The sequence below is a fragment of the Engystomops pustulosus genome, chromosome 6 (genome assembly GCF_040894005.1).
Source record: "Engystomops pustulosus chromosome 6, aEngPut4.maternal, whole genome shotgun sequence".
NCBI lineage: Eukaryota > Metazoa > Chordata > Amphibia > Anura > Leptodactylidae > Engystomops > Engystomops pustulosus.
In genome coordinates this window covers 70434097-70506185 of record NC_092416.1, presented here as the reverse complement: position 1 = coordinate 70506185, position 72089 = coordinate 70434097, and the positions used below count along the sequence as shown (strand labels likewise).

The following is a 72089-nucleotide window of genomic DNA, read 5'->3' as shown; positions in this document are numbered from 1 at the left end:
GTAATTAGGTTAATATAGTGTAGACACTCACTTGAAGTTCAGACCTCGGGCAGAGACCCATACTCACAAGACCGCTGGTAGTATGAGCCACATGATGTGACGTTTTGGGGGGGAACGCCCCCTTCCTCAGACATGCCTGGCACACACCTACATGGGCTGTTATATCCCTCCTCCAGGAAGCCTATAGTAAGTACTACAAGTACAAGGTTAGCATTATTGCTTAAATGGCATCTAAACATAAGTTATGCCTATTTATTCTAAAACCAACTTATGAACAGTCATTGAGGGAAACATGTTTGCTTCATAATGCATCAAATCAAATGGTAGGTTTCCTTTAAGACCATGTGATATTTCAGTTTTTCTTGTTTAATAAATTAGCAAAAGTTTCAGGGTTTTTTTTAATAAAGATGGGGTGCAGAGTGTAAATTAATGAGCAAAAAAAAAAGAACTAAAGAAATTAAGAGTGAATAATCAAAGGGTCTGTACACATACCCAGTGTACACTTGGGAGAGAAAACAAGCTTTGAGTTTAAGGGGAAATGATGGGGGGAATACAGCATTGATGGGCATATACTGTAGACGGTACTTTCTGCTGTGAGATAGGAGAGGTTGAGGCTGAAGGAGGGCTTTACCTGTATCTGACTGAGCCGTCTACTGTCAGATGGGATGCAGAGTCACTGAGCTGCCTGGCTTGCAGGAACTTGTAACAGATTATTGTGCATGACGGAAGAGAGGATGGTGACCTTCTAAATCTTACTCTGATGGATTTTAGTGACACATAATCAGGAGAGTTCTACTTTGTCTGATACAGAGGGTAGGAGATTTGTAATACATCCATAATGGTAAAATAATTTTGGGCAGAAAGCAAAAAGTTGGCAGAGGTGTATATAGACTTTCACACCACATTAACATTGGAATGATAAATAATAGAAAATTGTTGATAATAAAAAAAATTTTGCTTTTTGCAACTTTCTATTTCTGTGTTTTCATATTTCATTGATTCCTGGGTTCTGGCTGGTGTATTTATTAAAGGGAACCTGGAACCTCCTTTTACCCCAGTAAAAAAGCAGCTCCCTCTATTCACCGTCAGACTCTGATGCGGGAGAGAGAGCTTCATTTTAGACACCTATTGTATCAGACTTCTATGCTTGGAAACTACACCAAGAGCTCCCAATGATTGACAGCTCCTTTTCAGGACCTTTCCTTGGGGAAAGCTGGGTGTGAATTTGAGCTTGTTTTGTGTGCAGCTGTGGCTTGAGTGATGGACGGCTGAACCAGTCAGTGCTGGAGGCACTGTCCATTACATTCCTATACATTCTGCCCAGTTACTTCAGAGGGTGCTGGTTGTTCAGTCTTCTCTTACTATCTAATGCTATCAGTGTTTGCTAGTCTGTGTATTTAACTTCTGCTATAAAGCCAAAAAAGAGAAATGGGAAATCTCTATTTGGTAGGCTATTTTTCAAACTTTACAAGAGGGGGCTAATTTGCCCTAAGGCACCATAACCAAGGAGTAAAAATTAACTTTTATTAGTATCAAATTAATGATGAACAAAAATTGTGATTTAAAAACACAGGGTTGCATCCATACCACGTGTATAAATAACTAAGTATTGTTTTTCCGGATTAACCAGACTAGGTATTGTGGATATCACATATATATTAGTGGGGCAGACTGTAGTTGTGGGTGGTATATTTAGTATATCAGGTGAGACTCCAAATATGGGATATATATATTATTTTGGCTAGGCAGGTGGATCCAGAAAGGCGCAGTTCGCTCCTCCTGGTCAGCTCAGATAGGATTATTTCCCTTATTGCCCAAAAGGGTTGTTGAGGAGATATTTCTATTGCACTGTATCCTTGTGAGGGTCCAAATGGTATGACCGAGCGTGAATATTTCAACTGTGGAATACTAGAAGTGATGGGAAATTAATCCACGGTTAGCCTATCAATAAGAGGGGCTACTCGGACGGCGCCTATGAGATGGTACCATATAATTTTTTTTTTTTTTTACCATCCTGCATGCTGATTGTCAGGTGTCCCAGTCGTCTCATACACCTGAGAAGAGCATTCACACCACACACTACTAACGCTAGTTCCTCACTGCCTCCTGTATAATTTCTGTGTTCAGATTCACACTGATATGGTGCACCCTGCTGGATTAAAACTTGCTACTAAAGCCCCCACAACATGTTTCTCCGAGTACACGGCTTCATCAGGGGTAACGGGCTTAGCTCGCGGGCGGCGTGCATCATGTATATTTATATGCTAACCCAGAATGCCATAGGGTAATAGGTGTGCCCAATCAGATGCCCAATCAGAGGCGTGTCTGTCACGTCACTGCTGTGACCGCCCCTAGGTAAATGTGATCAGTGTCCGGTCATGTGCCCATCCCGGGGTGTTCCATCATGTGTTGTGTCCAAACACGTCATAGGCCTTGCCCACATCACGTCATCCGACTGGTGAAGCGAATGGGCGGCGAAGAGCCGCCCACAGTGAGAGCCCGACAAGTTATCACCTGCTCGTCACGTGATATCATCACGTGACCCCGTGCTTCACTGGGAGGCATCACCATGGATACCAACCACAAGCAGGGACACTGGACCGTCAATATTCAATTGTAGGCTGTCGGATGGGTATGATAAGAGAGGATATATAGATCCTATTAAGGAATATAAGTCGGGCTCATGTAAGTATATTACCGGAGAAGCTTAAACACCCAGGTAAATTTTAAAAAATTTGGTTAATCAAAATCCGAGACAGATAAATGTCTAGGGTGTTTATTGATATTGAGGAATATGCACGCATGTGTCCGATGATATAGTTCATCCAATGTAAAGTATAGGAAATAGAAGAATGAACACCAGTGTAGCAGTGAGAGATTCCTTATTAATAAATATGCATCCATGAGTAATGGAACTATAGTTAAAGAAGGGGTTATAGACAAATAATTGAACAGATGTTTGAAAGAAATGAACAATAAAATAAGAAAATAGAGGCTCACACAGGACTCAATCGAGACACCGGAGCAAATGCTCAAGCGACGGACATATACAGAGAATATGCAATACTAGGATATTTATAAAAAAGGGGTGAAAGTAAAACCCTCATTAAGCCCTATGGGCCCTATGAGGCTTTTGAGGCGGTGGTTCCAACTTGCCTCAATCTGTAGAAGTCTCGTTTTCTGATCACCCAGTCTTGGGCCGCGTTTAATGCAATCTACCCCCCAAAACTTCAAAACTGTGGGGTCTCCTCCATGATAACTCCAGATGTGTTGCGAGATTGGCGTATCCTTTTTGGTGTTAATGGAGCTGATGTGTCCCGAAATCCTCCTTCGTAGCTCCTGAATAATCTTTCCCACATATAATTTTGGACAGGGCAGGATGCTACATAGACAATGTCCACACTTTTGCAATTGTAAAAATCCTTTATAACAAAGAATTCCTGATTGTGGTAATTCTTGGTATGAGGCAAGTAGCGACAAAAGGTGCAGGACCCACAAGGAAAAGAGCCAATAGTATTGACGCATGGCCGATTCCTAGGTTCTTTCAAGGGAGCAAAATGACTATGTACCAAGTAGTCTCGTAGGTTTCTTCCCCTTCGGTACATTATCGAAGGGTAGTCCGGTAGAGGTTCAGATAAATCCGGATCCGCCTTCAGGATAGGCCAGTATACATCTTATCGGGCCTGCTTGTGTTCCGTATTCACGGGAATTAGTCAGCAGAGATCTATCCATATGTCTAGCCCTCGAATAGGCCCTATACAGATGTTTTTTCGGGTATTGACGCTCACTAAACTGCTTCAATAAGTGGTCACATTCAGTCTTGAAACTCTGTTCATCCGAACAGTTTCTCTGTTATTGCCCCACGGAGATATTGCGCCATGGGTATCCCTCTCTTCAGGGCAGGGGGATGCCAACTGTCCCAATGGAGGAGACTATTCGTTGAAGTTGGCTTGCAATAAATGTCAGTATGCAATTTGTTATCCTCCCCAATTTTTATAGTGAGGTCCAGAAAATTAAAGGATTCCTCATGAATTTCATGGGTGAACTTCATCACAATCTCATTGGTATTCAGAGCCTCTACAAAGTCGAAAAAGAGAGGGACATCCCCTTCCCACAGTATCAGTATATCATCGATATATCTACCCCAATATAAAATTTGGTTGGTATATCTCATGAAATTGTATAAGAACACAATGGTGTCCTCCCACCACCCAAGAAAGAGGTTTGCATATGAGGGCGCACATGCCGCCCCCATAGTGGTCCCTCTAACTTGGCGGTAGTAAACTCCCTCAAATCGGAAGTAATTCCTTGTCAGGACAAATGATAATAAATCAATCATAAAGTCATTGTGTGCTCGATACGGTATTCCCCTAGTACTGATGAAGTGTCGTATGGCAGTCAATCCCAGCAAGTGGGCAATGTTGCTGTAGAGGGATTCTACGTCAAGTCTCGCTATTTTAGTTTGATTAGTAACAACCAAGTCAGAGAGTTTGGAAATCGCATCCTTTGTATCCCGGATGTACGACGGGAGACTCTGTACAAATGGTTGTAAAGGGGTGTCTAGATAAATGCTGCATGATTGTGTCAAATTGTTACAGCCGGATACTATTGGTCTCTCTGGTATCGGATGCTTCTGTTTATGCACCTTTGGTAGTGCATAGAATGTCACTATGGTTGGATTGGAGCATGACAGAAACCTTTTTTCCTCCACACTAATGAGATTGACACAGAGAGCCTCTTCCAGTATTACTTCCAGTTCTTGGACATACTCTCTTGTGGGATTGTTGGGCAACACTTCATAGGTATTTTTATCACTCAATAATCTCAGAATCATGACCCTATACTCGGATGTGTTCATAATGACAATGTTACCCCCTTTATCCGAGGGTTTTTTAATAATTTCGTTGTTATTCTGCAAAGTCTCAAGAGCACCCCTCTCTGCCCGAGTGAGGTTTGAGTGGATGTTTTTCGTGTCCAGTTTAAGGGATTCTATGTCCTGAGTGACAAGTTGGACAAAGGTGTCCAGATTGGGATATTTGGAAAAAGGGGGTGTCATTTTGGAACGTGGTCTGAGGTCAGTTAGTAGGGGTTTCATGGGTTCTGGGCCCACTAAATTTTCATTTTCTAAATTAATTAAGGCTTCAAGGGCTAAAGTCTCCCTCTGTGCTGCCTTCTTCCTCGCAGTGTCTTCCTCTTTATGTAATTTATGAAGTGCCAGTTTCCAGGCAAAAAGAATAACATCCTTAATCCAGGTGAATTTATCACATTTTGGTGTGGGAGTGAAAGAAAGGCCCTTATGTAAAAGGCTCAAAGAATGTGTGTCCAATGGTACGGATGAAAGATTAATCACCCTATTATCCATGTGGTTATGTGATGTGTTGGGAATAGGGTTGGTGATGGTGGGAATCACTTCCTGTTGAATCCCAAATTCTCCCTGTCCCTTAATTGGACCCCAGGAGGTTGTAGGAGAGTGCCTAAAAAAGGTGCTTGTAATCAAACAAGAGGGGGTGCTGGAGAAAAGTGAGACAAGATACTTGTCTGCACAGGGGGCAGAGTGTTCTGAGTGTTGCCCATATTCGTTTTCTGCACTATATTTCTTCTGCTATAACCATTCTATTGCTATATATTTCTGTACCCTTGCCACCATCTTGGATTTGACCCATTCTTTCCGACTCCACTTGTGTGTATGTATCTGTTGTTTGTACATCCCTGTCCCAGGCTTGTTTTGTTTCTGGCGTGAAACTTCTGTGTATTAGGGTACATTCACACAGCGGTATGCCCGCCGTGCGGGCATAGCGCCGTGTGCTGGAGAGGAGGAGGAGGTGACCCCTCCTCCCTCCATAGAGAATAGCGGCGCACGGCCGCACACACGCCAAAAGATAGAGCATGCTCTATCTTTTTGCGGTGTGCGGGCCGGATCGGTGCCACACATGTGTGACACCGCATCTGCGCCGCGCCGCTATTGCCGTCTATGGGGACGTACATGCGGCCGCAAATTTGCGGCCGCATGTACGTCCCCGCAGACGGCCATGTGAATGTGCCCTTAGTGTGGATACTAGTCTATCTCTAAATTCCTGTTACCTGTCCAACATCCAGCAGCTGCCAAATGAAGGAAGTCTTCGCTGTCACCTTGTAGGGTCTCTCAGGGTCGCTAGTTAGGTTTCTGATAGCGGGTTCGTCCTTGTCAGGGCATTTTTAACTGCTATAGTCAGGGCCATAGCCTGGAGGGATGTTGAAGGGTTAGTTCCACCACTTGCTGGACATGATCGTTAACCTATATCTTGGATTATATAGTAGCTAGATCCATGCTTCTGATATCAGATTAAAGAACAAAACTTTATCTTTGAACGCGCATCAGGCTAGTGCTTTTCTAAGTTAAATAACTGTAGATATGGACAGGTATATTCCTATTTGGGAATTCAAGCTACAGAAAAAGACACCTTGTGTCTCTAGTTATGTAGCTCACTTAACCACAAGAAGAACAAATGAGCATCATCCGTTCCTTCAACCACACTCAAGAAGGAGTTTGGAAGTTGGTAGACTTACTATTTTGTTAGTCTAATTTTGTGCCAAAAATGCATCAAAAGAGGGTTGAGATTGGGGACATGTGCCCACATTGCTAAAAAAAAAAAAAAAACACTCCCAAAAACCTGGCGCAAAACCAATAATAAATGCTCCCTGTGATGTATTGCTCCAATCATACCCGAGTAACAGGATTGGCCTATACATAAGTGATGAAACCGAATTCTTGACATTTCTTGAGCATAACTTCCATCATTAGGATACACAACCATACAGTGACCTATAGAAGCAATGATGCAGCCTGAGATATTCATCTAAAAAACACCTGAATAAGAAATGACCGCTGTATGTCATATTTCAATATCAAGGCGTCTGCAAGGTCAGCGGGTGCTGTGCATGGCGTTATCAAGATATTTCAAAGGAGCAGCATCAAACACCATCTCCTTGCTTAGGATTGGTTTGCATTTCAAAGAATTTGCAGTTACACACGTCATGTGCCACATACAATAAAAGAATCAAGAGCGTACTGATTATATACCTACTAGAACGTCACATATACATACGTCTATATATGTATATATATATCTAAGTCATAAATGGTTCTTGATTTGTATCTTGAAGACGATATAACACTAGATGTGTAAATGGTGAAAATTAAGCTATAATTTCGATTACATAGAGAGTATGTTTTGCCTTAATTGACAGAACACTTTGACACTTTGAACAGGAGGACAAGTCTGATGCTAAGAGTAGGAACATCACTTTAATCCAGAAAGTTTCTTATATTATGTAAAAAAAAACTAAAACTAATGGAAAAGTAATATAAAGTAATAAATAGCCACATATTGTAGGCAAGAGAACTGGCATGAATACTTAGTAATATTCTGGATTAATCCTGCTCTACATGGGGTGCTGGATAGAATTTAGTAATGACCTCCATTGTTACCCATTAAGTTGCCACAAAGACCCCAAGAGCAAATATTTATGTTCTAGAACGTCCTTGAATACGTTCCATAGTGCTAATATTCTATTAAGGAACCAGGAGGCTCAGGATGGACAAAAGCTAAAGGTTCTTTGAGAAATAAAAAAAATTCCAAATTTTTTCTCTCAAAAATAAATATATTAATATAACAATCCGGCTTGTCCTGCCATAGCAGATCTACTACAAGAACATTGAGTCCAGGCAGAGTCACATATGAATGGAGTGAGGTCACTTTGTTTTCTCTACGGGGTGTAACTGCTAATTGCTTGTTCTAGAGAAGACAAACCTGTAGACGTCAATGAGGATTGCATCTAGTGAATGGACTGTCTATGGGAAGCTGTGAGGAGTCATCAATTATTTCCTCTTCATAGAATACAAATCTCCTAATTTAGTTTGGTTTTTGGATTAGCACCTGGATATGGTGTCACAGGATGGAGACTGGGGGTGTAGAAGTAGGGGGGGGGACATTCCACTAACAGAACCCTTTATGGGAATCTTCATGGACAGCCCTGCACTTGCCCTGTACACACTGCTGTCTGGAACATGCTGGCTAGATAAGACTGCAGATAACAGGTCACAGGGTAGGGGGTATAAATGGGAGAGGGGTTTGGTACATGCTCCAGATCACTGGGGAGAATACAGAAAGGGAGTCACCTACAGCTACAAGGACATCATCAACTCTACAGAGAAGCCACCAGTTTATTCTATTACCTGCTCACAATGGAGATGAAGCTTTATGCCTTCTGCACCCTGCTCTGTGCCATCCTGCAGCTCTTCTCCTGCACAGCTCACCCTATAGCTGATCCAGACACGGAGAGGGAACTGGATTCTTTCAAGGTAAGCATGTAATTGTAGTTATACTAATACTGCTTGGACTTGTAGTCCTACAGCTTACTTGGTTATAGAACTGGGAGAAGGCAATTGCATTAAGGGCAGTATGGATCATGTGGGGATCTGAGGACCACTGCTTTTCTCTACTAAAGTGCATAACAAGCTGCATTTTTATGTTCTACAAGTTATATGTCAGTGTTCTTTATAGATTTATGTAGTGCATATAACGGTTTAGACTTAGCCTTATTCTCAAGCTTTGCTAAAAGTAGACCTTGCTGAGTGTTGTAGTTCTAAAACAGCTGCTTACTATGAGATGATCAGAACAGATGGATAGAGTGTAGCATCATCTTAAGAGGGAGACGTGGAATATTGTAGTCCAGAAACATAAAAAGTTAAGAATTTTATGACAGCTAAAAATGCTGATATCTATAGTGCCATAATATCTACAGTAGTAATAAATGTAAATGTAGTAAATACATTTCGGATTATGATGTAGGAGTTTAACTTGTATAAAGGGGGTAAGGAACTTCCCAAAACAATGATATATTACACATTATACACACAGGATGTCCTGGAGAGATTAGAAGAAAAACTATCAGCCATTGAAGATTTACAACAATCTAACCCCAGTGATATGGAGAGCAGATCAGATGAACGTGAACAGGCAACCACCCCAGAAGAGGCTGGAGCCCAAATACCTGAGTCCAGAGGGGTGCGAAGCAAGTCCATCTCCATCAACGACTCCTTCCTCAAAGGGTTGAGATCACTACAAAGCCCTAAAATGATGAGGGGTTCAGGCTGCTTTGGGAGAAGGATTGATAGAATTGATTCATTTAGTGGACTGGGCTGCAATGGTAAGAGGAACTTTATTACATTAATCTGTAGAACTACAAGTTTCAGCGCTAGAATGCTGAGTCTTCAATATATAAAAACTGTATATATCTGTGTAATGCCTAGACTCACCATGCAAAGTATTCTATAACTACAACTCCCAACATGACCTAACAGGGTGTGATAGGATAGGTAGGGTCATATCAGCTGAATGCACATTACATCCATGTCACAATTATGAATGGTCTATCTATGTACATACTTTAGGTTTACACTTTATCTACATTTCATTGTTACCAGGAGTGATGGCATATAGCAAACACAGCACTGCTACATCTGAATATTTTATGATAATTTGGACTGTGTATATCCAGATATTTACTTCTAGCCATACCCATATAAATGAGTACCCAGGTGTTGCCTACATTTACCAGGGTCATTGCTATGTTAATATTTATTTGTATTTCCGCTGCAAATAAGATTTTATTGTAATAGTGTGTATTACAATAAAATCTGATTTGCATCTGAAATACAAGTGGTACACAGCCTTTAATTTTCACATGGTTATTACTCAGACAAATATTAACAAGAGATTCTCTATTTGTATTACACAGTGAGTTTAATAGCCCCCACACATAATGGTTATTAATGGGTAAATGGTGGGTATGTTGTTCTATGCACAACAGTGATGATACCTTAGTGCAGGGGTGTTTAGAGGAGTGCTGTTTTTCTCATCTGATGATTTAAAAATTAAAACATTGTTTGCCTTTTTTGCCACAGGTTCAAGAAGATTTTGAGATGATGGGATGATGTTCTCCTGCTTGAGGCCTCCCCCAAGATGACTCACCAAAACATTACTTTTCTATTTATTACAATCCTGTTCCATATTTATTTATTTATAAGTATTTATTTCCTGTTTTATAATTGTAATTTCTAACACTCCATAAATCATAATAAATATATGACACACTTTCCATCTGTCTCCAGTGTCTGTGGGTTATGTAAAAGTACTTTTATTGTATATCTATGAAAAGTTTTCATGCGCCATCTGCCTTGAGTTATGATATTACTTACTTTTGGCAAGGGGGTAGACATTACACATGAAGGGGAAAAGGTATATCCCATTGATGAGACCAGTGTCATGAATAATGCACCACAGTTGGAAGTATCTTTTGGACAACTTACTTGTCCAATTCATCGCCTCATGGAGGAACCTTTCAGCTCTTTATGTAGTATTGTCTACAGGTCTGTAACATGGAGGCTCAGACATCACATGGATTATCAATACCAATTGAAATAAATTTACTGTTAATTCCTCTACAAATTGAACAATGTCATTTATCACTTACAACCAAGAAAAAGATTACATTTGGTCTAATGAACGGTAATTCATGATACCCATATTAGGCAAGAACATTATCATCAATACTGACAGTGACATAAGGGGGTAAATCAAGTGGTCACATCAAAAAATGGCCATAAAAATGAGGGAATGATCAAGTTCTGATACTTGGATCAGAGTAACTATACTTCATGTGACATTGAAGAAATTATAAATATATAAATATTAATAATAATTCCTTCATTTATGTAGCGCGCACAGTGCATTTATAGATGTGAGTAGCCGCCTAATGTTGATAAACACTGTTATGTCCTTCTTCCACCATACTGAATATGACATGAATTTATCAGTTCACTTTAGAGCAATGATTTCTCTTAATATCCAGTGCCTCACGAAGAGTCATGTTCCAACATTTTCGAGTTTCTTATACTGTGCGCCTCTCAACCGAAGCAATGTTATTTGGTACCATATGGCAATATAATTTGATCACTCTCTATAGACCCAAATACCACTGTTATATGGCCAATTATCCCATGATATTAATTTGCAACTATAGGATACATTCTTTTTTGCACTGTGGTACTGCAATGTAGGACCTTATGAAATAATTATTAGTCATGTTTGACAGTGTTCATCTTTTTAATACTGGTGGTCCTATATCTTTTACAGTCATTTTATAGGGATCTTTAATTGATTAATTTATCCCAACTGAAACCAGTATATTATAATACATGATACATGATATAATACATCATACTACTTGATATAATTCATGGTACTACATGAATATCACTGCATTCATGATAGCAGTGCTTTAAAAGTATCAACTTACAAATGGCCACTTCTAAAAATGAACCCGCTTTTTTCTTGTTTACAGTAGTTGTGGCAGGGATATGCTGCAAAAAAGTTAGGAACTTGAGATCCAGCTTTTTTACATTGAAGAGTAAACCTCTGGTTAAAGGGATTGTCCAGTTTCAGCAATTAAATGTTAGTGTTAGTATCATAAAAAGAAATAATAAAAATTTCCACTATACTTTCTGTATCAATTTCTTGTGGTTTTCTAGATCTCCAATTTTGGTTATTCTATAGAAAAATTCTATGTTTATTTCAAGTGGACAGTAATGTGACCATGATCATGTGATGTCACACAGGTGCAGGGCTCAACAAAACACTCAGCTTTTATTATTCCCTTTGATACTAATGAGCCTGTGTGACATCACATAAACGTAGACAGGTTTCTATCCCTTGGAAGCAGTTATTGAAGTTTCTTATTCAATTACAGGAAGCAGAGATCTAGAAAACTGTGACAAATTAATAAAGAAGATGAATTAGAAAATTTAATATTTTTTGTTATACAAGCAATAATATTTATTTGCAAAAACTAGAAGATCCCTTTGAACAACAGAGGATCCCTACGATTACGCGTCTCATCCCAGTATTCTCAGTAGAAAATGGTTCACAATGTAAATACTCTCAGACTTTGCTCAAATCAGTAGTACAAGGGAATACAATAAACTTTTAAATATATATTTTCAAAAGAAAGTACTTTTTACTTCCTTCCTAATCTGCTTTTCACTAGGAAAGCTCTACTGAAATATGTCTTGCTGTAGAAGGGACCAAAGCTCAATGAGGTGTCAGATTTATAGGAAATCTGCCACCAGAATTAAGTGATGTAAAGTAAAATCACTAACAAGTTCCTGTGGGGACCCTCTGTCTGAATCTAAAAACTAACTTGTAAAAATATGCTAATGAGTCTGAGATTTTGATGGTAGATTTCCTTTAACACCTCATACGCCACATTTATCAAGTTGTCTAAGCCACTGTGATGACTCTGACATACAAAGCCACAGACTACAGAGATGACTGGGTCCTTTAGCTGTCTATGAATCAAGACCAATTTGCAAGGACAATTTTTCCTATTAGATTATAAACTGCTGAATGACTCTTCACTACTACACAATGTTAGCTACATGGAATATATAGATGTTAATTATGGTAAAGATGTTGCCCCTTCCCTCATTAATGTCACTTCGTTAGTTTTCACTCCAGGTACTGCTGGTTTGACCTTTGTTTAGCTAGTATATAGCAAATGAAGTTGACATTTCGCAGTTCTCAAGAGGACATAAGGCCTTTTTAGAAAGTTCAATTTTATTTAGTACTATTTTTGGTCCTGACAGCGCTGATAAACCAGGGTTAAGTTTACTATAATGCCAGTTGAGCAATGAACCTCATATGGTAGAGTGCGATAAATTAGAGGGGTTGTTGCTTGATGTATTTCCTGCTAATTAATGACTCCTGCACTTTTAGCTACTGTACCTTGTGCTACTGCCTTAAAGGACATCTATCACCAGGATCGTAAACCAAACACACTGATACTGGTAAGTGCCCCCTCTGCCAGCATCTGCTCTTTTGTTAGCTTCTTAAGCCCAGTTTTTTAAAGGCTTTTAAATAATGCAAATGAGTCTGAGGGGCTTTGGGCTCCATGGGTTTTAATGGAGCCTGGAGCCCCTGACACTCATTTGCATAATTTAGTTTTTTTTCTTAAAAACAAGGGCATAGGAAGCTTAAAGAAGAGCAGATCCTGCCAGAGGGGGCACACACCAGTATGTCAGTGTGCTTGGTTTACAATCCTTCATCCTGCTGGCATATTTGCTTTAAAGGAAACCTACCATTTGATTTGATGCATTATAAACCAAACATACCTTGAGAATGCTGTAGCTAGACTGATGCAGAAACATATCTTGTTTAATCCCTGAACTAAGTGATTTTGCTGAAAAAACACTTATACAATTATGGTTATGAGGCTCTTTCGCTCCTGTTCCTTTTTCCGGCGCTTCTCCTCTTACACTAATCATGCATTGCTCCACCCTTGTCCAGCCCAAATCAATAGCTGCACTATCCCCCAGCTGCTGTGTATGAGTGATCCAGCTCAGGTTGATTAGTCATGTCTAGACAGTTCAGGAAGCTCAGTTTAATGTGTTTATGTACCGCTCCTGCTATGTGTGGTCCAGAGCCTACTAATAATGGCTGCCCTAACTCTCCCTCAGACCACAGTAAGTGTATATGTGGGAGTGAGGTATTGAGGAGGTGTCTGAGGAATACAGTTCTCAGTGATTCACTTATTACCGACACTTTTATATTTATTAGTTGTAACAGACTATTTCATATATGTCTGCTCAAATAGTTTTATAGTTGTTTGTATGCATGTATTATATTTATATATACCTTGTTTTTTTCATTCTTTTATTAATCTATTGTAACACATTTTATGTATATGTCCTTTTTAGCATGTTATTCTCTTTTGGACTTTATAAAGGGAGCAGTTCGCCCCCATTGTCTTTTTTTTCTCCCTGCCTATGAATTAAACCTTGGCTGAAACTGAGCAGCTGGTATTTATGTTTGTATTCCCAATTCTACAATCCGGCCCTTGTCAGATCCGGGAACTAGGTGATGCTGCAGCTCCCCAAAGAGATCACTGAATGACAATCGGTTTTTTGAGATGTTCTGATTTGTATGACTACCAACAACAAAGATTTACGTGCTTTGTAACCTTATGCGCTGTGTGTATCTTTCTATTTTGTCATATGCAGTTCTCAGGTCACACACGGAGGCTCCTGCTGGGGGTCACAGTAGGATAGGAGCTGCTTGGGGCTACAGTACAATGGGGTGCTAGGCAGGTCACAATAAGAGGAGGAGATGCTGGGTGGGATACAATATGAGCAGGTGCTGTGGGATACAATATCAAGGGGTCAAACATAAAGGGAGTCATAATGTGAGGGGATGCTTTGGAACACAATTTGAGGGGAAGGAGGGGGCCACAATGTGACAAGGAGCTAGAGGGGCACAATGTGATGGGGAGATCATAGAGCAAAAGAAATTTTTATGATACACTAAGCACACCACATCAAGTTGGGCGGCAAGAGGAATGGGGGTAGCTGCTGGAAAGTGAGGGCCCCCTTACATCTATTGTGTCTTTTAGGCAAAAAGCTTTGCCTAAAGAGAGTTTTTTGCCATTCTGTCAACATTCCAAAAATGTAAGTGTGGCACGGGACCTGGTTTACTAGCTTTTATGCCAGTTTTCTAACACGAATGCTGCAATTGACTCAAATTGCCTAATTTATGACAAGGTCTGCTCCAATATAAGGCATAGACTGTATTGGGGTAGGAGAAGTGACAAAGGGCAGTCTTCATATATTCCCCCAGTGAGTATATAACAACTGTACATAAAACTTTACAGCATAGGATGGGGCATTTCAAAACAATAGACACTGCAACAAGCCCATTGTAAGTCTATAGGGTCTATAGGTATTTCTTATGTAAACAAAGCCATAGAACTACAGTATCATACATACCCTTCCAATATCCACATACACCTAACATAAACACATATATAGATACACACATGCACAAAAGCAAATACACATCAAGCACTTACAGTTTACACATCCATGCACACATATAAATACACACATATAGTCATGGCCATAAGTTATGACAATGACACAAATATTATATTTTCACATAATCTGTTGCTTTTATTGACAGTTAGAATGAGTTAATGCAGCAAGTCGATATTTGCAGTGTTAACCCTTCTTCTTCAGGACCTCTGCAATTCTCCCTGGCAGCTCTCAATCAACTTCTGGACCCAATCCTGACTGATAGCAGTCCATTCTTGCACAGTCAATGCTTGCATTTTGTCACAATTTGTTGGTTTTTGTTTGTCCACCCGTCTCTTGATGATTGACCCCAAGTTCTCAATGGGATTAAGATCTGGGGAGTTTCCAGGCCATGGACCCAACATCTCTATGTTTTGTTCCCTGAGCCATTTAGTTATCCCCTTTGCTTTATGGCAAGGTGCTCCATCATGCTGGAAAAGGCATTGTTGATCACCAAACTGCTCTTGCACGGTTGGGAGAAGTTGCTCTTGGAGGATATTCTGGTACCATTCTTTATTCATGGATGTGTTTTTAGGCAAGACTGTGAGAGAGCCAATTCCCTTGGCTGAGATGCAACCCCACACATGAATGGTTGCAGGATGCTTTACAGTTGGCATGAGACAAGACTGGTGGTATCGCTCACCTTGTCTTCTCCAAACAAGCTGTTTTCCAGATGTTCCAAACAATCGGAAAGGGGATTCATAAAAGAAAATGACTTTACCCCAGTCCTCAGCAGTCCACTCCCTGTACCTTTTGCAGAATATCAATCTGTCCCTGATGTTTTTTTCTTGAGAGAAGTGGCAAAATCACTAAGCTTTTGGTCTATGTTCATTTGTCACATGGAATGGATCAAAACTGCAGCTGTACCACAACTGCACCAAAGCAAAGAGAAAATTAACATTTCACATTATTTCAGAAATCATTAGACCCTGGTTGTATAATATTACGGGAAGACATTGCACATTAATTATAATTTACCAAACCCTCTGTACCACCTTTCTATTATTAACTCCCCATTCTTTCTACATCATGCAATACACAAAACCAGGGGTTCACTGGGATTTAGGAGACAAAGAAAGATGAACAACCTCTTTCCAAAAGTCTTTGAACCTGGGAAGCATAAATTATATCACATTTTTCTTCCCTGCATTTTGGACAGTTAGATGAGTATCCTGGAAAATATTTTTACATGTACTTGTCAAAAGGTATAAATAGCTTGATGCAAAATTTACCCCAAAACTCTCTTCATTTTTCAGACATCACTATAGAATTAATTTCATTTTTTGCTATTCTTAATAATTCAAAAATATCTATTGATCTCCTATCCAAAACCTGTGAGATTATTAATACTAAACAGATTACAATGTAGGGTTAGTGTGATTTGGATGTTTTAACTGGCAGGCAGTCATTGAGGAACTGCACCTTCATAATAAATAATGAATCATTTTTTGGTATTAAGTTTATGTTTTGATAGAATTTACTTAACCCTTGTCTCCATGACCGAGCCGCGCTGTTTATGGACATCTGCTACCTTCACTGCCAATAAACATGTGATGCGCAGATGTCCTGGTACAAAAATAGTGCTATAAGTTTGGTAGAAGCTAGGTCACATTGTCCTCATTCCATAGGCATATGCAAATCCAGATTATTGGTCAAAAGGTTGGATTCTCTGATTTTCCATGAGACACATAGAAAGAATTCAGGTACAGAGAGGTGAGAAGCCTCTTATGGCAGGAATGTCAGGCTTCCAGCAGCCATGGGGTCAAGTGGGCAAGTTGGCTCATCGGAGGGCTCGCTGCAATGGCAAGGGAAGGATAACTTTAAAAGGGAATCTTCTACTGGCCTGAAAACAGCCTCTTTATCTTTCGGAAGTGATAGAATGTTGATGAGTTCATGCCTGGGACAAACTCGTGTCAGCCTGGCACATATATAACCAGGCAGTGTTGTGGTTGTTGGACAGACAGGGTGCTTGACAAACACATATACTGACATACAGGAAGAAGGGACTGCCTATATCACCGGAGAACTAAGCCAACAGTCATGGGAACCTCAATGGTTGGGTGCTTTACTTGCCTTCTGCTTCTTCTGGCATTGACCAAGGTTCATGGAGTCCCAGTGTACAGCTCTGTGATATCATCAGACCTGTCTGATCTAAAGGTAAGATACAAAAATGTAGAAAATTATACTGTAGTCTATGTATAGAGACATAACAATTTCTAAATGGTCAATTTTCATTTCCTACTAACTAATAGTAATACCATGTTATATTCCTGGTGTAAGAAGACGCATACATACTATATTCCCATAGTATGTATTTCTAGATAGAGATGTAGATGTGCTGATTTTCCCTTTTAGCTGAACTCATTGTCCCAATTATTGTAAATGGAGATCATGGGCAAACTCCAAACTGGATGCTTCTGTCCATATTCTTAGCGTAGCAGTTACACAAGATAATACACAAGATATTGGGCCAATAGCGTAAAATATTTAGTCCTTCAACCTTCAAGATTTACTCTCCACTGGATATCAAAGTAATACCTTAAAGGGGTATTCCCAAATTAATGTTATTGTTTGTATTATGATAAATAATACAATTTTCCTATATACTTTCTGTATCAATTCCACACAGTTGTCAAGATCTCTGCTTACTCCCCTTCTATAGAAAGCTTTTATGTTACTTTCAGTGGACAGAAATCTGACCATGGTCACACAGGTGCACGGCTTGTTAGTATCACAGAGAGTAATCAGAGCTGTGTGATATAACGAGCCCTGCACCTGTGTGACCATGGTCACATTTCTGTCCACTGGAAAGAAGCTTCCTATAGAAGGACAGCAAGGAGAGATCCTGAACACCTTAAAGATTTGATACAGAAAGTATATTGGAAATTTGTATAACTTTTCATTCAAACAATATCAATTACTTGTTGATATGGCAACATCCAGTTAAGTTTAACCCAAGATCACTCACCACCCTAGTACAAAGGGGAGATGGAGCTTGATGTTCTGCACTGGACCTTAGTTGTATGCAATTTATCTATTCATTTCAATTGAATGTGCAGTATGGGGAAAAAGTGTATAACGTTATGTGAGTGCATAAAGCTGCCACAAAGACTAAGCTCACACATGTGTATTATACAATTCACCCATTTTACTGTATGAAGAGATTTATAATGACTTAAAAATGAGCATATAATCAGTGATTTCTGTGAATCTGAGGGAAAGGAGGTGTCCGAATTAATCAGTTTAATGATCCACTACTCATCATTATATTGTATGAAAATACAACAATGCACATACTATAATGTGAAAGCACATTATGGGTCACTTATATCTTATATTAGAGAATGCATTAATACCAGAGGCATCTATATACCCGATATTGCCCGCAAAGAGTATTAATGTCCTCAAGAATGCATACCCAGTAATTACAGTAATAACAGTTCCCTCCATAGTGCTTCATAGAAACAGCATCTTCATATAAAGCCACACATTTTAATAATGATCCCCCAGTGTGCCCCCATTATTCATAATAGGGCTCCCAATAATAAAACAATGCCTTTAGCAAACCCCATTAACAATTTTGTCAATAATATTAATGCCCCCAATAATAATAGTGCCTATTAAAATAATTATAATGACCATATTGTCACTAATAGTGATAATAATAATTCTCCCATTAATAATTAGTTCCCTTAATGATAATAATGCCCCCCGTATGCCACCATTAATAATAGTGATAATAATAATTCTGCCCTTAATAATAGTAATAATACCATCAGTATGCCCCCATTGATAATAGTGCCCTTAATAATAATAATAATGCCACCAGTATTCCCCCATTAATAATAGTACCCCTAATAATATTAATAATACCACCAGTATTCCTCCGTTTAATAATAATGTCCTTATTATTATTATTATTAAGGGTACTATTATTAATGGGGGAATACTGGTGGTATTATTATTATTATTATTATTATTAAGGGCACTTTTATTAATGGGGGAATAATGGTGGTATTATTATTATAATTAAGGGCACTATTATTAATGGGGGTATACTGGTGGTATTATTATTATTATTATTATTATTATTATTAATAATAATAATACCACCAGTATACCCCCATTAATAATAGTGCCCTTAATTATAATAATAATACCACCATTATTCCCCCATTAATAAAAGTGCCCTTAATAATAATAATAATAATAATAATACCACCAGTATTCCCCCATTAATAATAGTACCCTTAATAATAATAATTCCCCAAGAATACCCTTATTAATTATAGCTCATTTAATAATAAAAATAATAATCATTCCCCTATTAATATTAGTGCTCTTAATAATTAACATAATACTTCCTGTATTCACCCTTTAATAATAGTGCCCTTAATAATAATAATACCCCATTAATAATAGTGCTCTTAATAATAATCATAAAAATGCCACCAGTATTCTCCCATTAATAATAATGTCCTTAATAATAATAATGCCCCAAGTATTCCCCCATTAATAATAATAACAATAATGCCCCCAGTAATCCCCATTTATAATAATAATGCCCCCATTGATAATAGCCTTAATAATAACAATGCCCCCAGTACTGCCCTATTAATAGTAGTGGCAATAATAATAACAATAATGCCCCAAGTATACAGTCGGTCCTTTACTAATATTCCCCTTAATAATAATAATGCTCCCCATTAAAAAAAGTGCCTTAAAGTTACGCTCCTCCAATAACATTACACACTGTACTGACATCTATGCTTATATCTGCTGGAGAGCTGCAGGGAACTTCTCATTCCACCTGCACTTATACTACAGAGCTTCATAGTCCAGCACAAATATGAATGTACTAGGAAATAGTGTTAACAATTCCCTTTGGAGACATCTTCAAAAGATTCTGTGGTTATGAGACACATGTTTACTACAAACAAAAAATGTATTACAGATGTTGATGTTCTTCTTTGTAGGGTCTCCTAGAACGCTTAGAAGATAAACTTCCCGTAGAAGAACCAGAAGTCCCAGCTCAAGACTTATTTATGGGAAACTATGATTCCTCGGATTCCCTGCAATCTCCTAATTCAGCTCCATCCTGGCCTGGAGAAGCTGCCCGCCCCTCTGCAGAGCTTGGCTTCAACAGAGGCCCCTGGGTGCAAGCCGATAAAATCTCTCCACTTAAGAACAGGCTGCGAGAGCTGCTGAATGCCCCCCGGAGCATGAGACGGTCTTCGGACTGCTTTGGATCTCGGATTGACAGAATTGGCGCTCAAAGTGGCATGGGATGCGGCCGTCGGGTAAGAATCAAGGGTCTTTAATACTTATCAGACTATATTTTAATAAGTGACACTACAGGTTCAAGTGAAGGATAGGAACCAAAGTCAATGGAAGGGGTATTACAACTTCTTTTTCAAAATCTCTGCTTGTTGTTATTGAATGGGAGCGTCTTTGTTTACATCCAGTTGCTAATACTTATGCCTCATGCACACTACAGTATAATGGGGAAGTTTCCTAGCACACATTCCCATGTCATCATATACCTTAGCCGTGTTTTATACAGTGCTGTGAGTGAGCCAACTGCCTGAAATGCAAATTATACAGCAAGTCCTATTCCTGGCTCAGTAATCTAACATGTCGATGACACACGAAAAGCAAACAACATTTCATGAGCATTCTGTTTATGGACCGAGAGCATGCAATATTTGTGTGTATGAGGCCTTGATCAAATGTTAGCTGTAGATTTCTACATATGCTGTTGAAATTAAAGGGGTTGGCCACTCTTTTACATATATTGCCCATGTGCCTTGACTGCCTTAATAATAATCCCTGATTGTTCATCAGGTGCTTCAGCAGTTCTGCTACTTACATTAGTGCTGTCTGCAAACTCTCTGTGGATCTTTGTTTATATGTCTGAGCTCTGATGAATAGGAGGAGCTGCAGCAGGAGATGATGACTGTCTACTCTCCCCCCTCCATTCTTCATGTCCGTCAGTGGGTGATGCCATTAGGATGGACTGGAGAAGTGAGAAACATGGTGAGAACAGGGAAAGGTTGAAGCTCTCAAAGCTTGATCGACAAGCTCAAAAGATGATGATCAAAGCTTAAGAGTTAATATTGTGTTGATAAGACTTCTCTGCTTCTACTCTGGACAGAACCATAAATAAACCATAAATTACAGAAGGAGCCAAATGTATAGAATAACCAAAGTCCTTCATTAAACTTGTATTTCTATGTGTTCCATACAGAGTAAGACACAGCGGGTGAGGATTAAATGAATAACCTTAAGAAATATATCTGTTACAAAGTTTCCCCCATCCCACCCAGTGCCTAGAGGCAGTCATATCCCCTGTTGTTTGCCAGAAAGTCTCGGATTTTTGTATCCATGAAATGTAACTCCATCTTCTTCTTTCCACAGTTTTCAAGGGAAAGTGAAGTACAACAAGTACCGGAATAAAAGATAACCAGAGACAACCGCAGGACCACCTGCCCATCAGGGACATTCACCTGATGTAAAAAAAAAAATCCTTTTCTTCCACTTTGTAAAAATTCTATTTCATCATTCTATAGCTACAGAAAGACAACTGGATGATAAAAAGTACATATGGACACATGGGTTGTCATCCAGCTTTCCAAGTATCCTGAATGACACATCTGCCTCAATTTACAGAACCTGGGTGCCTTCTTCCGACTAGCACCACACCGGTCCATGGGTTGTTTGTAGTATTGCATCTCAGTAACATTCACTTCTAGTAGCTGAGCTATAATTGTAATTGTAACTTATGGAAAGCTGAGGAAACGTCCAGGCCTATATATAGCAAATCTGCCTAGTATACAGCGATGTATGGTCACACAGCACATGGGTAATAGGAGCCTATACACACAGACAGAAGTGAAGGCAGATTGAGCATTCAGGAATATGGAAAAACAGTGGATGCAGTAGTGTCCATATCGGATGTCATCTATTATACAGTTATATTTTTTTTCTGATTTGGGGGGAAATACCCTTTAAAGATGATTTTTTATTTGTCGCCACAGTGCACAGGACACAACTTTCCTAATTATTTAATTCATGCTCAAAAGTCTATTTATTTTTCTACCTTGTGTAAGTGTAGCCTGATCACTAGGGTCACAGAGTGGTTAATGCTCTGGACCCATTCACCTTGTATTGGTCTTGTACGGAATAAAGATCCATTTTTCCAATCCTCACGGTGTTGGCTTTGTAGTTGTGGTCATTATCTGTGCACCCCGATATGTCAGCCTATGATGCAGTGTTGTCTCACACTGAGTACCTCTTCTTAGTGTTAAAAAGTTTCATTATCTATCATCCCTACATGAAACCACCAACATAGGGCGTTCCTTACACTTCTCATAGGACGTGACTACCCTGTTATTCCAGGATCAAAAGACACGTCCTCTATGGAACTTGCTGTGGACTTTGATCTTACCAAGTTTTTGGGGTATTGAAGTGCTGAGAAGTCTAACATCAGTCTTCGTACTATCGTGCAGGTATAAGAAGATTAGTAATACACGGCACAGTCTGAAGCTTCACGGAAATCACAGGGAATGTCTTTAATAAAAGCTCACCATATTGTTCAGTGCAAGGATATATTCTTATCTGTTAAATTCTGTAAAAAAACAGCAGAAATATTGAAAGCGTACCGAAACTGAAAAAATATATATTTCAATCCAGGGCTTTTCCTTATTTATAACTGGATTTATCATTGGATTCCATGTAATATTCGAAAAATAAAAGTTCTGAAATACAGAAGTAGAAGTTCAAAGCGTTTCTTATTTCTGAAAAAATCCTATAGGAGCTTAGGAACATTGGGGGGGGGGGGGGGGGGGCGGGGGGCAAGGTAACCTGTGCAGATAAAAGTAAAAGTAGCAAAGTTGCTGGCTGGTTTAACAATTCTTGTTATTCATATACATATTATAATATATATATATATATATATATATATTACACACACACAGTGGGTTGCAAAAATATTCCACTACTGAATTTTTTCAGCATTTTTAACAGTCCCTCCATTTTCACAAAGAAGGGGGGGGGGGGGGCTGGACTGGTGCAATAGCGTATCAGAGCAGGCAGAAAGATAAGCCTCAGACTGCACCCTCTGCTGCAGGAAGAATTTTGTGCTTCAGCTGCTGCCATCGATGGGGTCTGCAGATCCTGTGACCGATTGGTGCCTGCCCTGCTTGTCCTCTACAGTCAGCTACTGGAGGGGGAGAAGAGCATTGCTGTGCTGAGGGATCATCCTGCAATGTATTTCATGGTGATTTCATGTAAAGATTAACTCCTTTACATATTTGACTACAGGAGGAGCTAGAAGGTGTGGACAGATAAAGATTTTCATTGGATTTCATGCTGAGGCCCTGTAATTTTTCCTGTTTAGGAGACCCTGCAGGGATGCTGCAACAATACAGCAGAAAGAAAGTAGAGAAATTCATTGTATTGGTGTCCTCAGGATGCTGATATGATTGAAAGCTGCGATGGAGCATGGACCATTAAATTACGGTTTAAAGGAAATCTAATTTGATTTTAATGCATTATGAAGCAAACATACCATGATAATGCTGTAGCTACACTGATGCAGGCACATATCTTGCTTAATCCCTGTGTTGAGTGTTTTTTCTGAAACAACAATTCTAAAATTATGATAATAAAGCTCTGTTGCTCCTGTGGCTGCTCCAGAGCTTCTCCGTTCACATTAAGCATGCAGTGGTCCAGAGAATTATGTAAACACTGTGTTGTGCCTGACACAATCGCTGCACCATTCCCCAGCTGCTGTGTATGAGTGATCCAGCTCAGGTTGATTAGTCCAGTCTGGACAGTTCAGGAAGCTCTGTGTAATAAGCAGGCTGAAGCAATCCAGCTTTCCCAAGGTCCTGAATGTTATTGTTTTTTTCAGCAAAACCACTCAGCTCAGGGATTAAACAAGATATGTGCCTGCAACAGTGTAGCTACAGCATTCTCAAGGCACGTTTGGTTCACAATGCATGAAATCAAATTTTCATTGAAATGCCAGTTTGGCACTTTGTGATAAATAAGTGGTTATTGGTTGTAGTTTGGACACTTTTGCCTGTCAGTTAAGTAGGTTAGCTTTTGTACTATACTCCCTCCAATTACAGGTAATGGATTGAACAGAGCTTTGTGAGAATATTTAGAGGTTGGGCTTAAACTAAACCAGCAACATACATTCCCACAACTGTATCCCTAACCTGCCTGTGTGCCTTAGTTTTCATGATGTGGTTTGTTCACAAAATGTTCTTTGACAACCCTCCGAGCTGCGGTGAGAGTAAAGGCTTATTCATAGGGCTGGATCTGTTGGGTGTCCACAAAAAACACAGACTTGTGTTATCCCTGAGCAGTCCACATTGTATCCTCATGTCATCCGTTTTTATTTCACATCCACAAAACAAAACAAAGACGTCATACAGATATCATCCGTGTGATATACATGTTTTGGGGATCCATTGACTTCTATGGAAGTCTGTGGTCTGCATGTGAATTAAAAAAAAAAAAAAAAAAATTGTGCATGCTACAATTTTTTTTTCTGCACACCAGTGAAAAAAGCAGACATGTGACAGACCCAATGAAATCATTGGGTCAGTACGCTATATACGAAAAAAAAACCCAAAAACCTGATGTCAAGAACGCCCGTCTGAACCTGCCCTTAATGAGTAAATAACTCTATTTACTAATTATGTGACATCTAACAGGCCGTTAGACACAGTTGGAATTTATTTAGGGGTGTCACAGTAAAGGGGGCTGAATACAAATGCATGGAACATTTTGGTTTCATCAATTTGCAATGGGTATGACTACTTTTGCAACCCACTGTATGTCACATATAAGCACACGAGTTTCCAAATGAAGGTCATGTTTGCTGTCAAGGTAGCTAAAATAGGCGGTGTTTCCTCATCCCATCCTGAAAAATGTATTTGCATATTTTCCCAGAATCCCCTAATCGAGTGTCAATGGCTAGAAGTCTCCAAACGCCTACAAGTGGCAAAGTCTCAATTGGCAAAGGAGAACTCCAACTTCCTGAACCTTTAACAAATGAAGCACATCCACGGTTGGGGACGTTGTCATTTTATTAAGATGCATGTCGGTAATACTGAAAAATCCCAAATTAAATTAAATAGGTAACAAAAATAAATCTACATGTACAATGATAAGAACACAGAAACCATGGAGTAGACAATTAGTGCAAACAAATTTAGTGGAATTATTAATATATGGTTAAAGGAGGAGAGACTGGATGCAAAGACTGGATGCTCTGAAGCCGCAACTTGTAAGAATCATTCAAACAGTAAATGGAGTTGCAAAAAATATGCACACAGTACAGACGTTGATGGATCATTGATACGATTCACCAACACCAAGGGGCGTCAAGCCAACAAGACCTCCGTCACAAGACCAGAGCAACCATGACACTGGCCCACTCTGTCCTAGGGCTGTTCAGATAAGCGTGCTCGGTCCCCAAATCATGGACCATGCATATCCATATGATACAAGGAGTCCATTGCTCCATTCAGGACTGTAGCCCTGACAGTGGGGGCATGGGGGAAGAAGAGACTTGGAGTTCTGTCCATAGCACATAGGACAATGCACGGTCCATGATTTACAGACCAACTATGTCTGTCTGAAACAGCTCGTAGGTGTGCACTGCTCAGGTGAGGAGCCATGGTCAGCCAAGTCGCCTTTAGAAAGAAGCAGGGCTGAGTGACACAGAAGGATCCCAATCTTTGCAGTAGCCAAAAAAGCCAAGATTTTATACAGTTAATACTTCTACCTTACTGGCTGCAACAAAAAACATACAAAAAATACCAAACAAAAATGACTATTAAATTAGCAGCATGTAAAAAAAAATGCCCGCGTAGCTTGCGGCAGCCTTACAAAGTCAAAATGACGGATTTCCCGTGACATTTTAGCAAAAATAAATGTTCTGCCATTGAGAAGAAAAAAAAAACATTGGTCCAAAACATTACTTGCATATTCATCATTTATATTAATGCAGGTATCCGCCATGCCCTGAAGGTCACAGGAATTTTGCACACAGATTGGATGGAGAAAGCCAACCCAAAAGTAAAAAGTAAAGTACTTTCTTAAATAGGACCTGTCAGGGTGATTTGGGACACTAAACCACCCACACAGATAATTATGGACCGATGGTCAAGTGTCCCAAATACCCCTTTAGAAAGTCCCCAGGTGCCCACTGTTAAAATAAAAAACATTTATACTTCCAGTGCTCCCCATGCAGTGAAACTGGTGCACTACACCCCCGGCTACACTGTGCATGCGCTGTGGCTACGGCGCCTGTGCAATGAAGCTGGGTCTATTACGCTAACTTTACTACTGCGCAGGCCGCAGGGGGCAGCAGAGATGGGTCTGATACAGGTTATCGGACCCATATCTAGGGAATCATAAAGGATTTTTTATTTCTATAACATCCCTATGTAAAGGGCGATTTGGAACACTAGACCACCGGTCCACAAGGATGGTTTAGTGTCCCAATTCACCCTGACAGGTCCTCTAATTCCTGCAGAGGCTGTAACTACAAGGCTGACAGAATTGTTCCCACGCTTTCACACATGAGCATGCTTGTGTCCATACACAGGAATGGAACGGAGGAATCCAAAAGCAGAATATGCTGAAGTGAGCCCAGTATTGGCTTAAAAGGGTTGTAATTCAGTTTAAGGAAATTAAAAGTCACACCTCAGTCAAAACGGCACCGTGCTTATGGACGGTGTCCAGACCCCAACATTGACAACCAGAGCAACTAGTAAATAGCAATCTGACACTGGTTGTCATTCATTCCAAGAAAAATCATAGCATCACCATTCTGGCAATTTGCTGGAATGCTATTACTAGGAGTTTACTTTTAATCTGTAAATTTGCAAGTTATGAAAATAAAGGTTGGAATGAATGACATCCAGATTGATATTTACCATTTGCTTAAAAGGGGTTGTACAAGCAGAAACCCGTTAGTAATTGCTCAAAACTACGGTCAATAACAGGAACCTAGAAGCGCAGCACCACTTACTTTCCACGGATCTCTGCTAGTGAAAATCCAATACAACAGAGATTTTAAATCAGTGCCAAAGGGGCCTTCTGCAGATCTTCTTCACATTGCAGCAAGATACCAGCTTCATGTAAAGCATTGGAGAAGATCACACTGACCAGACTTTCCCCATCAATCATTATAGTATAAACATTACAAATCCCCGGCTCCCCTGCTAAGACCTATGTTCAGAAACATGGAATGGATGTGACATTCAGGCTTCTTTACAACTGGAATAGTCTGTTCTCATGCTAATTGTAACTTCCTCACAGAATATATTGCAGGACATAACTAAAATATCATCTTAGCTCATATAAGGAGGTAAGAAAGTGCAGAAAAAGAAGGCTGGCGCTGGAGTCATTACAAGAATCCATTTTCAATACGGCAGAACCAATGCTAGAAGTCTTTGGAAAGCTCAACCATCCGGAGCAGGGCTACAATAAGGTTCCAGTTCCTAATTCAGGGAAGGGCTGTGGATGATATCAGGATGTCATGTAGTGCTGTCTCAGCCGGGCTTGTAGGAATTCATGGGTTAAATTGTGCCGCGTTATTATTCCGACTATCTGTTAGAAGAAAACACAAGAGATAAATTCAACAATGGTTGCAAAATATAATTTTTTTTTTTTTAGGAGTTTCCTGCCACCTAGTGGCGCCATATGGTTTAGAAATTAGATGACCCCCCCCATATTAAAAGGTACATGAGCTTAATATTTGAGCATCCAAAACAGAGTCAGAAGCTGCTGTATCCACAGGCTCACTTCAAGGCTCCATTTACATGTCTGTGTGAGCAGACGTGGGTTGTGAGACACAAGCCGGGTGAAGGAGTGGGTGAACTACATAAAGAGCTGAGCAGACGCAAATCAAGGGAAGAATAAGACATCTTTTGCAGCGAGGCCGAATGGACATGGTGCGGCGAGACATGATTTACTCACTGAATTGTGTCCAATGCACCTCTATGGTCCACCATATATAAAACCTATGGTACCCCTCAGAAGGAGGGGAGACAATATGAGGCAGAACACGGTGTAAAGATTAATAAAAGAAACAAAATTTTATTATATGTACGGTAAAAACACAGAACCAAAATTTGACATTTTGTAAAATGAGTTATACAACAGGGTTACAAAGTTACAGGGTGGACATAAAACAGAAAAAGAGAACAGTCATACCCGGACACAGCACACTATGTAAAGGGTTAAGCAATTTACAATGGGCTGGTGTGTGGACAGATTGTAGGTATAATTTAATGGCATGAGTACATGCACATTGGTGGTGGCATAGCAAAGCTCATGCCTGATATGAATGACGTCATGAAGGGCATATGATTACCAGTCCTTACCGTATGGCTGAGTGGATGTGCAAGGTGTCCGGGGGTGTCCATACGGTAAGGACTGGTAATCATATGCCCTTCATGGCGTCATTCATATCAGGCATGAGCTTTGCTATGCCACCACCAATGTGCATGTACTCATGCCATTAAATTATACCTACAATCTGTCCACACACCAGCCCATTGTAAATTGCTTAACCCTTTACATAGTGTGCTGTGTCCGGGTATGACTGTTCTCTTTTTCTGTTTTATGTCCACCCTGTAACTTTGTAACCCTGTTGTATAACTCATTTTACAAAATGTCAAATTTTGGTTCTGTGTTTTTACCGTACATATAATAAAATTTTGTTTCTTTTATTAATCTTTACACCGTGTTCTGCCTCATATTGTCTCCCCTCCTTCTGAGGGGTACCATAGGTTTTGTATATTGCATTAATATATGAGGCACCTATTCCTTGGTGCAATTATCAGTACAGTCTCTATAACAAGTGTATAGACTACTCTGTACAATCTCTGTTTTCAATTCTTTTGCTGTAAAATAGGTCCACCATATATGGACGTGTGAATAGACCAATACTGACAACAAAGCAGTTTTGGCTACTGCCATGGGGTGAAATAAAACTTCCAATTGCTCTGAGATCATAGATTTCTATTGCTGGTGGTTGACAAAAAACTAACCAGTGAGTGGAAACAATGGGGCTCATTTACTAAGGGTCCGAATCGTGCCTTTTCATCGGGTTACCCGAATATGTCCGATTTGCGCCGAATTGCCCTGAGATTCTGGCGCACGTGGTCGGATTCTGGCGCATCGGCGCCGACTTTCACACGACAGAAATGGGGGGTGGGGGGGGGGGGGTGGGGATTAGTGTGGCTGTCGAAAAAAAAATTTGTGTTGCAAGAATAGCACTCACAAACACCGGGACGAAGAAGGAGAACTCCGGCGGACTTCAGCGCAGCAGCGACACCTAGTGGATATCGGGCGCACGGACCTTAATGAATCCTGGCAAGCACCGAATCAACGTCTGACAACGCGCCGCGGGATCGTGAAAGGACCGGGTAAATAAATGTGCCCCAATGACTTCTAGAAAAGGAAAGTTTTGTCTGCATCTGATTCTACTGATAAACGGCTCATAGGATCAGGTCACTTTAGCCAATAAAAACAATATAAGTGATATTATCCAGTCACCACTCTTTTTGCCTATAACCGCTAGTGTGAAGTTGTACTTTATTCTAATTCCGTGTTTTGTGAGATTTTACACCAGAGTTTATGCAAAACCCAAATTTTCCACCCCAATAATCACTTACCTCCCCCACGGCGTTCACCACTGGCAGATGCCGAAGACCCATGGTTCTGAAGAGGTTAAACACCTGGGAGACATGGGTATTTGGTGACACTGTGAATGGAGATGGGTTCATGTAGGGAGTGACGTCCTGTAGCACATGGGAGAGAGAGAGATGGGCAATATGAAGAATTTATTTTTTTGTATTCTTGAAATGTTCAAGGACAACTCCAGATGGAGCTGTAGCCCTTTCTGACACATCCAGTACATCCAAGGTAAAGGGCTTCAGCAATATAATGTGTGGGGTATAGTGCCACCTTGTGGAAGCATAGTGTGTGTTTTTGAGAGAAACACCAACAGGTGTATAGCAATCAATTGCAATGTAAAAGTTAAAACAGTTGTCCAAGTGTACAAATTTTTTTTATATATGGCTGGAGGGCTTTCAAAATAATAAAGAGCTATTAGTCACCTCTCCCCTTCTTTACTGCTTGTATACATAGGCTAGCTGAGCTACAGCGTTCGTTTCAAGCAGTAGCAGGCGCCCGTCTATGGTAAGGGCAGCACCAATGGCTTCTGCAAGAAGCTTAACAAGAGTAGGGAGAGAGGCGAGTAAATGCTCCAAGTTCCTCACCCAGACATATATAAAAAAAAATTGGAATGTTGAAATGTAATTGCTGCAGATAACAATGGGATAACGAATGTACCGGTATTGTATTGTTTTCTTTTGTTTATGAGTTGGAAAATCAAATAAAATGTTTTTCAAAAAATAAAAATAGATAAAAATAAAAATTGGTATTCCCAGACTCTCTGCAAGTGCACCCTATGTTCCCTGCAAATCAGGAAGAAGACGTTTGGGGGCTCATTCACTCCTGCAATTAAAGGTAAAATAAACGGCCCATGTGCTTACCACAATCATTCTTGGATTGAGGAGTGTCAGGTTGACATCATGGATGTCAGGGTAGCGTGGATAATCCTCTGACATCTCAGCATGGGAGAGGCGTGGTTGGCTCGCACTCTAGAGTAACAACACAAAGAAAGCTCATGGCCTGGACAGTCACAGACATATGGCCAGCACTGGAAGAGGAAGAATGGAACTTACAGACTGTGTCTCAGTATAACAGACTCCCCTCACTAATAAGGTCACCAGCTGGGAACGCAGGACGAGGCCGTGGAAGGTCAGAGGCCGGAAGCGTTCCTCCATGGTCCACTCCTCACTAGGGGACTGGTCAGGATACAGGTTAGGATAAGGAGTGTACCTGGTAACACAGTAAGAACATTGGTTAAACATTAGTCTTCTTTGTCAAGCATGGCAATGGGGTATTGAATAGTGTCCTACTAATTGACCATCAGAAACATTTTCGTCATTTTCAAAACTTTTTACTTTACTTCGATATTAACATATATACATGAATTTTCTTATGAATTTTCATACAGGTAAGTATTTCCTTTCTTGTATGTAGTTATCGGCTTGCAGATATTCATAAAATCCTGTGAGTTTGAACACTATACATATAGTTTTTTAAGTCGCCTAGTCCGTCCATCGTCCACATGCAGTCACGTTTCGAGGGACACGCTCTCTTCCTGGTCTGAGGAAGAGGGCGTGTCCCTCTAAACGTCACTGTATGTGGACGATGCCACTCTGTCCAACAGTCAGAGGAACGTGTCTCTCAGCCCTGAGGTCTCCGAACAAGTGAGTGCTATGATCGCCGGACTAGGCGACTTAAAAAACTATATGTATAGTGTTCACACTCACCGGATTTTATGAATATCTGCTAGCTGATAACTGCATAAAAGAAAGGAAATACTTACCTGTATGAAAATTCATAAGAAAATTGATGTATATATGTGAATATCGAAGTAAAGTAAAAAGTTTTGAAAATGATGAAAATGTTTTTGATGGTCAATTAGTAGGACACTATTCAATACTGCGTTTTCCAGGAGGAAGAGGAGATCCTCCAGTACTAGACCAATTGTACACTACATACCTCTGAACTTTGTTATCTTTACTCTTATCGAAGCATGGCAATGGGCACACAGAAAGCTTTACAGAGCCCTAGTTTTTATACAAAAATCATTCCCTCCTGCACGACATGTCACTAAAACATCCTTGCATTCTGTTCATTCACAGGAAAGAACAGGCAGATTACCTCACCCACCCATGATGATGTATATACCTTCTGTATACACACAACTTCATGAAAAGTAGCACAGTCTATGCTCCGTCGTAACACGATAGCAGGATAAATACTGTCCACCATTGTGTACAGGAGAAGTTTCCTTACTTCCGTTCTAACATTTGCTGCAGCATGTCTTCCTTCTCCACTGGTTCCTCGGCAGCCAAGTGCTCATCACACATGTTCCGTAATTCACTAGACGGGTAAGATTTCATTGATTGACTCCTCTTCCGCTGCTCTCCTGCCCGAGTCAAGATGCTAGACTTCTATACACAGGAAAAACAATTGGCTGGGTTACTGAAGGGATTTTCTATAGCCTTTGATAATTGTTAAACTGATTTTTTGGTCTCGTAACAATGATTCTAAGAGTTAGATTCTTGCTTACCATCTGCAGTTGAACTTGGGGAAAGGGTGATGGAACGATGCTGTACATATTTATAACATATTTTGGTAAAAGTTTATTGATACCAACCACATGGCCGGTATTTTTTACTATTTAAAAAAAGCTTAAATCAAAAAAAAAAAAACAAAACAAAAAAAAAAAAACAACAAAATAGGCTAATTTTATACAAAAAAAAAAAAAAAATATCTCACTTGTTATGAAAAAAAAACTAAGTAAACGTCTTTTGATATGTAAAGCTTTTCTAAAGATATTGTCATTTAAAGAAGCGCATAACAGAACTGCAAAAATTGACTTGGACATTCAGGCACCAATGACCATAGGTCACAAGCACAAAAGCTGCATATCTTGGCTCAACGTTGGTACTGTTACCACCTATATTCTGACCTCCATTCTAATTTTCCCCATCACTAAAACTATAGTAAACGGAAGTCTAATGGATCCATTATTGATTGATTTAAGTGGATTTGTTAGTTTCCATTTGCACCACTCTGCAGATTCCATCCAATTGTCTGTTCAAATAACAGAAGTGGTGCAAATAAATACAAACAAAAGTCATTAAAATCAATGGAGACTTCGGTTAGTAATCGTTTTGGAGATAAAAGATAATAACAGAGGTCCAAGCGCATGTGTGAGCTGATCCAATACTGGAACCCTCGTGCCATTCATGCTCAACAACTCACAGAAACCTTACAATCTGCACTGTCCCCCATCTCCTCTTCCCTCCGGTACCCTATCTTTTTCACTCTCTTCCTTTGAGCCAGTCACAGAGGAAGAAGTGTCCAGGCTCATTTCCTCTGCTCGCCCCACTACCTGCATCAGTGACCCCATCCCCTCACATCTGGTACAGTCCCTCTCCCCAGCAGTCACTTCTCACCTCAATAAAATCTTCAACCTCGCTCTCTCTTCTGGTGTTGTCCCCTCTTCTTTCAAGCATGCTAGTGTCACCCCTTTACTAAAGAAACCTTCCTTGAACCCATTCAGTGCTACCATCTCCTTTTCATATCTAAGCTCCTGGAACGCCTGGTCTATTCTTGACTAACCTGCTATCTCGCAGCTAACTCCCTCTTTGACCCCCTACAATCTGGTTTCGGCTCTATGTTCTCTACTGAAATTGCTCTTACTAAAGTCTCCAATGATCTCCTCACTGCTAAATCCAAAAGGTGACTATTCTCTACGCATTCTTCTGGATCCATTGGCAACGTTCGATACTGTGGATCACCAGCTCCTCCTCAGGATGCTTCTTTCTATCTCTCTGGCTGCACTTTCAGTGTCTCCTTTTCTGGATCTTTCTCTTCTCATCTTCCTCTCAGTGTCGGGGTTCCTCAGGGATCAGTCCTGGGTCCTCTTCTCTTCTCTCTCTATACTGCCCCCATTGGACAAACCATCAGCAGATTTGGTTTCCAGTATCATCCCTATGCTGATGACACCCAGCTATATACTTCTGCACGTAACATCACCCCTGCCTTAATCCAGAACACTAGTGAATGTCTCTCTGCCGTCTCTTACATCATGTACTCTCTCATCTTGAAACTTAATCTTTCTAAGACTGAACTTCGTGTCTTTCCACCATCTACTAACCGACCCAACCATGACTTCTTGGTCTGTGGGATCACTATAACACTGAGGCAGCAGGCCTGCTGTCTTGGGGTTGTGCTGGACTCTAAATATATGGTGAAAAGCAGTGGTCAATCTCCCACCCATTTCTGACAATTGAAACTTCTAAAATGCGAATTGTTGCAGTTATTCAAGAGAACCCGTCATGCAAAATAACCCCCCTAAACTAAATATATTTTCATAAACTGCCATTAGAGAGCATTGTCTCTATCCCTTCATTGTCCCTCTACATGCCTGTAAACCTAAGCAATGAGGTCCTAAAGCTGTATGCAAATGACCTGTGAAATGTCCAATGAAGCATTAGCATATTCAAGCTGTCCACTCTATTCATGAGTGGGAGGCACAGCCACACCTCCAGTGCATGACTGACAGCCTGTATAATGATGTGAGGCTGTATAATTATGTGCTTCCTGGTGCTGGTGGCCACGCCCCCTGCAGCCTGTGTGTGTATAGGAGAGATACAGCAGCTCCAGGCAGCCATGTTACAGCAGAACATGTCAGATTCATGTGTAGCTGATGTCTGTGTCTCTCACCTGTATATTAGGGGGATGCAGCATGTCAGCAGATGCAGCACACACTAGCCATGCTTTACTATACATTACACACAGACATGAGCAGGGGGAGGAGAGGGGATGGGTAACAGAGGTGACATTACTGCCTCTGACCATGTGACCAGCCTCATTTACATGATAAATAATAGATGATTTTACAATGATTAATGTATGAAATAACTAGATAAAGGCTGGGATGGGATCCTTGTGAGCTGCTCCAACAGGTAGTAGTGACAAGACTAGTGACACAGACCTGATGACAGGTGTCCTTTCAGTCTCGACTAGACTACTGTAACTTCCTCTACAATCTATTCTTAATGCAGCCCAACCCGTGATCTGTCAGCGATGTTAGATTAATCTCTACCCTAATTCGAACTTCTCATGCACGTCTCCAGGACTTCTACTGAGTTGCACCAATTCTCTGGAATGCCCTTCCCAGGACTCTCAGACTAATAACCAACAGCCAGAATTTCCAACGTGCTCTTAAAACCATCTCTTTAGGCAAGCCTATCATACTATCGTGTCCTGTCTGTTATCCGGCAAACACCAGATATATACCAAGCTCCAGGCTTCTCTGCGGGCACTTTAACCTTGGACCCTGTAAATAAGATGGCGGCTGAAGGCGGGTTCAAGCCGCAGAATTTTTATTTATTAAATTATTTATATTATTTTACACAGTTCCCTTATAAAGAAAGGTTGAACCATTTTACCTTGTGTGTCACCCCCTTATCCTCATAGTCTAAGTTCTTGTGAGTAGGACCCTCAGTCCTATTGTTCCATATGACTGTTTGTATTCTGTAATGTAATATTATATTTGTAAATGTTCCCCAAGATTTGTAAAGTGCTACAGAATTTAATGGCGCTATATAAATAAAGATTATTATTTTTATTACTATCCTATGGTTGTGGTTTTTAAAAGATCCCTCCTCTTTTGGCATACAAGTCCTACAGGTACCCAAAATCCTTTAAACCATTAAAACATGTGATGCAAGAAGTTTCAGAAATATTTTGGCACAAATTGCAACAGTTGTGTTGTAAACAGTTAAAAAAAATAGGACCTAAAATGTACAAAGAGATGCAGACCGTTATTTTATACAAGTGTTTTTTGCACATAACCATATTCATATTCCCTCCTCATACAGACCTTGAACTTGATGTTGTTGCTGATCAGCTGGTTTCCTTTCATAAACTCCTTTTCATTTCCTCGGTTCTCAGTCACCACTGGGAAAGCGTGATGGGCAGTTGTGCGCAGAATGCTTACCAAGGACTGGATACGGGTGTGAGGGTACACATAAGTTAGATTGGGCTCCATGATGTCACAGGCTCTCAATCTGCAGACACATAAAATTAATATCATCTTAACAATCAGGCATTTTTTTTATTGTTGTATTTGTGTTTCTGTCCGATAACCGGATGCATACGCCTATACGTCGCTATTAACTGCAGTGAAACAGTTAGCACCGCCAGCAGAATCACAGACAAATGGCGAAAATGCTGTCCCTGAAACTTCTCCGTACACCTTAAAGGTACATTTACACAGCCGTAGCCGGTATGCTCTATATTTTCTCTGTGTACGGAGCGGAACGGTGTGGCACCGGACTGCCATTGGCGTCTATGGGGACGTATATGCAGCTGTAAATTTGCGGTTGCATATACATGTCCACAGACGCCCATCTGACTGTACCCAAAGGAAGTTGTCACACAGTGCGTTCTTGATCAGTTTGAAATGCATGGGTTTTGCATGTTTACCATGAGTTTGGCTGGTTAAAATCAGTTTTTCTTCATTTGTGGAAGTATAAGCAGTTGTGAAAATGTTGATACAGGATTCAAGCCAGCCAAACACTTAGTAAAAACGGAAAAACGCATGCGTTTAAAACATGAACCATTATCGGTCCAAGAATGTACTGTGTGACAGCACCCTTAATGACACTGAGCAGTTATAGTATGTAGTGCATGGTTAAGGAGGCAATTCTTACAGTCTACTCAGAACAGAGCCAACCCCCTACTAGAACCCACCAGCACACAGTGGTATTGATATAGGAGATATGATTGTGTATGTTGCCAGTTTTGGAATGACAGTGTCATTGAGTGATGGATCTGTATACACTTCCACATCATCTTAATCTGCTTACTACACTGTACAGTATAATGTATCTCTTACTTCTCCGTTTCCTCCTCTGTCTCCCACTCCAGCAGTGGAACGCCTCTCAAGGCTACATGAATATCATAGATGCCTTTGTTGAAGAAATCACCCGTCCACTTGGCAACCTAAATGGAAAAATGCAGACAGTTTCTTAGTGAACTAGGAAGAGAATAGCCTTAGGGCACGGTCACGGGTACCGTGAAGAAGAGAAGAAGATTATAGATTTGCCAGTCCAAGAGACTATGGTTTTCTGCTGCAGTTGAATACATTACAGGTCCACCTGCTACCACATTGGTAAAATAATGTTAACACCTATGGTTTCCATAAATTCAGTACAACGGAGTTGGTGCTGGGATACATTCACACCTTGTTTTATGGCTACGTTCACTGTAAATTCCAAAAACTCCTGATGTACACAGGGAATGTGTCCTTAGACATTTACTTAGACATCCTGTTTGCCGAGTAAACGTTGTATCCTGCTGTAAACAGGATGCAAAGGCGCTGAGAGCTATGTTTCCTCTTGCTGAGCGACTTGTACACACAGCAGAGGAGACAATAGCCTATGGAGGACGGATGCATCCTCATGGCATCGACCCCCAGCCTCTGCTGGACGTAGACCGTGGGAGGACCCTGTGATGTAAATGTTCATATGGTGTCCTCTGTTGTAAGGATATGTTAGGAATCTGCCAAATGTATCAATGAGAGAGACTATGGACTTGATGTGAACATGGCCTTACACAAACATTGTGGACTTGTTTTTGCAGCTTATACTTACATCTAAAAGGTGTAAAACCGAGAAAGTAGCACAGTTTGCCCAGTCGATTCCTTTATGGCTGGGATTTATGTCCTTACATTACCATCTCAGCTGTGACTGACTTAGATGAGAAGACACTATGGCATTATCCACTTACATACATAAGAGGTAGCTTTACTTCTCACCATAAGAGTGATCATAATTGGTAATCCATAGGAGATCTCATTCGTGGATTCAATAAGGATGACTGTGAGGCTGATAGTCATCCGGACCACACCGCCTAGGAAAGCTGCAGCTCCGATCAGCGCATATGTTCCAGAGTAGATGTGCGTCAATCCCAAGTAACTAGAAAAAAAAATACAGAAAGTTGACACCAAATCCACAATACATAGCAAGACGTGCTGGAGTGTATTCTACCTTTTCAGGACGTTAGCAACCAAGCGACCAAAGGCTGCTCCGCAGAGCAAGGAGGGGACAAATAGACCACTGGGAACAGACATCCCAAACGTCCAGCAGGACAGGAGGAAGTACATACAGCAGAAGAAAGACAGAGTGACTGGGCTGAAAGTGCCTGTAACACAAGAGACAGACAGAACCCTTCACAAAACAATTATAGGTGGCCTAAGGTACCAAGGTGGAAGGCTATCAGACTCACCATCCTGATGGAAGAGCTGCAAGATCGCAGACTCCTGGGGATTGAAGAACAGTGTGGCCATGTCATTATAGGTGTTGTTAGGACAGAAGAAGGTCTTGATGCTGGAATTGACTTCATCAGAAGAGGATACCTAAAAAGATATAAAATAGTGTCTAATTCAGTGCAAATTGGAAATTGCAGCAATGATATGTCCAATAATTCTGTAAAGAAAATCAATTTCTCTAAACCGACGTTAAATTATTAATTTCTATTATTGATTTACTTGATATGTACTCCATACACTACCAAAGCTGCAGATTCACAAGTACTACCAGGGTAGAGTGTTGTGACATAATGAGGCAGGTGACATGTCCAACTGCATGGAGCTAAATCAGTGCCAACCAGCACATTATAGGAATCAACTCTGGATGTAAATAGACGGACTAGACAGAAATCAAAATCTTTGCAAAGGATTTAAAATGTTACTCAAACTTTGCATAAATCATTAGTTCAGTGTGTGTACACAAGAAATACCGTATATGGCAGAGTATAAGCCAACCAGAGTACAAGCCGAGGTATCTAATTTTTAGCACAAAAAAACAAAAAAAAAAAAACGGGAAAGCCTATTGACACGAGTTTAAGACGAGGGTGGGAAATGCATTGCTCAGAGCCCCCTGTAGCCTAGAGCCCGCCAGGCCCCTGTAGTAGTAGTATATAAAAAAAAAAAGACGTCATTGTTTGTGAGCTGCTGGCATTGTGAGGGACCTTTGGGGGGGGGGGGGGGGGTTACCAAAAAACTGGGCTTATACTAGAGTATATACGGTAACACAATTTCTGGTCATGAAGTGATATGTAATTTTGAACATATCCCATCTCTACCCCTAACCTTTGCATTACCTGGATTTACCTTTCCAACAAGAAGTAAGCCGGGATGTCAGTTAAAAATGTATTTTAGGAGTACAGGAAGAACTACGATAAGTCACATTTCACAGTTACTAGTGTTCTCTTGTACTACTGATTGTATGGTTGTTGAGAAATGAATCACCATATAAAGCACGTCAAACACCAAAACCAGCATTCCACGTTATTTCTTGTGGTGTATGGCATGTAACTATGCAGAACACCAAGGAAAGGCTAAAATGAGAGGAAACACTAAAAATAAAGGCCAAGAAGGAGAAAAAAAAAAATACAGTTTCCATTTTGTCCATCATAGAAATTCTGAAATACCTGCATGGTGACGGTGCTGTTATTCCAGTCATTCGTGGGAGACAGGGGCCGACATTCTCCCAGGACCATCGATGACACAAAGACAATAACAGTGGTGACTAAAGAGACCAAGAGACTCTCACAAACCCTAAAAGAGAAGGAGAAACATTACGGCATTGTACTCACTGGTATTGGGTCGACTCTGTGGAGCTGGGTGGCATACGTACCTGATAAGCTTGGGCTTGGGGTGCACATTCTTCATCCGGTACTTTGCCAATCTCTTATTTAAGCAGTTAAATGTGGCTCCCAGTAATCCCCCACACACCCCCATTATAATAAAGAAGGCCAAATCCAACACTGTCCACAGGTGACACTTCTTATCGGAGTCCGTGCACTGAGGAACGGAGCAAAAACTGGGTATTAACATCTTATGCTGCCATAAAAGAGGATCTCCCTCCCTTTGCTGTATTGTATAGTAAACCAAATAAGCAAAAACAACTTTCACTTCAATTACAGGAACTTGGCTTAACGGTCATACAGTTTTTCATCACAACCAGCTGAGTAATGAGTACAGCTCTGAAGTATAATACAGGCTGTAACTCAGGATCAGTTCAGGATAAGTTATTTCAAGTGGCTCCACTAGCAGAATTGTGGGTGCAGTTCTGAACTATAATACAGGTTGTAACTCAGGATAAGTAATGTTAGATATGTACACATCGATGGGAATGTATCTGTGCTTTTACTGATACAACATTAAGTGCTGACACAAATCTCCCCATTTTCTGCATCAGATTGAATAGCGAGTGCAGCCCTGGAGTACAATACAGGCTTTGATTCAGGAATCAGTAAAGGATTTGTAATGTGTGTAAACAATGACTCTTAGCAGGATGGCAAGTTCAGTTATTGCGTATAATGAGGTTAGAGCCCTGACTAGTGATATGTAAGTGATCAGCATCTCCTGTAGATTTTATATATACACACACACATTTGAAAAAAAGATGATATTTTATTCTACTACCTACCACGTGATCCCTAGAGAGAACAAAGGAGGGCGACATGTACAATACAAAGAGTCTTATATGAGTACAGATAAAAATAACTGGTAAACGCTTACCTTGAATTCACCAAAATTCAGCAGCCCAGGCACTTGAAATGATCCCCAGCTTGAAAACAGGATACCAGATCGGAAGAAATTCAATGTGAATGTGGCAGACATGGAGCAGAAGAGCTACCAAAGAGAATTAAGATATCAGATCCACAGACTTGTATCTAAAAAACACACAATCCATCTATGACCTTGATATTTCTAGATGTAGAGAACTACAGGAAATCCCTGGGTTATGTACAAGATCTTTAGGTTTGTTCTTAAATTGAATTTGTATGTAAGCCGGAACGGGCATATTTTATAATTGTAGCTTCAGACAAAAAAAAATTGTCCCTGTGAGAATTCAATTTTTAAAGTTACATGCTGTTATAGGAACAAGGACCAGGCACCATGAATCTGATCATCGGAGCCTGAGACTAAAGTAAAGCATCTAGAGATCTTCACCAGAGGTCACAGTGGTTAGAGAGGTCCGTCTGTAACTAGGGATTGTCTGTAAGTCGGGTGTCCTTAAGTTGGGAACCACCTGTCCACCCATATAACCAGAAGACAGACGACTTAACCGTCATTACCTATAGAGGGCACATTCTACTCACCACTTTCCACGTAAGCCCCTGATTCCAGAAGCTTGATCCTTCTTCCAAACTAAACAGTGTACCCCCAATAGGAGCACCAAAGGCAGCGGCCACTCCCGCAGCAGCACCAGCAGACACAAAGTCTCTCTTGTCTCTAAAATCAGAGTTGCTAACATGAGTAAACAAGTAGGGTAGGGTCACTTGATAACCACCCTTTGTGGTACGCAGATTATGGCACTTCTAGACAAGAATACCCATAAATCATGGGGAACTGAAATTACTTCAGACTGTGTGGAAAAGCACTTTATAAAAAAAAAAAGACTAAGCTTTGATCTTAAATTCCTGAAATAGCCAGCAATTTATCCCCCTTAAAGTGAACGCATCAGTACAAATTCAAACTAGTAAACCACTAGTATGTTGTGCAGCAGATTAACACCTTTTAGATCAGATTTATTTTATGGTCCAGTGTGGAGGAATCATCCTGTAAATCAACTATGAAGCTGGATGTAAACTGGTTGTTTAAAGTCACGGAGGCAGAGAGTTTAGCACTGAAGTCAGGCTCTCCGTGATTTTCTGGGTGAGGCCACCACACTGGACCATAAAGAAACATGATCTACTAGGTGTGGTGATGCTTTACAATCAATTAATAGTGCTTGAAAAGGTAGTTTCTTGTTGACGGGTTCCCTTTAAATAAAGGAGATGATCAGTACATTTATTACACCTCAGCACACTCTCATGTGTTACATCAAGACCGTCAAAACTGATGTCCACTATAGGTAACTGAGCACTTGGGATGTTGGTAACCGGACCGTTCAATATAAACCTGTAATCAGAGGCATATGATAAGAAGTATCAACATGCTAGAAGTTATAGCAACTCACCTATCACTGCGGAAATAAGGAAAGTCAAAGCGGATCTTCTGGAATGAAATACTCTGGAACTAAAAAGAACACGAGAGCTTTCAGATGCTACAAAACCCTCAAGATCAATTTGTTCTTCTTTGTAAGATATCATAAGTCGTCTTTTCCTGGCACATGGATGAAACATTTATGTATAAGACATACAAAGAATATCTCGAGGATCTCACCTGAGGAAGCCCGGCCCCCACAACAGCCCCACTGTGAATCATTGGTCCTTCCTTCCCTACAAAAAGCCCTGTAAAACAATGAAGTTAAGATCATGTTTAGGGATAGCAGTGCAGAATGCAGATCCATTCATATACAAGTTACACACTATATGGCTTTATAGAGATGTGAAAAAGCCTTTGGCCCGGTGTAGAATGAGCCTTATGTAGCAAATGGTACAGAAATGGTATAGATTGTGGCAGTCATAAATCTGCGGTTGATGGCTCCATCATTTTCTCGACATAGCCAAACCTCTATCTTTGAAAGTGGTGGAGGAGGTGCAGATCACTCAGGGATTCAAGACATGCGCACCTATCTGGCACTCGTAAGCTCTTCATTAGCTCCCAAGGTGGCAGCAGGATGACCTGAAGTGCAGCCAGACCCAGGAAGGAAACGTGCCTATTCAGGAAAATATTGCCATGACCTGGACTGCGTAAGCCCTCACCAGCAAGTCCATAGCACCCCCATTCCTTTTGAGGAGAGGGAGCCCCTGAAGGGAAGCTCAGTGAGCTTCCTCCAGGTGATCCGTCATTGGGGAAGATTTGGAAAACCACAATATGTGCCAGCCACAAATATAGATGACAACAGAGCAAGCCAATGGTTTGCACTTTTTTCAACTACAAAAATGGAATGATACATGTCAACGTAAACGCCATTCACATCCTGTAATAACAAACCCATATCTGAAACACATTTCTGCTGCAAGTTTATGATCTGCAGAATGTTAATAATTCCTAAGGATTCCAAGTGCGGAATTCAACCTTTGCAATGCAATGGTTCCTTTAATTGTATTAAAGAGAACCTGTCACCCTAAAAATGAAACTCCTAGCGCTACCCCATTTTAAGCAGTGTATCCCTCCGAACCCTCCGATAAAGCTAGCAGAACTCAGTATTCATGAGGGGACGGTCCAAGCCTCTGCTTTCTCACTGGACAGCCCCGCCCACTCCATAGGCTGGCGGTGACTGCCGGGATTTATGAGACACTTACTGCCTCCTAGTCCCACCCCCTCATAAATACGTCTGACCGCTGTGAGCTTGATCCTGCTTTCTTAGGCTATGGCAGTGCAGCGTTTGCTAGCTTTATCAGAGAATTGCAATAAAGCTAGCAGTTTTACGCTACTAAAAATGGGGTAGCGCTAGGAGCTCCTAGTGCATTTTTTAAGGTGACAGGTCCTCTTTAAAGGAAACCTACCACTTGTAGTGGCAGGTTTCTGATGGAAATACCGGGCACCAGCTCAGGGTGAGCTGGTGCCGCAGCTAATTTTCGTTAGTGTTTTAAACCGCGGTATCGCGGTTTAAAACACTTTTTAAACTTTATAGCCGGCGCAGGCAGGTACGCGCTCGGCGCTTACCGTGCACGCGGCTACATAGGAAGTGAATGAGAGCCGCGCGCATGGTAAGCGCCGAGCGCGTACCTGCCTGCGCCGGCTATAAAGTTTAAAAAGTGTTTTAAACTGCGATACTGCGGTTTAAAACAGTAACGAAAATAAGCTCCCGGTATTTCCATCAGAAACCTTGTAGTGGTAGGTTTCCTTTAAATACTGAAAATTTGGTCACATAAATGTTTTATGGATTGGAAGAATAACACATGGTTCCGTAGATGCCATTTCTAATACAAGGCAGATTGGCATTGAGTGTTAGTAGACTTATCCATTAGCGATATATTCAGGGTACTGTATATACAACATGTTGGTTTTGTGCTGGAAATAGAATATTCTTGTTCAGTTTTCTAGAATAGGTTGTTCTTACCTCCAGACACACTGAATATAACCCCCAAAGCTTTGCAGACCAGTGTCCTGAGCCGGACCACCCCTGGAACTTTCACACCATTCAGGTAACATTTGATCTCAGGTATTCCAGAACCAGCTGCCACAGGCTATGTCAAAAAGAAATATAGTTATATAGATCTGATGCCCCACAAAATTATATTGCTTTATGGCATCTGAGAACCTACCTGTATAAGAACAAATAATGTTGCAATGAAGGCAAAAGTTAAGTTGAATCCAAGAAGCTCCAACATAGAGAGCGCCAGGCATCCTCGGTCAGTACAGTCCTCTACAGCTGACACTGTGTTAAGGAAACATCTTACCCTTTATATAAGAGGCAGCTATGGGTGAACATAGACACTTTACACAAAGTCTGTATGGATATAAAAACATGGGGCCTGTATAAGAGGTGTTCTCTTCACAGACCCTGATGGTATTTCCACAGATCTCATAATGGCCACATGTAGGTGCTTCTTTCTAATCTGTCCTGTTAGAAAAGTAAATGTAGCATTTCACACTGGGGAAGGATACAGCCTTGTACCACCCTGAACTTAAACTGAGAAAATAGGCGGACAAAGTAATCCACAAACAGCCCGACCTGTGCAAAGGGGAAAAGAAGTTCATGAAAATGGACATTACTTATCCAATCTAACCAAATTAACCCCCAAAACTAAATATATTTTCATTAACTGCCATTAGAACGCATTGGCCCTCTACATGCCTGTAAACTTAAACAATCAGCTAAAGCTGTATGCAAATGACCTGAGATGGCTCCAATGAGCAGTGAAACTTATTCATGAGTGTCAGACACAGCCACAACCCCCAAGTGCTTGACTGACAGCCTGTATAATGATGTGAAACTCCTGGTGGAGGCCGTCTCTCTATACTTCCAGGTGCTGGTGGCCACGCCCCCTTCAGCCTTTGTGTACGAGATACTCCTATATACATGGCTGACAGCCTGAATAATGATGCGACACTCCTGGCTCCTCTATGTGCTTCCTGGTGCTGGCGCCCCCTGCAGCCTGTGTGTATGAGATACTCCTATATACATGACTGACAGCCTGTATAATGATGTGATACTCCTGGTGCTGGCAGCCCCTGCAGCCTATGTGTGTATGAGATACTCCTATATACATGACTGACAGCCTGTATAATGATGTGATACTCCTGGTGCTGACGCCCCTGCAACCTGTGTGTTTATGAGATTCTCCTATACACATGACTGACAGACTGTATAATGATGTGATACTACTGGTGCTGGCTCCTCTATGTGCTTCCTGGTGCTGGCGCCCACTGCAGCCTGTGTGTGTATAGGAGAGATACAACAGCTTCAGGCAGCCATGTTATAGCAGAACATGTCAGATTCATGTGTAGATGATGTCTGTGTCTCTCACATGTGTATTAGGAGGAAGAGCATGTCAGCAGATAAAGCACAGACACTAGCAATGCTTTACTATACATTACACACAGACATGAGCAGGGGGAGGAGAGGGGCAACAGGTGTGCCCTTAATGTGCCCAGGTTCATTTACATAATAAAGAAAAGATGATTTTAGAATAATTCATATATGAATTAACTAGACAAAGGCTGGGATGGAATCCTTGTGAGCCGCTTTAAAAAGGTATTGATGACAGAAATACTTACATAGACCTGATGACATATGAATATCTTATCTAGTTTCCCAGCTGGGGTTACCGACCAGCCCCCCAAAACTTATTATACAATTTAAATATGTCAATATTTCACCCATGCACCCCACATCTCCAGCGCTCCGGCCCAGCGATTATGGTCTGTCGTCAGCTGTGCACCCACTAGAGCAATTATTGCCTCAGGGTGCAAAAAGAGGTCTGTTGCGCAGCTAAACTGAAGCGCTGGAGAGGGGTGTGCATATCACATTTGTTATTTTCATACCCAATTACATCCCCCCAATCCTGGACAATCTCCAGCAGTACATATGGTAAAGAAACAATCTTTATAAACTAATAAACATCAAAATGATAAAAATATAAATGAGTACCAGTCCTGTGCACACGCCGATAGCAAACACCATGATCCACCGCACCACCTCATAACGCTGGGACTTCTGCCAATACAAGGAAATAGCGATGGAGTGAAAGGGCTATGTATATGATGTAGTATTATCGTTTGCAGAGCTTTTTCAGATCCTCATTATTTTTCAAATCTTTGCTTCCGTCAGTAGATAAATTCTGCATTTACATTAAAGGGGTTTTCTCACAAACAAAAGTTAGGTCCTATCCACTTGCCGAGACCCCTCACAGATCACGAAAAAGAGGGGTCCGATGGGGGTCGCACGTACCTCCATCTGACCCCTCGTTGCTCCGTCAGACTAATGGTGCAGACGCCCGCACATGACAGTTCTGCTCCATTAATCTCTATGGAGCTGACGGAAATTGCAGAGCGCCGTGTAATCTGTGAGGGTCTCAGCACTGATACCCCTACTGATCAGCAAGTTAGGCCCTATCCCTTCCTACAGCGTAGGGAACTGGTTTGGCTGTGCGAGAGGCTATTTACTAGGGCCGGAAAAGTTCTCCTTATAGAGAGGTTTCCAATCAAGGCCGCCTTATAGGCAATATATGCTCCACTAGGGAATCCTGGGAAGTATGCAAATATGTTTTCCAAGGTATGGAAAACAATGCCTCCTTTCAACGTAGCAAAATATCCAATACCATGCAGGATTTTTGCCACCCTGTACTCTACTCCCACTAAAGTGAAACACCTATGAGTGCTCATGTATGCAACTGATGTGATAGACTATAGCAGCGCCTATCCCCGTGCTTTACTAGTTTCTTAGTTTTTACCTTGTGAGTGATGGATTCCAGCACTTCGAGGTAGGGGTCATTGATGCATCGGTCATAGTCCAAACTCTGCACAACACAGACAAAAAGAATAATTCAGATGAATGAATCCAATGTGAAGCCTTACTTTAGGGATATGAACCTCTGCCTATAAATTAGCATATAGTATGTTCCATAATAATAGGATGTTATGGTTAATTGCACCATGCAATTGGGGGGGGGGGATGTCCACCAGGAATATCTGAAATAATGGAAAACACAGGCCTTTTCGAGTAAGGTCCCTCTCACACAAACTTACTGGGGGACGTAATCTGGCCACACAAATTCCGACTAGATGACAGCCTGAATATAGGTCTATTACACCCAGGCACAGTGCATTGAGCACAGAATATGGGGAAGGTAGAATGTGGCCGATCCTACAGCTTCCTATGGGAAGGGGTGAGGAGTGCTCACACACCTCTCTCCCCCTTTCTCTACTCACTTTGCCAGGGTTTCAGACCGGGTAAGCACATGTTTGTATTAGATTTAAGAAAAAAAAAAAAATGTTTAAAAATGCTGTAAGCAGTGAGCTTCCTCTCGACAAACTTCGAGATGGCAACAAAATTCTCAAAGTGCTGCCCAAACACAAAAGGTGTTTTATAGAGATCCTGAGCTATGGTGGACACCATAAAGGATGGAATTTAAGTACACAAGAAGTGTAATACTCCAGGACCCTGTATCCATTACTTCATCTGCTTTACATCTCACTGTATACAATCTATACACACTATCTAAACGATGTAGCCATGATGGCATGCCTGTAGCATAAATTATGAGCTATAGGGATTTAAAGGAAACCTACTACTTGACGTGGTAGGTGTAAGATGCATATACCGAGCTCAGGGTGAGCTGGTGCCAGAGCTTACTGTCATTAGTGTCCTAAACCGCTGTATCGCGGTTTAAACACTTTTTAAACTTTATTGCCGAAGCTCCTTCGGCTGTAAAGAATAAAAAGTTTTTAAACTGCGATACAGCGGTTTAGGACACTAATGAAAGTAAGCTGAGGGTAAGCTGGTGCTCGGTATATGCATCTTACACATACCACTTCAAGTGGTAGGTTTCCTTTAACCTCCAACCCAGAGAATACAGGGGCTCCATTGCGAATTAAGCATTTACTGTCCCTAGTAATAATTATGCTGGAGACATTTCAGCATTGAATAGCTTGAATCCCAACACATTGAAAAATGATGGCGACACGCCATTGCTTTACAATCCGAAAATAAAAGCTAAAACAGCCGCCTGTGGTTGGTTTGTGAATCACGGACCAAGCAGTGGTCAGAGTTCATAGACTGACTTCAATGCAGAGGATGGGACTCCAAGCATCATATATCATGCAGTCTGTGGTCAGTCTAAGAAATCCGGCCCGCACACAGTCCATGACTCACAATTGTTTCAGACCCTACACTATAAAGATAAAACCCAAATATAGCCTTGTCCTTTCTTCATATGATCTCATTGCCTATGGCCTGTGCCACTGGTCCACAGACTTTAATAAATCATATGCTTACTTCATAATCTTTACGGGGTAAGATCTCCTCTTCTTCTTCACGAGTCTCCCCCAAGATAGTCTAGAAGACAAGTATAAGGTGTGACGTTAGGGACATTGCTAGGAAAACTTCACAAAGTTGAAAAGATATCATTGCTAGCTGCCCTTGTCATGATATATAATAACTATGAGCTCATGACTGTACCTCTTCTAGTCTGCACTGTATCTAATCTGTCAGAGCAGGAGTCCGGAGCTGCACTTCCTATACTGAGCTGTAAATGTCCACATATACATTGGAAGTCAAATAAGGTCTACTTTAATAATGTGCATATTATTTAAATCGGACATTAGTAGGGTAACAAAAGGACACGAACTGCAGCTCCAAATGGAAAAAATCTTAGAGAAATCCTGCAAGTCAGCATTCCTCAGATGTTGCACGTTCACAATGTACCAAGCTGCGCCCACTCCCAGCACTGCCAGCTTATAACACGGTAATAATAATCGTTCTGTGTCACGCCAACATACACAGCAGCGCAGAAGATAGAGGCAAAATGTTTCTGCTCTCAATCTACAGGAAAATAGATGCTTGAAAATTAGATCCATTATCAGTAAAGAGGCTTTGGAGATGCGGAGTTAAGTGGGAGCTCCCTATTTGTCTGGAAAGAACTGAAAAATGATTACAGCTCTGCATGGGTTATAGAAGTCCTGCAAACTAGAAAAAATATATATATTATAGGGAATAATACACGTGAAAGGATACATGGAGTGCCTTGTCCATCACCTCCAAAAGTTGAAAGTTGCAATTCCTTCATGAAAAGGAATTGTCAGAACCTGCTCAACTGCAATAATTTTTTTTTCCAAATATCAATAGCAAAGTTGTTCTATATCCTATTATCTTGATTACCTATGTAAAGCAGTTTCTTTGCTATCCTCTTCTATTTAGCCTAGTGTGAAGGAAACCGCAAAGTTTTGGACACCTGAAGGGTATGCAAGGTCACTTAGTTATCCTTTTATAAACACTCCCAGAACGTACGGGTTCTGAGAGGCACAGGAAGGGATTTAAAGTTGTCCACACAACCTCTGGATATGGCACAACAATAAATCACAACCCAGAACTCAAGGAACTGCCACCAGTTCTCCTTTAATATAAACCCGGTCCGAAACGGGATCATATAGGGTGAAGAACCAACCCAGTAGCATGTATATATGCGAGACTCGGACGTGGGGATTCGTAGATCGCGGTAAAAGAACAACACTGATTAAGTTTTCTATTTAATTGCCTTAAGGGCACACTAGACAAAACAGTATCTACAGTACAGATATATACAGTTACGTAAAGTACAAAATACAAGGTAGCGCTATAAATAATAGCAGTTCAGCAAGTTAGTTACCTTTGTGTGTGTGGCTAATGGAACCTGATAGACCATACCTTCTCTGCTCTATCAAGCTTATCAGATTTATCAGATTTATCAAGCTGTCTAAAAGTAAGAATATTTCTAGTTGCCCATGGCAACCAATCACAGCTCAGCTTTAATTTTACTAGTGCTTATGAATATTTTAAAGGGTAGCTGTGATTGGTTTCCATGGGCAACTAGAAATATTCAGACAGCTTGATAAATCTGCCCCAATGTTGGCTGAGAGATACCTGAATATATCAAGTGCAGACACACCTCTGCCAACCCAACAGGAGGAGCCATGGGTCCCTCCTACCTGGTACTACAACCAGAGCCCTGGAGAAGCCATAGCTTCTCAAGGGGAATTCGTAGGGTCATGGTTCTGGTATCATTGGATCCGGGTGAATCCCTGCATCCCATTGATACCAAACCTGACCCATTTGCTATGGCCCTATCCACAGATATTGATCTCCCTGGAACACAGTATCCTAGAGCCCAGCAAATCGCATCTCCTTGATCACCAGAATATCCCCAATACAAAAAAGTATTTATTCTTCCTGTGAGATGGACCATAACTTCATAACTGTCCCTATTCAACTTAGAGGTTTTGGAGTTTATGGCCCTTTGTCTGTAAAGAGTGGGGGGGGGGGGGGGAGGTTTCACCCCCTGCACCCTAATCTTGGCAGCAGTGAGCACACAGTGGGAAGGGGAAATGCTCTTTGTACAGCATGCAGGGGCACCATAACATGCCCACAGCCTTTCATGGTAGATTAGTGCTTAGTGCTCACACAGCACAGACTATAGGCTTCATGTAACGCTTTCACAGATGGTTTTCTTTATGTTTTTTTATTAAATGCTGCATGTGATGAAAGCTGCAAGGCTAGTCACTGGATGTACTGCTAAATTACTTAAAGCGAAAACACAAACCATTGTGAGAGGTGAGGGTAGCCAAATTTGACTCAGGGCAAAGGCAGGAAGAAGGTTAGTCTCTGCCCAACGCACTGCTGCTGAGAAGAATTATTGATAAGAAGCTTCACAACACAAAATGTCATAAAAAAGCATAAATCAGAATATGGGCATCATGCTGTTTTGAAAAGTGAGAATCAATTATGACAATTTGGTAAAAATCTTTATGACATTGGAATTCTGCATTTTCTGTGATAAAAGACCCTTTATTGTCTGTATACACATAAAACATGTCAGGGAGGGTCATCAGTGGCCCCTAAGGCTGTTGTGAGAGCTGCTACTGTGACATACGGCTGTGATTAAATTATTTTGGATGCAATGGAATATTTTCCAACTGCATAATGGTCGCAGTAAAAGAGCATTAACCCCTGCGCTCACTCCAAAACAGAACTCACGCGAGTCTCACATTTCTGGGTCAATAAATAACTCAGGAAATGTTCACCATAAAAAGAAAAGTCAAACATTACAGAGCGGTCAGCACTGCCCACCTCTATGTGCTGCAGCCTCCAGGGTAGCTAAAAAAATTCTACTCTGACAGATGGGATAGTGGTTTTCAGCAGAAATCAGATTATATAATAAGGCTGTATATACGTCCGCCCTTTATACGTCCCCCATAGGCTGGCAATAGGTGCACGTGTGGGGCAGCGCTCCCTCCTTCCTCCTTTTCGCGGGCGCTGATGTGTGCCTGCTGTGATATGGTGCGGCGGGCACACGTTTGCGTGAATTTGCCCTAAGGTTACATTTACTCGACAGTATGGGGGACATATACACCCCCTCCCCCCATAGAAAGCAATGGCCGCATGGAGGGGATAAAGAGGGGATGGCCCGTAGCCATTGGGGCATACATTTGTGTAAATGTCGCCTTAGACAGTTTGAGGGTGTGATTTTTGGCTGCAGGTGTATCCAGGGTGAACATGAAGGTGTAGAAGAGTCAGCACAGACACCTATGCTATGGATGTATATGGGCAGGTGCAGTGGGTGAGACAGCATGTCGGTGGGATGCAGGCAGGTGCATGACATGATGGGGCAGGTACTTGCACGTCATGTGAGACGAGGATGACAAAGACCCCCATGCTGACTGTAGATGGAGGTCCTAGAGCCCCTCCTCCTGCTACCAGCCATGCCCCGCATCTCTCACCAGCTCCTCCGGGGTGCGGCTCTCCTGGTCCCCGCAGCAGCAGCAGCACACGGACCGTCCGCACGTCGCCATCTTTCTGTCACCCCCTCCTCCCAGACAAGCGGCAGTCACATGACAACAACAGCGGCCCCTGGAAGCCCCCTAGAGGCAGCCCGCAGGACACGCCCAGGCAGGCTCACGTGATGCGACTGGGGGTCCGCACCGCCTGGAAAGAGGCGGAGTCGCCGTGGACCGCCTGTGCAATCACGTGCCGCCTGCTGCTGGTGCTGCAAATGACGTAACGAGAGGTTTAATGCGCGTGGCCGGCGCATTGTGAACGAGGATCGGAGCGGCGGCGTGGAGAGAGCAGTACGGGAGGTGAGAAGCTGCACCGGGGGTGCAGGGGAATAATGCACTGGGCTCCGGTGTGCATGTATGATGTATAGGGAGCAGCTGCGGTACGTCCTAAGCTCGATGCACCGCTCCCTTCTTACGCTTTCCTGACCAGTAGGGATTGAATGGATCCTGCAATGAAGGAGAACTACAAGCACCAAGGAGTTGTGCACATCTCGTGAGTCCCAATGCATGCTGGGACTTGTAGTTCCACACTGACAATTAATAGATAACTCTCTTATAAACGCGCATGGGGCGGGGAGCCTGTCTTTTTGGATTAGTCCCGGGGTGCACCAGCCGTAAGGCGAGTTGAGCCTCTTGCCTCAGGTAACACATCTGCAGCAAAATAGGGCACAGTTATCTGCTACAAAGCAGGACCTGGCATTTAACAATTATGTCTTTTGACACCTGATTTCAGCACCAGTGTGATACTTTAATTGGAAAACCCACTTATTAAAAATAAACTAGGGCAGTGTGTGCTCCATTTTATAGCTCGCCTCAGGCAGAAAAGGGTTCAGGTTCGTCCCTGATTAGACCCTGTGATCTGTGTAGGCTAGTACTGTGATTTTATAGCATATGGACAGTACTTTATTACTGTATGGTTACTGTATTGTGCAGCAACTATTACGCTTTATCCCTATAATAAGGGGACAGATCTTGGCGTGACCACTCGGAATCCATGAGGCTGATGATTTGGGTCACTACATCTGTCCTACACTTGTTTATGCTTGTCATAAGTAGAAAACTGCTTTGTTACATCTCATTGGGAATGTCCATATCTGGAGTGTTTAGTAGGTGTCAGGCCCATTCAGCATGAATGAATAAGAGGTGTATGATTAGCGATGGGCATTTACTAAAATCCACATCTAGGCCCTTCTTTAGGAGTAGGAAATGCACCCAAAGTCATGCAGATATCCATAGAATGCCCTGGCCTAGGTTGAGTTCCAAAATGTATACGTACTTTTAGCTGGTTTCACTTTTAGGTTAGTGGCCCTTTAAAAACTGGAAGCTGGGTAAGGCAATAGGTGTGTGCTCCATGCATTGGGCTCCTGGGAGTAGCTGTACTATGCTTTAATGCCTGAGGACTTTTGTTAGCTTAGACAGTTTTTTTTTTTTTTTTACATTTCTTAAAGGGCTACTCCATTTATAACATTAATATGCATGAATGTGATCTATGCATCTATTCCCAAATAGTTATGTTCTCTTATTCTGGACCATAATATAGTCTGATCTATTCTTCTTGCTCTGATATATTGTTGCAAACATCAGGACAGAGTTCTGTGTTGCTTCATTGTTTACTTCCCAGAGAAATGTTTTATATGTTCTGCTGTTTACACTGTGATGAAATAAGCAGAGGATCAACACATTAAATTGCAATGAACTGTCTGTGGGCACAGTCTTGGCGCTCTTGGTTGTGAGTATGTAATACTATAACCACACCTGACTTGGCACTGAGAAGCATGTAACTTTTCACCCAGTTTACCTCTGTGCAGTATTGTGTGAGCTCGTATTATTAATGATTATATAACCATGAGGATGTCCTAGACGGCTTTATTAGGGGCAGGATCCTGCCACTTGCTGCTTCTGCAACTCCAAAGGATGAAAAAAAGAAATCAAGAAAACCAACGCCTAATGCTGGCAGAGCATGGCGCTTATCTTATTTAAATAAAGTGTAGATTTCCAAGTTGAATTCCAGATGGGCAAAGCCTTTAACAACACACCTTCTGCTGACAGGCAAGTCCGGTTTCCTCCCACACCCCAAAACATACAGGTAGGTTGATTAGATTATGAGCCCCATTTAGGACAGGGACTGATTTGGCAAACTCTGTGCAGTGCTGCGTAAGCTGTGGGCGTCATATAAATAAAGGAATTATTAAAGACCATGGTGGACTAGCCCTATCCAGCATAGTCCTGGGCTCAGGCACATGCATCCTCAGTCAACTTAGCTCTGTAGTCACCTGTGGCCCAGAAACTGTATAAAGTAGTAGGTTGCATAATTCTAGACAGGGCTGTTTGATTAACCCTTTCCCCCTTCTCTTGTTCTCCATGTCTGTAGAATACCTGAGTAGTTCCTAGAAGTCCCTGGGGCTTCTTTCACTCAGATAAGATGTTTAAACATTGGAGTTCTGAGACTTCAGCACATAAAGATCAGATATCACAGGAGGCTTTAAATAGCAGCCCCTCTGTCCGCTCCATTTTCGGAAGCCAATTGTGAAAAGTGGTGGGATGGTGCTTGTTCTATTATAAGGCCAGGGTACACTGTATCTGTTTCAAGAAATATTATATATATATTTTTTTTCTAATTCGAGCTATCATAATCTGTGCAGATCTATAAGGTTCCCCATTGCAGAAATGACATTAAATGAATCTGTATTCTTGCACAGTACCCAACCTAAATTTAGTGGCTATGACCAGCTATGAGAAAAGTTTCTCATATACAACAGATCCCCATTGCTCCATACCGATATGGAGTGAAATATTCTTAGATTCTTTAAATATGGCAATGGCATTATATAATATTTCGCATTAAAGGGCCTGACTTTTCAACATTTTGATAGGAAAAAGGTTCTCCAGCACTCCAACAGATATTAAAATGTTTACATTAAAAACTGTATAAATGCAAAAAGTACACATGTGGTACACAGACCAATGTGTTTCAAACATAAAAAAAAATTCTCTGTTCTTAGTCATGGTCTGACTGGTTGCTATTAATTGATTGCATGTGACAAATCACCTGGCCTCTGTCACATATTATCTGGTATCACAGCCAGCAGTGGATGATGGTCATTATTGTCTTCCGATGAGGCCGCCTGATTCCGACTGCCAGTGAAAGTTCCCATGTGTCACCTGTAACCACTGCATGAACCGCAAGACCCTGGTGCTATGATGACTCAGCGACTAAAGTCTAACACCACCAGTATGATCACTAGGAGATAAACGTCAGATTGGGAAAAGTGTCCTTTCCCTTGCTTCAGCAGATCAATACGTTACTATATATAGCTCATTATACCCATGAGACTCGAGAAACAAGGGAGTATAAGTTGACTGGAATAAGAATTCCTAAAATCTGTAAAATAAAACTTAAATTTCTGAAGTGCTGGCTCGGTCTCCCCTTTCCTACTCTTTACTTTGATCTGTGTGCATGCTGAACTAATGATTTCCAGAATGCCTTCTTTTCTTTCCATTTGTGCAATCTGGTGACAACCCACCTTTCCCAAGCTCCTGAATAGCAACTCAAATTAGGTTGATGATACTGAGCATCAGCAGCTCTTGTGAATTGTCATTGCAGTCATATTGGTTATCTCCCAGCTTTCCCAAAAATAAATGTAGCTAAAAGAAAATTTACTAAAGAGTTGTTTTTTTTTTTGTTTCTTATCTGGACAGGTAGTTTCACTAGTTGTCACAATGGTGAAGGCAAATAGCTTTGATGGCAGCAGCGCAAGCTGTAGCAGCACAGAGAACTCCAAAGAGAGCTCCCGATGTTCCACACCAGTCCTTGACATAGAGCGGTACGAGCGACTACGAGATAAAATGCGTCGGCGCATTGAAGCTGGAGACAAGTGGTTCTCGCTGGAGTTCTTCCCACCGCGAACAGCTAGTGGAGCCGTCAACCTCATCTCCAGGTCTGTAAGAGGTTTGTGCGTTTAGTTGCATAATCCAATTATCTAGATTGATATAATTCTCAGTTTGTTGTTCTCACATTGCAGATTTGATCGGATGGGCTCTGGGGGCCCCCTCTTTATTGATGTCACCTGGCACCCTGCTGGTGATCCTGGTTCCGACAAAGAAACCTCCTCAATAACCATTGCAAGTACAGCTGTGAAGTTCTGTGGACTGGAAACCCTTTTGCACATGACGTGTTGTACCCAAACCAAGGAGGAGATTACAGGACATCTTCAGAAGGCCAAACACAATGGGCTGAAAAACATAATGGCTCTTCGAGGGGGTATGTTATACTGCTTTTTTTTTTTTTATCAGTAAATCCTTGTACAACAATACTGCCCCTATATGCTGTATGTGTATAACTCCGATTAACATTTGTAGAAGACTAGAACTACAAAAATACTGTACAATAATGTACTACTACAATACATTGTGTAAAAGGATGAAACTGCAAGGAGCACTGCCCTGTATAACTCTGTAGCTACTACTGCCATCAATAACAAGAATAGAACTGCAATAATGTCTCCTGTGTACATAAATATTTATTTATGATAATGCCCTCCGTGTACAAGAATGGTGAATCTCTTCCATTGTGTTCTAGATCCTATTGGTGAAGAATGGGAGGAAGAAGCAGAAGGGTTTAATTTCGCTATAGACTTGGTAAAGCACATCCGCCGTGAATTTGATGACTACTTTGACATCTGTGTTGCTGGTGATTTTCTCAATTTCTAATTTCTTATATTTAATCTTTAAGATTAATGATATAATTGGAGAGTAATATGAGGCTGTTTCTTTCGCTATAGGTTATCCCAAAGGACACCCTGAGTCTGAGAGCTATGAGGCTGATCTCCAGCACCTAAAGGAGAAAGTGGATGCTGGAGCTGACTTCATCATCACTCAGCTTTTCTTCCGGGCTGAAACTTTCCTCCAGTTCCTAAAGGATTGTAGAGCCATTGGCATTACATGTCCTATCCTGCCAGGAATATTCCCTATCCAGGTGTGTTTGACAACCTCTAGTGTTTGACACAGGGAGACAAACTCTGCCATTTGTCGGGGCTGTTTGGCAATTTGACATAACGATTGAATCTTTAACATGTTTTCCCATTACCTCAGGGTTATGGTTCCTTACGACAGCTGGTTAAACTTTCCAAACTTGAGGTACCACAAGAAATCAAGGATATAATTGAGCCAATCAAAGATAATGATGCGGCCATCAGAAATTATGGCATTGACCTTGCCGTTTCCATGTGCCGGGAGTTGCTGGATAGTGGTCTGGTGCACGGGTTACACTTCTATACACTTAATCGGGAAGTAGCCACCATTGCTGTGCTTAGGCGTCTGGGCTTGTGGCAGGAAGATCCAAGGTGAGTGAATGAATCATGATGAACATCTTCATTATAGCTATTGCATATATTTTATGGGGATCATTTATACCCCATACTACTTCCACTACTTTTGTGCCCTCTGCAGGGAGTTCTGGGGGATTTTATTCTACTACAAGCCTATTTTAACATGGTGTAGCCACAGTATTCAAATTTAGCCACTGTATTCAAATTAGACCCCAATAAAGAGATGGCCTTACATGTAATCCTCTCTCTAATTGTATGTGGCTCATGGCACTAACAGTACACTACTAAGTTGAAGTCAATGGAGAGAATATGACGAAGCAAGAGGAGCTGAAAAGAATATATATCTATGAAAACATTTCTAAAATTGTTAAACAATGGGGTAGATTTATCAAGCTAAAAGTAAGAATGTTCTTAGTTGCCCATGGCATAAAATATTCATGCACACTGGTAAAAAAGCTGAACTGTAATTGGTTGCCATGGGCAACTAAGAACATTCTTCCTTTTACACAGCTTGATCTGCCCCAATGTCTATAAAATCTCCACAGGGAGCTTCATAAAAAAATAGAATATCTCTTCTTTCAAAGTCACTTTTCTCAAATCAATGGGGGGAAAAAGGATGAGGATTAAAGCCCACCAAGGGTTTATTCAGGACACTGACAGGATCACAATAATTCTGGGATGTTTAAAAGGAACCTGTCAGCAGAAATCAACCTAATAAACAAGTAATGGTGTGTTGCCAAGCAGCTGAACATCTTCCAGATCCTGTTTCTTTCTTGGTCCAGTGTTGTGGCATCATCCAGAAAATCAACTTTGAAGTGAGGTGTGAATTGGCTGTAACGCTAATGCTTTCTAATAAAGGGTTGCAAGTACTCCCTATATCACCTAAAATTACCTGCCAGTGAGGCACAAATCCTTAATTAGAGTAGTCTTTCTGATATGCAAATTAGCTTTCCTGACTCATGTCTTCTGTCTTTGACTCTTCTCTCTCTCCTGAGCTGCCAGTAAACCATGCCCCCTTATTTTGACAGCTCTGCCTTGTTACATTCGTGTCATATGACCAGAGTGACATCATCTTGGGGCCTTTAGCGGTCCTGTACCCGTACTGTATGTATCCGATTACATGATATCACAGCAGACTCCGTGGAGGATGTAGAGGAGTAGAAGTCCATGGAGGCTGCTTTGATTTCATGTCATCAGAAACCTACATGGTGTTTATTTTGCAAATGTAAAGCATACAAGACCTCACCCTGATCACATGACATGAACTTCTGAATAGTAAAAAGGCATAAGGCATGGGCAGGAGTAGATGGGAGGGGCTAGCAAGACACACCCACTCTGATTCCAGGTAATATAAGATTGATTTATGGGGCTGTGAAGGAAACAATTTTTAGCAAAAAGGGTGTCCGTTAGTTAATGGGGCTCTATACGAACCTGTATATGAGCAAATGTGGTGACGGGTTCCATTTAAAGTCCTTCATCTTCTTGACTTTATGCAACCAATTGACATCTCACTTCAAAGTTGATTTTTCAGGATGAATCCACCACACTGGGCCATGAAAGAAACAAAAACTAGAAGGTGTTACACTGTTTGACAATATATTGGTAGGGGCTTATTAGATCAATTGCTGATGGCAGGTTCCCTTTAACATTACGAAATTAATTAGGAGTTACTGGGCATTTTTTATTTTTTATTTTTTTTTTTTTTATGGATTGATGGGTGGGTGATGCTGAAGGTATCTTGTTATATTCAATTCTTGTTGGACAGCGTAATATGCCAGGAGACAACAACCCAGGTTGACTGTTCTATTATTTATAGACGACCTTTGCCCTGGGCAGTAAGTGCTCATCCGAAGAGGCGAGAAGAAGACGTTCGGCCAATCTTTTGGGCCTCTCGACCTAAAAGTTACATTCACAGAACACAGGAGTGGGACGACTTCCCCAATGGACGGTGGTTCGTATCTTTTGTTCAGGGTAAATGTGGTGCAGTTTTCTTCATCATGAGTTCACATATTAGACCTGGTGTTTTTTTTTTTTTTTTCTCTAGGGGAAATTCGTCCTCTCCTGCATTTGGTGAGCTAAAGGATTATTATCTCTTCTACCTGAAGAGTAAGTCTCCCCGGGATCAGTTACTTAAGATGTGGGGGGAGGAGCTGAGCAGCGAGGAGAGTGTGTTTGAGGTGTTTACCTGTTACATATCAGGAACTCCTAACCCCAATGGTCACAAAGTAAGTTTCCTATTTATAGCCATTCTTCTCTATGGGTCTGTTGGTTGGTGAAGGCATCTGTCACACTTTTTTGCTCTCTAGGTGACTTGCTTACCATGGAACGATGACCCTCTTGCTCAAGAAACCAATTTGCTAAAGGACCAACTTGAGAAAGTTAATAAAAGAGGAATCCTGACCATTAACTCTCAACCTAATGTAAATGGGAAGCCCTCTACGGACCCCATAGTAGGATGGGGGCCGAGCCGAGGCTACGTGTTTCAGAAGGTAAGAGGCTTCGGTAGTACATTAAAGAGGGGGATATGAGTTCTAGCTGTACCTGGTTTATTGCACATAGATATTCTGTGCAGGAATTCTTTAACGTAAAAAAAAATGAATTGTATTGTATGGGATACATGAAAATCCTGTACGTACATTATAGGAAAAAATGTTTGCTTTGGATACTGCCTTCAGAAGTGGATTTCTGGACTGCAGCATGTCATTGATTTAATGTACCTGGAAACCAAAGGACAATTTGTAATCTCATTAGCTAAAACACAGCATTGTGCTGTTTTGTCTATAGATGATAAAAACCCTCAAGTAGAGAGGGAAGAAATACTTTCTGCTGCAGCTGTCTGACTTTGAGTGGGTTTTTGCCACACTCTAGTTTTCCTTAAACCTCCTCCTTTTTTTTTTTTTTTTTTCCCTCTTTGCTTAGGCATACTTGGAATTTTTTGCATCAAGTGAGATGGTGACGGCTCTCAGCAAAGTTCTAAAAAGATATGAACCTCGTGTTAACTACCATATTGTGAACGTACAGGTATGGCTTTATCTCTTACATTCAGTATTGACCCTCAGATGAAATGTCCTGAAAGTAACTCAAGGTTATGTCACTGCAGGGTAAAAATATCACAAACTCCACTGACCTTCAGCCAAATGCTGTGACCTGGGGAATTTTTCCTGGCCGTGAGATCATACAGCCAACGGTGGTGGATCCAGTCAGCTTCATGTATTGGAAGGTAAGCTGGTTGTTGTATTAATGATAAAGGTATTCTCAAATTGCTTGGTGTCCATTGGACCGTGTCTCTAGTTCTGTAGGTCACAAACCCACAAGCCCAGTAAAATCTGAAAAAAAAAATGTTTCCCCAACTTAAAAAATTCACAACATTGTTTCATGTAACAAATTGGACTTCCTTGTGACGGCATTTAATATTCCATGACGTTTATTGTAAAGCTGGAAAAATACAGATGCCATGAAAGATTTCTTGTGGTCACTGTTACGGATTTCACTGTGGGTTCAAATGGCACTTCTCCTTTATTCTGTCATATTTATATTATGTTGTGTTGAAACCTAGACTATTGGTCTACAATGACCTACAATACCTTGGATTACAGGCAGGATTTGTGCTCCTAATCCAATGCGCTCATTTATATTTTCCATGGGGAATCATTAAAACGGACTCATTCGTAATCGCACCCCAAAAATATTTAATCATGTGTAGTACAACGTATAGCCCCTTCTATTTCTTCAAGATTGTGTTATACAATTTTTGTGAGGAAAGGTAAGTACAGTAGAGTAGAGGTTGGTGAGGGGGTCACATAATGTTTGTATGATGAAATTTTGATTGTAAACAAGTTACAATTTTTGTAAAATGCTAAACTCTTGCCACTGTATTTATAAACTGTATATTATATTTTTAATAGGCATCCTAGAGGGTTCTTTAAAATAATAATGTTAATAACGGGTTGTCACAAACGCTGTTTTTGGATAAAAATGGTAGTTCCTATTCCCTGAAAATGAACTTATATCTTAAGCTTATATCTTGAGCTGAGAGACACACTGCCTTATATGAATATGCAGCAAACATATGGCCTGTATCCCTCTCTATAGTTCCTTAATGGCCTATTATGCCATGGGTCGTTAGGGAGGTAATGACACCAGTGTTTCTATTTATTATCAAACCAAAGATTGAGCCTTCTGTAGTGACACTCTTGATTCATCTCCGGCTAAATATAACCCTTCTCTGCTTTTACCTGCCTGACTATGAAAGAAGTAGCTGTCATTGGAGCTTGTGTAGGAGTTAGGGTAATGTTGACAAGCTTGTTTACAGTTTACCAAAATGACTAGTAGAATTGTGATGTCAGTTCTGGGGGACAATGTACCTTCAAAGTGTCTCTGCTTATTGATACTACCCATTTTACAGGATGAAGCTTTCGCTCTGTGGATTGAGCAGTGGGCAAAATTGTATGAAGAGGAGTCTCCATCCCGTATGATCATCCAGTACATTCATGACAATTACTTCTTGGTGAACTTGGTGGACAATGACTTCCCCCTGGAGAACTGCCTGTGGCAGGTGATTGAGGACACATTCCAAGAACTGGATAATCCCACTGAACAGTGACTCTCAGACCCTCATTGCTTAATGAAATGTTGTCCTGCATGGGGCTAGTGGTCTATCCCTCTGCCACGTAGTGGTGGACAAAAGCTAGATAGATGGCCATAACTCTAAAACCCTCTCCATGCATAACTCCTTTACATCCTGACACTATGGTATGAAGTCCTATAATATACGTGACTGGCGGCAGCATTTATACGTATACAAGTATACGGTTTATATGAACTGCTACTGTCTCCAGATTGAGGTTTTATTTTTTTTAGCAGCTTCTCAAAAGACTTATTTATATCCTCGGCCTCTTCTGCTGTCCCGAAAAAGTTCTAGAATATACCTAGTGCCTTGGAAGCAGAGATCTATATGTTCCAATTATATCACATGTCCTTATCCTAAAGGAATATGGATATTCACTGGTGGAACAGTCCGTCCTGTGCATTTATACTGTGGATGTCTGGTAATCTTTCTATAATTATGTAGGAAATGTATCAGAAATCTGTTTTTTAAGCTGTTCTAGATGAAATATTATATATTTTTATCATGAGGACTGTAAATGTGGTGAATAGTGAATTTTGGCTTTTAATACATGTGACTATTTCATCCACAGTCTCCACATAACACATATTTACTTCTCAGTCCAGACCCTGCTACTTTAAAGAGTCAATAAACCTTTAAAGTATTTTTTATATTCAGAAATGTATAGTGAAGTATATTACAATATTATCACCTGCTCTAAGTAAAGAGTCTCTCCTTTCTTTTGATCTTTTTTTTTCTTCCTGCAGTGTATCTGAAATCCTTCTGAGGTCTGTCTACTTGAGACAGATAAGGAGGCTAAAAAGAAAATCTACCATCCAAATTCATCATGAAAAACCAGGGGCATTTACTCATAGGTCCAGGGACAATGACTATGACTGTATTTGTCTTGTTATCCATATCCTCCGTTTTAATATTATGCTAATGAGTCTAGGCTCTGTTTTTACAGCCCCTCAGTGATGTCAGCAGGTCTCCCCTCTCCCTGTACTTCCTGCTGCTGCTATATTCCACATGCAGGAGGGAGGAGAAAGAGAGCAGGGGAGGGTGATGCATGTTCTGGTCATTGTATCAATGAGTGAAGAGACCTCACTGAAGGGCTTTGAAAACCCTGAAAAGCCATTGGCATAATTTTAAAAGTAATTTAGGAGAAAGGAGATGGGTAACAAATATAAAAAGATTACCACAGTGACGGTGCCTGGATCAATGAGTGAGTGTCCCTTGTTCATCATGCTGGATTTTGATGGTAGATTTAATATAACTCCTTCAAAACCCAAAACATACATCCATTGAAGATTTAGCTCTCTGAGGAGATTAGATTATCCTGGGACTGTTTGTAAAGGAAAAACCTATTTAGAAACTGGGCCAATTTACAACAAAAATGATTAAAATAATCTAATCTTTATTGAAAATACATACAGAACATCCACATAAAACAATATGCAGGTATACATAGGAATGGAAATGAGGTACCATCACATCAGATTATCACATTATCCGTGGGAACATGATACAGGGACCAGGAGTAGAGGAATCGTACAATTCAAAAACCTTTTATGTCCATGAACAGCCAAAGTGCATTGTGTATTATATATTGCAAATGGTTTAAATGTAGCATATAACTGTACCAATATACATCATAGTTTAAAGTGCCAGTGCAATGATGATCCGATTATTGCCACAATGTCTCAACCTATGTACAAAAAAAGCTAGTGCATATTAATACAATTCAACACCTCTCTCCACAAGATGGCGCCAATTTCTATCATTAGAAAGTGCATTGCTTACCCCTGGTATCTTATATGACCTGTGTGCACCACGGACCGAGGAACTGTTTGTAAAGGGTAAAATCATTAGAAGAAACTGACATTCCAGTTATTCCAGCCCCCCTCATGTTGAGCACCAACATGAAACTACCCTTTCGCTGTGGCATCTTATGTGAGGTTAGGTAGCTCCTGAGAGGGGAGAGTAGTTGAACAAATATGGTTGCAGTAATGTGGTCTCACTCCTTTGCTGAATTAGATGATGCAGCAAGTGCACCATAGCCAAAGGTTTAATGACCACGGTAGATGGTGCTGTTGTAGCATCATTCCTGGTATATATCTGGAAATGGGTAAATGCAAAATGAGGTTCAATTACACAGGTCTGCCATTAAAAAGCTGTTTGATTATTTTCACAAAATTTCCTTGTATTTTTGTGTTGAAAAAAAAATATAAAAGAAAAAATACTAGACATGAGGACATACCACAAACCGACAGGTATATTACGGCCTAAAACTTGCAGAACAAGATGAAGTTTGGTCGCCTCCTAAACTGTGCAAACGGTGTGTTGAGGACCATACGAAAAGCTTTCTGTTATGGGATTCCTATGGTATGGGGAGTAAAAAGGAACCATAGTGATGACTTTTGCTCATGGCACGTGAAAGGACCCCAATCTTCTCTCAGTAATTCGTAGAATCTCCCATGGTACAGATCTACCAGTACCCAAGGCCCCTGCTTCTTTGGAATAGATGCCTCGCTTCCATGAAAAATTTGTAATAAGAAATTGAATTTTTTAAGTATATTTTTATTTTGCAGTATTGCCTTATTTAACATAGTTGCCTAAATTGCCAGGAAACTTGATGTCCTATGACAAAACAGAGGTCAATTTCGTATTCGGAGAAGCAAAAAACAGAGATTACATGGAATAACCAAAACTGAAATGTTTTATTTTTTGCAGACCAGTGCAAGGACATGGTAGATGTGTCCTAATAAGAACATCGTTCCTCAGGACTTTTATTATAACTTTATATGCCACGATTGTGAAAATAGAGTTCAGGGAGCCTCATATTTCAATTTATGCACCCCCCATTGTGTTGGCGGTACCGCCCCCAAAGTGCATAGATAGGTGACAGGCCGGATCGCTAGCGCTACAGGGGAGTGAATAAATTAAATACGAGGTGCTCGGGTGAGGTAGCTTGCACTCCACAGGGTAATTTGCATAACTTTGTATAACTCTATATGCAGCGATTGCGGAAATATAGAGTTATAATAAAAGAAGTCCTGAGGACCGTCTTATTAGGACTAATGGTAAAATGTCCTTTAACTATAAATCGCAGTAGTTGTACAACCCCTGTCTCAAAAAATACAGTGCAATCTTGAGGCTTACAGATGCGTAGAATCGGTCTAACTTGTGGTTTGTTTGTTTTTGTTTTTTTTTTGTTTTTTTTTTTTGTTTTTTTTTTAACCATTTTCAGAAACTAAATTTCTGGTTCTCAGAATATAAGCAAAATGTTTTTTAAAAATTGGGAGCCCTTAACCGTTGCAATAATTGATTCCAATGTTGTCCACCAAGCCCCTTCACCTAAAATGGGGTCCATTTTTTGTCTTTCAATATCAGGACAACAAATCTGGCAAAGCCCCCAGGGGGTTGTCCCTAGTTTGATATGTTATTCCCTATCCACAGGATGGTGGATATCAATGTCAGTGGAATGTGGGCCCATTCTTCCTAATTTACATAGTGGCATTTTAAACATGCGTCCTGCCGCTCCAATCAGCACTAGCGGAGCATCGGCTATTCCGGGGATTTATGGTTCTGAGTGCTGGAGATGGCTGAATATGCTGCTCCACAATTTGCAAAGTAGTAAGGAATGGACCTGCCCCGCAGCTCCATCAATTAGCAGAAATGGGTTCTGTGTACTTTTGATGGGATAGGGGGCAGTATTCAGACGCCCACTGGTCATTTTACAACCTCTTTAAGGAGAAGTATGAAGGACTGAATGTAATTGTGACATGTTTACCAGTGTTGGGTCAGAAGAGTCATTCATTCTCTGTACATATATAGTACAAGGAGGTTCTTTTGGTCACCGATGGCACATTTTTATTTGCATATGAAAAGTTTGAGAATATTTCTTCAACTCTAAATAAAGCTTTCTTGTATCTTTTAAGACCAAGGTCTACAATGTCTAGTACTCCTAGCCAGGCTTTGTGAAAGGAATGCAAAGCTCCATATGTGACCAGCTATGGGGCCTCAGTACAGAATCCCAAGAATTGACTCTCCTGGGAATTTATTAATTTTTTTTTCTTGTGCTTTGTATGTATAGATTAGGAGACAGATTCCCCCTCCAAATTTGAAGTTTTTTCTCTCACACCATTTAACCCCTTCATGTTCTGTGACGGATATGTCCACCACAGAGCTATGAAGGGTGTATGAAGAGGGCTCACGGGCTTGATCGGTTGCCATGACTGCCTCTTTGTTTGACCCGAGGCTGAATGCCTTCTGCATATTCATTACAATAAGCCAGTGGCTCATTGTAATATATACTGTGCAGAAATGCCATCTACTGCGATACAGTTGTATTGCAGTATATGGTAGTAGGAACGATCTGACTATTTAGGGTTAATGTAGTGAAAAAAAAAGTTTAAAAAATTAATAAAATATAAATAGTTTAAATCACCCCCCTTTCCCTAGAACTGATATAAAATATAATAAACAGTAAAAATCACAAACACATAAGATATTGCTACGTCCCAAAATGCAAGATCTATCAAAATATAAAAACGGTTATAATCGTCGGTGACCTCCGAGACGGGAAATGGCGCCCAAATGTCCGAAACGCGACTTTTACTCCTTTTGACCCCTGAGGAAGCCAGTCTGGTGGCTATACGCGTGGGGTTTTGTGCCCCAGCTACCCCTCACCTCTGTTTGAATCTTTACCACTACAAGTAGATACCCTCATTGACCCATCAGCACGTCTTCAATTACATTTGTTTACAGACAGCTATGTGGCATAATTGTTGGTTGAGTACTTTAAGATTTCACATAGGTCTTTGTCTGGGTTCCTGTATTTTGGTTTCACTTATTGTCATCATTTCTCAGTTCATATTTTTTACATATATGTAGTTAGGAGCGGTTTTATCCAGTAGGGGGAGCTGGTGGTTGTCGGGATGACCAGCATTATCATATGCTAGGTCTTCCTGCTGGATTGTATCTGTGTGTTGTTCACACTTTTAAATGTTTTTATATGTTTTCTGTGTCGTGGTGTACTATGGTACAAATAAAATTTGTTTACATTTCTATTCTGGGTCTTATAGCATACTTCTTTCTTCTTTTGAGTATACCACTTTTACACCTTCTTACATGACATAAAAATGTAATGAAAAGTGATCAAAATGTCCCACAGTCCTCAAAATGGTAGCAATGAAAACATTGGCTCATTTAGCAAAAAATGACACCTCTTACAGCTCCGTACCCCAAAGTATGAAAAAAATATTAGCGTCAGAAGATGGCGAAAATTTTTAGTTCTTTTCGTACGTGTTTTAAAACGCAATAAAACCTGTATAAATTTGGTATGACCACGATTGTACCGAAACAAAGAATAAAGTACACGTGTTATTTGGAGCGAAGAGTGAAAACTGAGTCCACAAGAACGCGACACACATGCGTTTATTTTTCAATTTTTCCACATTTGGAATTTTTTTCCAGCTTCCCACTACATGGCATGGAATAATAAATAACAACATCACGGGAAAGTAAAATTTGTTACGCACAACATAAGGGGTTAAACTAGATGTTTTTTTTCATTAAACAAAAAACAATGGCAACATTACCTCAGATTTTGAGAAGTTGCCATAAGCAACTACAACCGCTTTGCTCCAACACTTTTGATAAATCATCTCAGCCTGCCAGAGATTTGTCAGGGGACCGTCCGCTTTGTCAAGCATGCAGAAACAATACATTACATTGAAAAGACTCCTAAGATGACATTTAAAGGGACGCTGATGTAGAGCATCTTGGGAACATTTTCTATAACACTGCAACTTGGCCACCTTGAAAAAGTATGCCAAACTTGCCAAAGACCCTGTCTCCACATGTGTGTGTGTTTTTTTTTTTTTTTAATTTTTTTTAGTTTTTGCGTCCTGCACACCACTTTGGCCGTGAATACCCCAGGCCAATATATATATATTATAGTCTCCACTGGAAAGACTATAGCTGAGGCTCTTAGGATATCTGATGCAGGGGTGAATATTAAGATTGGCGTTGAAAACACTTATCTAAATAGTTTCCCCCTGATTGTAAAATCTCAACCTTTGGAAGCAAATTTTTTTCTAAGACTCTAAACTCTTCTAGATGTCATTTTATAAGGAAGTTATGGCCATAACTATCAGCCATATTTCCTGGAGCTGGTGGAGTAGGACAACTGCCCATATTTGTCCCAATCTGTCCTAGAACCCTAGAATTCCTAGTAAAAACATAGAAACGGAGCCAATAAGGTAAACAAATATCAAAAGATCATCCCAGGTTAAATGTAACACACCCATGTTCTTGGTCTAACGTTGGTCTATGATACCTGGGCTGGTTTCTGGCCTGTTAGAATCCTGTTACGGACTATTCTTAATGAGAAGTTTGTGGCAGTTCTACTGGCTGACATGGCTCTGTTTACTGGGGCAAGTAAAAGTAGATTCCGCTTTTCTTAGTTGTGAGAAGGTATTTTTGTACCCTAGAGTAGGTCATATATTGGTGACAAGCAGAATTAGAGTTTGAGATCCATACCCCTAGATATTGAAGACTACCAAGCAGAAGATTTAAGTGGCGGGGTCTTAAAGGGGATAACTCTCACTTAGCAACAGCTACAAGGATGGCTATTGGCAGAACTAAAACTTTGCTCAATGTTATGGACAGTGGTGAGGAGGAAGTTGAGGCGATCATGTTCAAGGCAAGGGGAGCACAGCCATGGCTCTCCACAGAGCCAATCATTGGTGGTCAGTCCCGTAGTAGGACACCCACACCCATAGAGCTTGGCTGCCCTCCTACAAGTTGACCAATCTGAAAACGGGACCAGGGCACATACGGGACCAGTCCTGAGAAAGCATAGGATGCAGAATGACAACATGAATACCAGCTACAAAGGCTCCAGCAGTCCACCCAATACATTCCTGAGTTCCCTGATATCCAGGTCTCAAAGATAGGACTTCATCCTTCTGGATAAAGGCTCTGGAGTTTGACCTAGCAGTTTGAAGGACCCAACTGCAATCACTCTCTAGAGTGGTTGTCCAATGGACCTGGGGATTGGAACTACCATAATCACTGTTCAGCAACTGAAGAAGCTTATTGCCATGGAAGAGATTTTGTGGAGGACCTCTAGTATCTCTGTGGCTTCTGCAACAGCGCCTTGCAGGCAAATACTCCAACAAGAGAAGATGGAAAGAGAGCAACAGCTAGAGCTTAGAATCTGGTACCTGTGAGGTCAGTTGTAAAATCATTTGGCACTCAAAGAGCCAGAGGGGCTTGTTAAAATAGCTGGTTTTAAGAGATGGGGAAAAATTTTGTAAATATTTATATCATAGCATTAATTAAAAAAAATGTAGTAAGAAAGTTGCAAGATAAGGCGCTAGGACAGCACGAAACGACTCGTCCCTCTCAGTCTCTTTTTCTCCTGCTATCACACATCTCTCCCTGTGTAACAGAACATGTTTTACTGATATTAAATAAAGGAAAAAGAAGTTTTAAGAAAAACGGTGAGTGACGACTTTTCTCCGCTTACTACATTTTTTGTAATTGAAGATTTTCTTATCTATATCATTGAAGTTAGAGCACCACCTAACTGTTTTTTGTCACACACACTCTCCGAAAACTATGTCCAGAGCCCTTTGCCTTCAAAGCAAGTAATCCTTAGGTGAAGCCTGCTACCTGTGCCCCTTTTTATTCAATTGTTCTTTGCTATATAGCAGCATTAATTTTCTTTTAAAGACAGTATTAACTATAGCCTGGAGAAAAACGGTATCTCATAGTGCTCTCTTCTGGCTGTTCCATGTAACTACATGCAATTTCTATTTATATTTTCATCCAGGGCGATGGCCCGTGGGAGAGATGCATTACTGTGACATCACTATGGTGCATCTTCCAGGTACATTACTGTGACATCACTATGGTGCATCTTCCAGGTACATTACTGTGACATCACTATGGTGCATCTCCCAGGTACATTACTGTGACATCACTATGGTACATCTCCCATGTACATTACTGTGACATCACTATGGTGCATATCCTAGGTACATTACTCTGACATCACTATAGTGCATTTCCAAGGTACATTACTGTGACATCACTTTGGTTCATCTCCCAGGTACATTACTGTGACATCACTATAGTGCATCTCCCACGTACATTACTGTGACATCACTATGGTGCATCTTTCAGGTACATTACTGTGACATCACTATGGTGCATCTCCCAGGTACATTACTGTAACATCACTATGGTGCATTTCCTAGGTACATTACTGTGACATCACTATGGTGCATCTTCCAGGTACATTACTGTGACATCACTATGGTGCATCTCCCAGGTAAATTACTGTGACATCACTATGGTGCATCTCCCAGGTACATTACTGTGACATCACTATGGTGCATCTCCCAGGTACATTACTGTAACATCACTATGGTGCATTTCCTAGGTACATTACTGTGACATCACTATGGTGCATCTTCCAGGTACATTACTGTGACATCACTATGGTGCATCTCCCAGGTAAATTACTGTGACATCACTATGGTGCATCTCCCAGGTACATTACTGTGACATCACTATGGTACATCTCCCATGTACATTACTGTGACATCACTATGGTGCATATCCTAGGTACATTACTCTGACATCACTATAGTGCATTTCCAAGGTACATTACTGTGACATCACTTTGGTTCATCTCCCAGGTACATTACTGTGACATCACTATAGTGCATCTCCCACGTACATTACTGTAACATCAGTATGGTGCATCTTTCAGGTACATTACTGTGACATCACTATGGTGCATCTCCCAGGTACATTACTGTGACATCACTATAGTGCATCTCCCAGGTACATTACTGTAACATCACTATGGTGCATTTCCTAGGTACATTACTGTGACATCACTATGGTGCATCTTCCAGGTACATTACTGTGACATCACTATGGTGCATCTCCCAGGTAAATTACTGTGACATCACTATAGTGTATCTCCCAGGTACATTACTGTGACATCACTATGGTGCATCTCCCAGGTACATTACTGTGACATCACTATGGTGCATCTCCCAGGTACATTACTGTGACATCACTATGGTGCATCTCCCAGGTACATTACTGTGACATCACTATGGTGCATCTCCCAGTTACATAACTGTGACATCACTATGGTGCATCTCCCGGGTACAATACTGTAACATCACTATGGTGCATATCCTAGGTAAATTACTGTGACATCACTATGGTTCTTCTCCCAGGAACATTACTGTGACATCACTATGGTGCATCTCCCAAGTACATAACTGTGACATCAGTATGGTGCATCTCTAAAGTACATTACTGTGACATCACTATGGTGCATCTCCCAGGTACATTACAGTGACATCACTATAGTGCATCTCCCAGGTACATTACAGTGACATCACTATGATGCATCTCCCAGGTACATTACTGTGACATCACTAGGGTGCATCTCCAAGGTACATTACTGTGACATCACTATGGTGCATCTCCCAGGTACATTACTGTGACATCACTATGGTGCATCTCTAAAGTACATTACTGTGACATCACTATGGTGCATCTCCTAGGTACATTACTGTGACATCACTATGGAGCTGCTCCCAGGTACATTACTGTGACATCACTATGGTGCATCTCCCAGGTACATTACTGTGACATCACTATGGTGCATCTCCATGGTTCATTACTGTGACATCTCTATGGTGCATATCCCAGGTACATTACTGTGACATCACTATGGTGCATCTCCCAGGTACATTACTGTGACATCACTATGGTGCATCTCCATGGTTCATTACTGTGACATCTCTATGGTGCATATCCCAGGTACATTACTGTGACATCACTATGGTGCATCTCTCAGGTACAGTACTGGGACATCAATATAGTGCATCTTCCAGGTACATTACTGTGACATCAATATAGTGCATCTTCCAGGTACATTACTGTGACATCCCTATGGTGCATCTCCCAGGTACACTACTGTGACATCACTATGGTGCATCTCCCAGGTACATTACTGTGACATCACTATGGTCCATCTCCCAGGTACATTACTGTGACATCACTATGGTCCATCTCCCAGGTACATTACTGTGACATCACTATGGTGCATCTCCCAGGTACACTACTGTGACATCACTATGGTGCATCTCCCAGGTACATTACTGTGACATCACTATGGTCCATCTCCCAGGTACATTACTGTGACATCACTATGGTGCATCTCCCAGGTACATTACTGTGACATCACTATGGTGCATCTCCCAGGTACATTACTGTGACATCACTATGGTGCATCTCCATGGTACATTACTGTGACATCACTATGGTGCATCTTCCAGGTACATTACTGTGACATCACTATGGTACATCTCCCAGGTACACTACTGTGACATCACTATGGTGCATCTCCATGGTACATTACTGTGACATCACTATGGTGCATCTTCCAGGTACATTACTGTGACATCACTATGGTGCATCTCCATGGTACATTACTGTGACATCACTATGGTGCATCTCCCAGGTACATTACTGTGACATCACTATGGT

General features: G+C 41.0%; 4 protein-coding genes across 4 annotated transcripts; 3 read left to right on the top strand and 1 right to left on the bottom strand.

Moving 5' to 3' along the window:
- Positions 1-8106: 8106 nt before the first annotated feature.
- On the top strand, positions 8107-10140 carry NPPB (natriuretic peptide B). The gene is made up of 3 exons (XM_072156440.1): positions 8107-8341; positions 8901-9189; positions 9947-10140. The coding sequence occupies exons 1-3, from the start codon at positions 8225-8227 to the stop codon at positions 9961-9963; spliced, it is 423 nt and encodes a 140-aa protein (XP_072012541.1). The 5' UTR covers positions 8107-8224; the 3' UTR covers positions 9964-10140.
- Positions 10141-16881: 6741 nt separating this feature from the next.
- NPPA (natriuretic peptide A) lies at positions 16882-22148 on the top strand. The gene is made up of 3 exons (XM_072156439.1): positions 16882-17101; positions 19921-20244; positions 21362-22148. The coding sequence occupies exons 1-3, from the start codon at positions 16985-16987 to the stop codon at positions 21398-21400; spliced, it is 480 nt and encodes a 159-aa protein (XP_072012540.1). The 5' UTR covers positions 16882-16984; the 3' UTR covers positions 21401-22148.
- Positions 22149-25025: 2877 nt separating this feature from the next.
- CLCN6 (chloride voltage-gated channel 6) lies at positions 25026-51744 on the bottom strand. Its single transcript, XM_072156437.1, has 23 exons — positions 51510-51744; positions 48034-48093; positions 46490-46555; positions 45688-45753; positions 44202-44268; positions 43859-43965; positions 43654-43780; positions 41868-41935; positions 41662-41720; positions 40802-40934; positions 40218-40331; positions 39331-39497; positions 39125-39251; positions 37919-38048; positions 37681-37834; positions 37449-37608; positions 36528-36634; positions 35511-35697; positions 31907-32064; positions 30724-30880; positions 30532-30639; positions 29650-29775; positions 25026-27577 (listed from the first exon to the last, which is right to left on the bottom strand). The coding sequence occupies exons 1-23, from the start codon at positions 51579-51581 to the stop codon at positions 27497-27499; spliced, it is 2601 nt and encodes an 866-aa protein (XP_072012538.1). The 5' UTR covers positions 51582-51744; the 3' UTR covers positions 25026-27496.
- On the top strand, positions 51711-66569 carry MTHFR (methylenetetrahydrofolate reductase). Its single transcript, XM_072156438.1, has 12 exons — positions 51711-51866; positions 55266-55504; positions 55589-55827; positions 56146-56256; positions 56348-56541; positions 56658-56908; positions 58710-58844; positions 58938-59118; positions 59200-59382; positions 59813-59914; positions 59994-60113; positions 61299-66569. The coding sequence occupies exons 2-12, from the start codon at positions 55287-55289 to the stop codon at positions 61494-61496; spliced, it is 1932 nt and encodes a 643-aa protein (XP_072012539.1). The 5' UTR covers positions 51711-51866; positions 55266-55286; the 3' UTR covers positions 61497-66569.
- Positions 66570-72089: the final 5520 nt, after the last annotated feature.

Bases quoted from the DNA above. Each gene is read 5' to 3' on its own strand.
- NPPB (XM_072156440.1), top strand. From the start codon at position 8,225: ATGGAGATGAAGCTTTATGCCTTCTGCACCCTGCTCTGTGCCATCCTG. The intron at 8,342-8,900 runs GTAAGCATGTAA...TTATACACACAG, and splicing joins GGGAACTGGATTCTTTCAAG to GATGTCCTGGAGAGATTAGA.
- CLCN6 (XM_072156437.1), bottom strand. From the start codon at position 51,581: ATGGCGACGTGCGGACGGTCCGTGTGCTGCTGCTGCTGCGGGGACCAG. The intron at 37,609-37,680 runs GTAGAATACACT...TTTTTTTTCTAG, and splicing joins GTTGCTAACGTCCTGAAAAG to TTACTTGGGATTGACGCACA. The intron at 30,881-31,906 runs GTAAGGAAACTT...CTGTGTTACCAG, and splicing joins CAGCAAATGTTAGAACGGAA to GTACACTCCTTATCCTAACC.
- NPPA (XM_072156439.1), top strand. From the start codon at position 16,985: ATGGGAACCTCAATGGTTGGGTGCTTTACTTGCCTTCTGCTTCTTCTG. The intron at 17,102-19,920 runs GTAAGATACAAA...TCTTCTTTGTAG, and splicing joins CAGACCTGTCTGATCTAAAG to GGTCTCCTAGAACGCTTAGA. The intron at 20,245-21,361 runs GTAAGAATCAAG...TTCTTTCCACAG, and splicing joins GCATGGGATGCGGCCGTCGG to TTTTCAAGGGAAAGTGAAGT.
- MTHFR (XM_072156438.1), top strand. From the start codon at position 55,287: ATGGTGAAGGCAAATAGCTTTGATGGCAGCAGCGCAAGCTGTAGCAGC. The intron at 56,257-56,347 runs GTGATTTTCTCA...CTTTCGCTATAG, and splicing joins CTTTGACATCTGTGTTGCTG to GTTATCCCAAAGGACACCCT. The intron at 56,909-58,709 runs GTGAGTGAATGA...TATTATTTATAG, and splicing joins TTGTGGCAGGAAGATCCAAG to ACGACCTTTGCCCTGGGCAG.